Source organism: Dromiciops gliroides, chromosome 3 (assembly GCF_019393635.1).
Source record: "Dromiciops gliroides isolate mDroGli1 chromosome 3, mDroGli1.pri, whole genome shotgun sequence".
NCBI classification, from domain to species: domain Eukaryota; kingdom Metazoa; phylum Chordata; class Mammalia; order Microbiotheria; family Microbiotheriidae; genus Dromiciops; species Dromiciops gliroides.
In genome coordinates this window covers 90,882,669-90,943,793 of record NC_057863.1, presented here as the reverse complement: position 1 = coordinate 90,943,793, position 61,125 = coordinate 90,882,669, and the positions used below count along the sequence as shown (strand labels likewise).

General features: G+C 39.8%; 1 protein-coding gene across 2 annotated transcripts; it reads left to right on the top strand.

The window, feature by feature from the left end:
• Nucleotides 1-23,716: 23,716 nt before the first annotated feature.
• Nucleotides 23,717-60,801, top strand: SLC25A30 (solute carrier family 25 member 30). Of its 2 annotated transcripts, XM_043997195.1 has the most exons (10): nt 23,724-23,925; nt 37,557-37,688; nt 42,775-42,922; nt 44,319-44,413; nt 46,775-46,860; nt 50,721-50,816; nt 51,775-51,899; nt 54,444-54,582; nt 55,725-55,805; nt 58,073-60,801. In XM_043997195.1, exons 2-10 carry the CDS (start codon nt 37,625-37,627, stop codon nt 58,112-58,114), a joined length of 876 nt encoding a protein of 291 aa, XP_043853130.1. In that variant the 5' UTR covers nt 23,724-23,925; nt 37,557-37,624; the 3' UTR covers nt 58,115-60,801. The 2 variants fall into 2 exon arrangements, with proteins under 2 accessions (XP_043853131.1, XP_043853130.1); XM_043997196.1 differs by lacking the exon at nt 50,721-50,816 and having other exon boundaries at nt 23,717-23,925.
• The last annotated feature ends 324 nt before the right edge of the window (nt 60,802-61,125 follow it).

The following is a 61,125-nucleotide window of genomic DNA, read 5'->3' as shown; positions in this document are numbered from 1 at the left end:
TTCAAGGTGGTACGATTCAAGGAGAGACATGTTCACCACTCCCCTGTCCTGTGCTCTGGTCTAGAAGCAACCACAGGCCTGCTTCTCTGTCCTGCAACCTGGAATAGAATCCTGCTGCACTGTGGCTTCAAGCTCAGGCGTACCTGTGCCCCTCCCCAGCAAGGTCCACCATGTAAAACCGCAACGCTGACCTGCACACGGGCAAAACAACAGAATCCTGCCTCAGTGCCAGCAAAGAGACCCCTGTAATCTCCCTTTGGCCAACCGCTTGACCTCCTCACCGTCTGTGGGATGAATTCTGGAGGTAGCTGCTGCCGCAGCTGATTCAGAAGCTCCTGATGCCTGGTTCACTGGCACAGTCTATGTATGCTAGGGTTGAGTCTCTGCTGGCATGGCCCACATGGGGCTGTGCTCCATTCTTCCTCAGTACAACAAACCTTTCCTGCCAGCCTTCTAAGTTGTCTTCGGCTGGAAAATGATTTCACCCTGTCCTTTTGTGAGTTCTGCTGCTCCAGGAATTGTCTTATGGCATTATTTGAAAGTATTTATTTGGAGGGGTCTTGGGGAGAGCTCAGGGAAGTCACTGTCTTTCCTCCACCATCTTGGCTCCGCCCTTCCCTTGGTATTCTTAACCAGCCACTTTCATACTATTTTTTTTTGTGTGTGTGAGGCAAATGGGGTTAAGTGACTTGCCTAGAGTCACACAGCTAGTAAAGTGTCAAGCATCTGAGGCCAGATTTGAACTCAGGTACTCCTGACTCCAGGGCCAGTGTTCTATTCACTGCGCCACCTAGCTGCCCCATAACCAGCCGCTTTTAAAAGAGAAAATGCAAGCCATCGACAACCCGATGAAAGAATGCTCCAAATCATTAATAATAAGGGAAATGCAAATTAACATAACAGGTTATACTTTACTGTCATCAGATTGGCAAAGATGACAATATAAAAACTGATAAATGTTGAAGGGGCTACTGGAAATAAGCACATTAATGCACTGTTGGCGATTTGTGAAGTGGCACAGCTATTTTGGAAAGCAATTTAGAACTATGTCCAACATTTTCTAACCTGCACCATCTCTTTGAACCAGTGATGCCAGGATATGGCCTTCAGCAATGGTTTCTGTTGCCTTTCTCTCTACCTAGAAGCATACAGCATTTCTTCCTCCTCACTGGAAAACTACCAGGGACAGAGAACTTTTTGTCTATTTGTGACTTTTGTATGCACACTCAATTCCAACTCAGCAATCAATGAAAACTTTTTGTCAACATGAAATAAGCTAACAGAAAACATTCAGGATATCTTTTTGTGTTCTGAATTAGGGACAGGGCCCCTCCATTACTTGTTTTTTGTTTGTTTTTTTGCGGGACCCTCCATTACTTGTTAGCATGAATTTTCAGAAACGGGCTCTCCCAGTCTGCATGTGGGCTGATACCAGGCAGAGCATATTGCTCATATTCCTAATGACTGGACTTTCATTGACCAGTCCTCTCTATTATACTACCTTTGTAGGTAAGAGAGAAATTTAAGTTAGATGACAGTATATTCAAGTGGATTTGTAAGTCTGAACAATTCATTACATGTAAAAAGTCTTCATTAATGTTTTCATATCAACCCACTAAGAATTACTTAGTGTGGTGCCACAGGGGTCTGTTGTTGATCAACCACTGGAATAGATTGCTTGACTAATCATGGAGCATGTAGAGAAAAGAAATGTTCCCACTAAGGAATAGTCCCCCCAAATATCTGAAGGACTATCATGTAGGAAAGGGATTAGATTTTTTGTTTGTGGCTTTAGAGGGCTCAATGAGTCAAAAGTAGGAGGAGGTAGATTTGGGATTGATATAAGGAAAACATTTACTAACAACTAGGACTATTAACAGTGGAACAAGATGCCTTAAAGAGTAGTGAGATCTCTGTCACTGGAAGAATTCAAGACAGGAAGAACATCATCAAGAATATTGTAGAAAAGATTCCTCCATTGAGAAGGAGGTTGGATTAGATGACCTCCAAGGTGTTTTTCAACTCTGAGATTGTATCAATTTTTCAATTAAGATCCCAGAATGCACTATATGGTCATTGTTCTCTAATTATTTTGCTGAGAATGTCTTATCTCCCTAAGACTATAAACTACTTTATAATAAATAGGACTAGCTTTCATTTCCCCCAGGACACAGTGAAGTCTTATCCATACAGGGAATATGTATTTAATAAATACTTGTTGATTGAATGACTAGTATTAATTGTCTGAGCTTAGAGTCTTGATTCTCCCCATGCTTTAGCTTACAGGTCAACAAGAAAATCCTGATACTCCTGAATTTCAAAACCCTGTGAAATATGCATTGACTATAGACCACAGAATCAGATACTGAGTAGGGCTAGTATAATTATATCTCCGATATAGATATGGGGAGTCATATGCCCTGTGCTAAGAAAAGGGTAACTGAATCCTTGGCAGCCAGGCCAGCTGATTCATTAAATGAGAAAAATTGGCATCCTCACCCAGTTTTATGCTAGAGGGATTTAGTTTTTCTCTGAAGTGTCTGGCAAAAGCAACAAACAAGCCATGGACAGAAGCCATAAAAACATGGTCCTATAATCACTTCTTTTATATAAGGGGTTTCAGGATTCAGTATTTATGATCCTGGCTCCAGATTCCTCTAGCATCCAGACCTCCATGGACATTTTCCAGAAGAATCAGTGTGATGAAATGATTGGTCTAAAAAGGTTTTTCTCTTTTTCTTTCTTTAATCCATTGTTCACCTCAAAGGCAAGCCAGACCATGGATATACTATAGCAGCTGCCAGATGATTGGTAAGTATATCCCTCATAGGGATGCAAATTTCCCAGTAGAAGGGAAACAATTTATACTCTTTCAAGTACTTTTTTTTTTTTTTTTTAGTGAGGCAATTGGGGTTAAGTGACTTGCCCAGGGTCACACAGCTAGTAAGTGTTAAGTGTCAGAGGCTGGATTTGAACTCAGGTACTCCTGACTCCAGGGCCGGTGCTCTATCCACTGCGCCACCTAGCTGCCCCCCTCTTTCAAGTACTTTTACAGAACTTGTTCTTGGGATGTATGGAGACCAGAAAGATGAAGGAGAAGATAAGTGAGGAGGTTAGGCCAGCCTCCCCAGACAGTCAGGACTGGTTCATCTAGACATGACGTCTCTCTATCTTGACAACTCTCTCCTTCTAAGTGTAACCCTTGTGCTGAACACTCTTGTGACACATTAGGGAGATTTTCCCACTTGGAAGAGCTACTGCCCTTACTCAGGAAATCTGGGCAAACAGACATAGAGACAGTAGGTGGCTCAGTGGAGAAAGTGCTGGATATAGAGTCAGAAAGACCTAAGGATTTCCTGCCTCAGATGCTTCCTAGCTTGGGGACCCTCAGCAAGTCACTTTGACTCTCTCAGCCTTGATTTCTTCATCTATAAAATAGGAACAATAATTACACAGAATTCTTTCACTGATTAAATGAGATAATATATGTAAAGGCTCTTGAAAACCGTAAGACTTTATAAATCCTATTTATTATTAGACATTATCACTCTGGGTAACATGAAGCCAAATCCTTACCTCGGTCTGCTCTTTGGATTAATTCTTCCTTATAAGAAACCTTCGCTCCTACAAGGCCAGTCATGGCCTATTGCTTTCTACTTTTTGGGTGGAGGGGTGGGGAGAAGGAGGGAGACTTTTCCTCCCTCCTTTTCTCCAACTTTGTGCTGTTCTTCATGGCCTTCTCCAGCTCCAAAGAATGGTCACCCCCAGGCCTCTGGTCTCTCAGGCCAAAACTAGAGAAATTGCTATATTTCTCATGTTTCGGTACAACCTCTCTGTGCAAAATAAAGCCCAAACCTCTAAATCCCTTCTTTTTCCCCCAGGCTGCCTGATAGAAAATTGACAGGATTTGCCAATAAATTACATGTTTTACCCAATATGAATATTTTCTTTTGCTAGAGTTGATTTCTTCCCTTTATTCTTGCAGAAGCTTTTACGCTCCTACCTTGTCCCAATTGGATTTAGGGATGGGGACGGCTTGTCTGCTTTTCAAGGGGAATGGCTGGTTTTCCTCAGGGGTCATTTTTAGATTGTTGGGAGCAGGAAAGAGAAAGAGGCCTCCTATTGGGGAAAGTACTGCCTTTGGGATTTTAGCTGCATGTGTTATTCCCAGTCTCCCAGTGACATTTCTTTATGGTTGGTCCCTTGGAAAATGTTTAAAAGAATTTCACAGTGGGCCTCTTTCCATGAGATCACTCAGTCTTTTGCCCTTCCCTGTCTTTGTTTGTTCTACCTACTTCTGTCAAGGTCACTCCAGGAAAAAAAAAAGCCAGTCTTTTAATAACTAGTTCCCTATTATTTTATAGTATATGGGAGTAATGTTGCCTCAGGACTTTTCAATTTTGAAAGAATTTCCCATAGGCAGTTTCTCCTGAAGGGATGGAAAGGTTGCAGAAAAGCCCAGAAGCCTTCCTGTTGCTCTTCTATACCCAGTTATTTTCCCTGAACAGATGTAGCCTTAAATACAATTGTTTGTGTGTTATCTCTTCCATTAGAACATGATCTCCTTGAAGTCAGGGATTACATTTTTTGTCTTTTTTTTTTTTTTAAATCCCCAGCTCTTAGAATAGTGTATGGCACACAGTAAGCACTTCATAAATGTTTGTTGGCCAACTGACTGGGAGATAATGACATTTATTTATTTTTGGGGGGGGGCAGGGCAATGTGACTTGCCCAGGGTCACACAGCTAGTAAGTGTCAAGTGTCTGAGGCCGGATTTGAACTCAGGTCCTCCCGAATCCAGGGTGCCTATCCCAAATATGTGGAGACTCCCCCCCCCAAGGGGCAGATGAGAACAACTTATTTCAAGGGCCATGAAGGCATCAGAAGTAGGCACCGTGGAGTGCTTAGAGCTTGGTCAGACATCGAAGATGCCAAGGCATCTGCCATATCCTGGGTCATTGCCAGTCATCTTGACCTTTGTCCTGCCACTGGAAATCAGTGACTCTGGAAGAGAGAGTGAGGCTGAAGACTTTATGCAGCTCTGCCTCGCTTAAATCCAATTCAGGGGCAAGTCAAAACACCACCAGTGATGTCACTGGTCCTCTTAGGAAACAAAGGACAAACAACTACTAAGAATACTACTAGCTAGCATTTATTTATATAGTGATTTAAAGTTTGGAAAGTGCTTTTCAACAAACTCTGTAGAGTAGATGCTATTATTATTCCCATGGAACAGACAAGAAAACTGAGGCTGAAAGTAGTTCATTGACTTGCCCAGGATCATACAGCAATGAGCAATAAGGATCTGAGGCGGGATTTGTTTTGTTTTCATGGGGCAGTGAGGGTTAAGTGACTTGCCCAGGGTGACACAGCTAGTAAGTGTCAAGTGTCTGAGGCTAGACTTGAACTCAGGTACTACTGAATCCAGGGCCAGTACTTTATCCACTGTGCCACCCAGGAGTCAGGATTTGAACTCAGGTCTTTCTAACTCCAAGTCCAGCTCTTAACAGAGAGAAGGGGATTGGGGAGAAGTAGCTTTAGAAGGCTTCCTGGTGGAGACGAGACTGGAGTTTTCTGAAGGACAATTAGGATATGATAAAGAAGGAAGAAGAGGTTTTAAATGGGGGAATGGTATGAACAAGGTTCCCAAGATGCAGCAGCAGGTCCAAAAGACAGGGAATAGATTAGTTTTCTTGGAGAGATGTATTCGCAAAGGGAATTATTTCTTTTAAGATAATCGGCCTCATGGACTTTATTCCTATTAACATCATTAAGTTGTCTAAAACAGAAAGTAAGAGGCTTAATCTTTAACTTAGCCACCTTCAGCTTTCCTAAATGAAGTCAGCTGCTTTCATTTCGGGATCAGAAAAGGCCAGTATTGGCCTGAAGAAACCTCTCAGTCTGCTGTTAGAGCAATTATGAAATGCGGAGGGGAATGTGGGAACTGACTCTAACCTGTCTGAACTAGACCCAGCCATAACTTTGATGGCAACAACTTGGTCTGGGTCACATTGGAAAAAGAAAAAAAAATGACTATACTTTTTAGTGATGCCTTTTATTCTTACATCACAGTCATCTCATACCCTGTCAATAGCTCCGCATAATACCCAGGTCTTTACATGGTACACAGTAAGTGCTTAGAAATTCTCATTGACTTGACTCTTTACAGCTAGTGGGAAAAAAAAATCTCTTTTATGACAAGAAATAATAAGAAAAAATATCTGATATAGTGACTACATGCGACATGTATCCAGTATTCTGTCCCTTGCTTTCCTACTAGGGGTGAGGGATTTCATTATCTATTCTCTGAAACCTTCATTGTTTTTCCAATTTCTTGGAGTTTGATGATATTTTAGTATCTCTTCATTTACATTATTGTAGTCATTGGGCCAATTCTGTTCTGCAATCAGTTCTGCTCCTTTCATTCTGGACCAGTTTGTACAAATCTCTGGGTTATGTTCCTCAAATAGAGTTGTCTAATTATTTGTGTGAAAGATTGTCTGTGCTGGGTAGTTATTTCATTATAATTAGGAAGCAATGATTCCCTCCCTGCCCCACCCTTAGAGATTTTGAAGTGTGGACAAACTCTTTTCATTTCCTTAAAACTTAAATTTATTGGTTCTTTAAGATTCAGGGTTTTTGAAACTTTGAGAAAGCAAGCTGTGAAGAAAGTTAGGTCTGTAAGGCAACAATCTGAAATGTTATGGTTATATTATAAGTATCATAGGATTTACAGCTGTTAGGGACCTGAGAAAACACCTGGTCAAAACCCAACCCTTCACTTAACAGGTAAAGAAACTATAAGACTCAGAGAAGGATATCTTGACTAAAATCCTAATTAGTGACAAAGTTTAGTCTAGAACCAAGTACTCCTAATCCTGGGTCCAATACTCTTCCGCCTCCCGGCCCCCCATCTTTGTAAAATCTCCCAGTATTTTCATTTCTAGGTTGCTTCAAATATGAGTAAGAGATATTGAGTAATCCTTTATAAACTTGCAAGGTAACAAAATCATAGGGGGTGTGTGTCACAGCCTTTCTTTCCTTCTTTTTTTTCTTTCTTTTCCTTCCTTCCTTCCTTCCTTCCTTCCTTCCTTCCTTCCTTCCTTCCTTCCTTCCTTCCTTCCTTCCTTCCTTCCTTCCTTCCTTCCTTCCTTCCTTCCTTCCTTCCTTCCTTCCTTCCTTCCTTCCTTCCTTCCTTCCTTCCTTCCTTTCTTTCTTTCTTTCTTTCTTTTTTGATGAGGCAATTGGGGTTAAGTGCCTTTCCCAGGGTCACACAGCCACAGCCTTTATTTCGACCCAAAGAAAATACAGAAGGCACAAAAGACTCACGGAAGCTCCAAAATAGATACCCCTAAACCTCCAAACAAACATATAAAGCACTTAACGGAAACTGAACTTGGAGTTGCCAGCAAGGCAACATTCTGACATTTTGGTGAGTCCTAGATTGTTCACCTTTTCTCTTGGCTTAAAAGCAGTCAAGATCCTCTATACTTCTGTTACCTCATCCCCACCCCAACCCACAGCAGTTTTTACCTCAGGTGAAAAAAAATCTCTAAGTACTACTCTATTCCTGGTAGAACCTTTATAGCACAAAAGGGGCATGAAGAAAAATTAGCATCCATGAGCAGAAAGAGACAAGAAGAAAGAATGACCACCAAAAAGAGAAAGCATTAGACAGGTATGCACTGTGAGACCATATCTTTACATGTAAGGGACCATTGCCACAAGGAGAATTATTTTTTAAAGTATAATGCATATTTTTATAGTGTTTTGCATTTTACAAAGAGCTTTCTTCACAACAACTCTGTAATATCTGGGAGACAAACTGATTTTCAGAAAAGTTAAATGACTTGTTTGAGATAATACAGCTAGTATGACAGATGGTGAACCAGCACCGACCCAATCTGACAATCAAGAAGACAACTCTTCAGGCTCACCTTGGTGCTTCATTGAGAGCACATAAGACAAAGACCCTATTCCATGGATGGAAAATGAGGAAGATAGGCCTCAGAGGGGAACTCTCTGAGTTCCACAATAAAGGAAGGTAATTGATTACTGTCCATAACCCTATTTTGCATTCCTTACTTTTGAAGGTAGGTCCCTGGGAAAGTCTCATGCTTTGGACTACAGTAGAGGTCTTGGTTGTGGCTCCTCTGGAGTCCAAGAACCTAGGTTCAAATCCTTACTGACACCACCTCTGTGACCTTGAACAAGTGACCTACCCCTGGCCTCAGTGTCCTGCTCTATAAAAAGTGGAGGTTGAACTAGATGGCTTTTGAAGTGCTTTCAATTTTAGTGTAATGATAATGACTGTGTTGCAAGGTCAGCAACAACTCCCTCCCTGATCACATCTTTAGATCCAGTTCGTGTTCTCTTGAGAGAGCCTGAACTAGAGATCATAAGTCTCTCATACATTTTACTTTACATTATAAAACTTTATAACCATAAACAAGGACAGATAAATAAACATACACAATGAAGAATAAAATCATATCTAAAACAATAAACTATCAAATATTTACAATTTTCTCAAAGGAAATATGCAAAACTAAACTTTTAAAAAATTTCCTCTTCTGTTAATCTAGGCGATTTATATATTTGAAAAATATTCATCCATTTCATTTAGATTGTCAAATTTATTGGCATATAGTTGGGAAAAATAGCTCGTAATTATTGCTTTAATTTCCTCTTCATTGGTGGTGAATTCACCCTTTTCATTTTTGATATGAGTGATTTGGTTTTCTTCTTTCCTTTTTTAATCAAATTAACCAAAGGTTTATCTATTTTATTGGTTTCTTCATAGAACCATCTCTTAGTTTTACAAAAGTAAACTTTAAAAAAATGATCATTTAATTCTTCCTTTGGGGAACTTCCCCAGCAATTCATACTCACAGGTTGGGTTTCCCAGAAAGTGGCTGGTCCTATTCTTAGAGTTAAAGGGTAACCCTGTAGGACTATACTTCCAACATTGTATGCTTGAGTCCCTACTTGCATCCTTTCTATTAACAATCAGCAGTCATCTCCATTAGCTCTTATCAAAGGCATTTACTCAAATGGCAATTCCAAAACAATTGGCACTGAGCCTCCTCTTAAAAACATCCTACAGTGAGTGCACTTTGCCACAAATACATACAGCAATCATGGAGAAGTTAGCTCAAACATAAAATACAATGAGGCACACCTGTAGGCTATACATGTGGCAAAAGGTAACTCACAACTCCAACACTTAAGGGCCTTGAAGTCTTTTCTCTCTTCATAGAGCCCTCATGGGTCTCCTTGGGGGAGGGTCCAGCCACCAGCATTCTTTTTTTTTCCCCCAGCATTCCTTTTTGCCATAATTATCATGCTTCCTGAAGCTTCCTCCTTCCTTGGGTGTCTCTTGACTAAACTGACTAAATCTTGACTGATCTGACTAAACTCTGAATGTCTTTCCACTTCTTCTACTCTCAGTCACTGAACTCCACTCCACTCCACTCCAGTGGATACTTCAACCATCACTTTGCAGGCTTCCCAGGACATATAGACATTTTACAACTCACAAAGCCAGCTGAATACTTCTATCTCTGGATACTCATTTAGCTAAGATCAGGAAAGAACAAAGATAAAGAGGTGGCCATGTGCTCATAACCTCCTCAATTGCAGCCCCCCACCCCTCCAAACAACTCTCAGGACCAACTAGAAAAATGGATGGATGACTCAGGGACTTATAAAAACAAGCCAGAGTCATCTTGCTTCTCTGTACTTTTTAATTTGGAAATAAAACTTTTGTGTTTTGAGCCTTATGAGCCCAAGTACTGGTACTAGCAAACTGGTAACTACCCTTGGGAGAGTGTCAGGTGACAACATTCCCAAGTTCCACAGGGGTGTGTGGGAGCAATAAGGCAGAGAAGTGAAAGGTCTGGGGTGGGGTACCTAGTCCCTTCATGTCAGGAGGGACTCTCTGACATAAGGGCTACTTTATATAGTGATATAGGCATTGTCCATGTATGTGCTGTGATTCTGGAAATTGAGGGAATGCCCATCAATTGGGGAATGGCTAAACCAGTTGTGGTATATGAATGTTTTTGTTTTTGTTTTTTTTGGTGAGGCAATTGGGGTTAAGTGACTTGCCCAGGGTCACACAGCTAGTAAATGTCAAGTGTCTGAGGTCAGATTTGAACTCAGGTCCTCCTGAATCCAAGGCTCTATCGACTGCGCCACCTAGCTGCCCCCTGGTATATGAATGTAATAGAATATTATGGGCTGTAAGAAATGATAAGAAGGCAGGTTTCAGAAAAACCTGGAAAAATTTACATGAATTGATGCTGAGTAAAATGAGCAGAACCAAGAGAACATTGTACACAGTATCAACAACATTGTGTAATGATCAGTTGTGGTATACTTAACTCTTCTCATCAATACAATGATCCAAGACAATGCCAAAAGACTCATGAAGGAAAATGTTCTCCACATATAGAAAAAGAACTCTGGAGTCTGAATGCAGATTGATATATATTATTTTAATTTTTCTTGTTGCTTTTTGTTGTTTCTTCTTATGTTTTTTCCCTTTTGTTCTGACTCTTCTCTTACAACATGACTAATGTGGAAATATGTTTAACATGATTGTAATGTATAACCTATATCAGATTGCTAGCTGTCTTTGGGAGGGTGGAGGGAAGGGAGGGTGGGAAAATTTGGAACTCAAAATCTTACAAAAGTGAATGTTGAAAACTATCTTTACATGTAATTTGAAAAAAATAAAGGTCTGGTAAAATGAAAAAAAATACACACACACATACACATATAATAAAGCCCCTAAGAATATTTTTTGTACAGATGGGTCTTTTTTTTTCTTCTAGTAATATTTTTAGGCTACAGTTCTAATAATGTGATCACTAGACCAAAGGGGATGATCAATTTTGTAACTTTTACTGTATGTTGCCAGGTTGTTTTCCACTTGAACTTAGGCTTTGTTTTTCTTTTCAATGTAGTCATAATATTTGTGTACACTGATCTGGTAGTATTGATTTCACTTTGCATCCTTGAGAATCATGGTTCTAGAACTAGAGGGAATGTCAGAGGATACCAAATCCAAACCTCTCATTTTACAAATGAGGAAACTGAAGCTCTGGGAGATGAAATGATTTAGCCAACCACTCACAGGTAGCAAGACCATTGGTAGAATCTGAGCCCAAGATCTCTGTTTCCAGGGCCAAATTTCTTCCAGCATAGCATGCTGACTTCATATAAGTCTGAACTTCCCTGTATTCTTCATATTTATAATTTTTTTATAGTTTATAGTATTCTAAATTGATGAGTTGGCTAGGATACTGAGAGAGTGGTGGTGGTAATGGTAGTAATAATAAAAAATAATTAGCATTTTTATATCGTTCTAAGGTTTACAAAGAACTTTGCAAATATTATCTCATTTGATCTTCACAACAACCCTGTGAAGTAGGTGCTATTATTATTCCCATCTTACAAATGAGGAAACTGAGGCTTAGAGAGTTTAAATGACTTGCCCAGCATCACATAGGTGGCAGGTATCAGAAGGAGGGACTTGTGATGTTTAAAATCTAAATTGTGGTGGCCTTAAATCAGAAAGCTTCAGCTCCAGTCTAGCCTAGAGTTCCAGCCTGGTTGGGTTCTTCCTGAAGTCCTCCTCCACGAGCCTGCTTTAATCAGGAACACCCTAGCAAGCTGTTTGTGGAAGCTTTTTATAGATCTGGAACAGAGTCGGTCCTTACACACTGCTTCAAGGTGATTGGTTGGCGTCATCCAAATCCATTGGCTTTGAAAGTGTTCTCAAGTTGAGTTCACAGTTTAGTTTCTGAGAACAATACCTTCTTAAGGGATAGCCAGGTGTGATTACAATCCAATTAACTTGAAGTAGGCTTAATCAGCGGTCAATCACTCTCACTTGATTCAATCAGTATAGATTAATCTCCAGGTGGGTCTTTGAGTATCTGCTAAATCCCATTATTTCATCACAGACTTAAATCCAAGATTTCCTAGAAGGTCTAAATTCCATTATGCCATTATGTTGAATCTCTAGTACACCAAATTGTAAAATAACATACTATAATTCATTCAGCTGTTTACTAATTGCTGATCATAATAGGTTGTTTACAGGTTTTAGTTAGTGTTATAATTAAAGCAACTGTGAATAGCTTTGTATAAATAGATCTTTTTCCTTTTCATGTATTAAATTTTTCTTTTTTATTATGAACTGAGCAAACATCTATAAACATGGATGTTTCCAATTTCAAAGAATAGAAATAGTACCAAAATTGATCTATTTATCTGTTTCCTGAACTTCATTCTGCTGTCTTCTATGTATTCCTTACATAATTCATTGACACTTTTTCTTTTCTTTTGCATCATTGTAACTATTCCTATACTGCCTATAACTCTTCCCCCTTAGGAAGAAAGGAAAAAAATCAGCAACTGGATAAAAACTTTGAAAAATTTGACCATATGTGAAATATTACACACCTGTGGACTCTACCCCTGCTTCTCCTTCTCTTTTAGTTTAAAACCCTCTAAATTACTGATATTGATGGAACAGAGTGAAACATGCAATTTTTCACTTTCTTTCTTTTTTTTTCTTTTAATCAAGTTTTCTTGTATAAAATGACAAAGATGGTAATATTTTACATCATACATGTATAACCCATATATGATTGTTTGGCACCTCAGGGAGAGGGGAAGGGAGGGAGGGAAAGAGGGATAAAAATCGGAACCTAAAACTACAAATTTAAAAAAATGTTTATTATTTAAAAAAAAACAAACCTCTAAATTAGATTTACAAAATTCAGGCAAATACATTTTTACTAGCCATTGCTGGGTGTACTTTATCCCTGGCCAGGAACCCATCATTCCTATATTTTAAGTGTTGTCCTTCTGTAGACTAAAAAAAAAAAATAAAATCATTTGAGATGTACAGCTATAGTAACTGCTTATAAAAACTCTCTGCTTATAGAAGCAGAACTAGTCATTGTTCTGCAGCAGAGAATATAGGGAATGTGGAGCATTTTTATTTTTGCAGATTTATTTTTATATTTGCAGATATTAATTTCATAAAGTTTACAGTTTATTGTAACCCCAGATCCCAAAGTCTATATATCTCATCTCTATGATTTGGGGTTTGCTGTGAAAATATAATTACACAACTTATATCTCTCTAACCACTGCTAAGCATTTTGCCAAGAGGTCTTGAAGTGCAAGACATGCTTTTGTTCCATTCATAAAGATGGGAAGTATTCAGAAAGTCAAAAAGTGCATAAAGCATTCACTGTGAATGAATCAGGAACTTCCACATCAAGGTATAGTCACCCCTTTTCCGGGAAGTAAGCAAAGTAAAGGTGGAGGTAGAGACTGTATGCAGGTGCCTGGAAAATGAAAAGCAGAAATAGACAAGTTCCCAATGACACAGAAGACTGTAGATCTCAACTATCTCAGTAGTGAGCTACCTACTCATTGTTTGTCTGCTCTGCAGAACAACCTTGGCATTGATCCACTCCATGGGGAATTTCTGTCCTTGTTACTCAAGCCATCACGACGGCAGGGTCTGACCTTGATGTGTGGAGGAAGGATGAAGATTGCCAGGGAAATAATTTTTCTTCACTGTTAACAATAAATAAAGCATGCACAAAAGGAGGTCAGATGTGGCTGCTGCCTGACCTGATCTTACCCAGTAGGTCAACTCTTAGTTGATTCATATATTTATTGAGTGTACACTAAAATCTTTTTTTGTTTTTTGTTTTTTTAATTTAATTTAATTTTACATATAAGGTATTTTATTTTTTCTGTTACATGTAAAGATAGTTCTCAACTTTTGTTTATACAAGCTTTACAATTTCAGATTTTTCTCCCTCCCTCCCCTCCCTCCCCTCTCCCCTAGACAGCAGGTAATCTGATATAGGTTATATCTATATATCTATATACATATAGATATATATATCTATACACACACATATATATACACATAATAACATTAATCCTATTTCTGCATTAGTCCTGTTATAACAGAAAAAATCAGAGCAATGATGAAAAACCTCAGAATAGGAAAAAAAACCCAACAGCACCAAAAACAAAAGAAATAGTATGGTTCATTCAGCATCTATACTCCACAGTTCTTTTTTTTTTCTTCTTGGATTTGGAGATCCTCTTCTATCATGAGTTCCCTGGAACTCTTCTGTTCCATTGCATTGGTGAGAAGAATATAGTCCATCACAGTAGATCAACACTCAATGTTGATGATACTGTGTACAATGTTCTGGTTCTGCTCATCTCACTCATCATCAGCTCACGTAAGACCCTCCAGGTTTCTCTGAACTCCTCCTGCTCATCATTTCTTACAGCACAATAGTATTCCATTGTATTCATATACCACAACTTGTCCAGCCATTCCCCAATTGATGGGCACCCCCTCAACTTCCAATTCCTTGCTACCATGTAAAGAGCAGCTATAAATATTTTTGTACATGTGGGTCCCTTTCCCCTTTCCATGATTTCTTTGGGAAAAAGACCTAAAAGTGGTATTGCTGGGTCAAAGGGTATGCACAGCTTTATCACCCTTTGGGCATAATTCCAAATTGCTCTCCAGAATGGTTGGATCAGTTCACAGCTTCACCAACAATGGATTAGTGTTCCAATTTTCCCACAGCTTCTCCAACATTTATTATTTTCCTTTTTTTGTCATTGTAGCCAATCTGATAGGTGTACACTAAATTCTTAAAAAAAATTTAAATTAAAAAAAATTTTTTTGAATGTACACTAAATTCAAAGCATACTTTAATTTTTTATTTTTAGTGCTATTGTTATCTTATGCTTTCATATCGAAGTCATTTCCCTTCGAATCAGTGTCTTCCCCCTTCTCCCTTTCCCCTGCCCCTCATCAAACCCTTCCTTGTAACAAAGAAAAACAAAACCATTTGCCACTGTAATCATGTCTGATAGTATATACCACATTCTACATCCATAGTCTTCTCCCTCTCTATTGAGAGAAGGCAGGAGTGTTCATTTTCAGTTTACTAAAACCAAAATTATTATTCAACTTAGTCAGAGTTGGACTCAGAACACATTTTAAACTAGCACATTTTAACTAGCATTGGGTAGATATGTATCCTTATAACCCCAGGAGTTCTCAATCTGGGTCTGAAAATTTATTTAAAAATAATTTGACAGGGGCAGCTAGGTGGCGCAGTGGATAGAGTACCGGCCCTGGAGTCAGGAGGACCTGAGTTCAAATCCAGCCTCAGACACTTGACACTTATTAGCTGTGTGACCCTGGGCAAGTCACTTAACCCCCATTCCCCTGGCCCCCAAAATTTGATAACCATATTTTAATGTAATTGGTTTATTTTATACTCTTAAATATTTTATGTACAAAGGGGTAATGTGTATGGGTGCTGTTTTTGTTTGGCCTATGTAGGTTATGTAGATTACATGATGTAACTCAAAGGGAAGCAAGGATAGCTATTTCTTTTTTTGTTTTGTTTTGTTTGTTTTTGGTGAGGCAATTGAGGTTAAGTGACTTGCCCAGGGTCACACAGCTAGTAAGTGTCAAAGGTCTGAGGTCACATTTGAACTCAGGTCCTCCTGAATTCAGGGCCGGTGCTCTATCCACTGCGCCACCTAGCTGCTCCGGATAGCTATTTCTAATATCTTTTCCTTTCATCCTTTTTGAAGGAAGACTGATTCCTGCCTAGAAGGAAAGCAGAAGGTTGTGGCCAGAGGCTGACCATCTGGCTTGCTTCAGAGAGAGGGGATGCCGGGCTAGAATTATATGTCTGCTTCCCAAAATATTTTAGTTTAGGGTAAGTAATTTTTAGGTTCAAGATACTCTCCTGATCTCTATCCCTAAATGGGAAAGGTGGGCTCTGAGCTATATATCTAAGGTTTATCTCTCTTCCCACCAGATTCTTACCAGTTCCACAATGAACAACATATTCATTTCTCTATGTTGATGTAAAGTAAATCAGAGAATATATATGGATATATATGAAAATATATACCATATATTACAGAATGAATGAGCTTTTCCTTTGGGGGTGAGATAACTCAGCTTAACCAAGACAGAGAGAGAAACATATATATGCACACATAGAGAGACAGAGAGACAGACAGAGACAGAGACACAGAGAGAGACAGAGACAGAGATAGCCACACAGAGAGAGACAGAGACACACAGAGACAAAGACAGAGATAGAGACAGAGAGACAAAGACAGAAAGAAAGAGAAACAGAGAGAGACAGAGACAGTGAGACAGAGACAGTGAGAGACAGAGTTAGTTCTAGATCTTAAACAAGAAGTCTCTGAAGTCTGTAGCTTAGCAAGATGAGGATAGGTACACAATAGAGATAGCCAGATTTTCTACATGTCAACTTCTTCCCAGACTCTTTCTCCTTTCATAGATCTGAAGGGAGGTTGGAATCAACATGTCTTATTAGACAGAATACATTTCTTTTCTCTCTGGCACTCACCAACTCTGCAATCATGTAGATGAAGGGTATCAAGTAATTAATCTCCACTAATGAGGAGAGAGTCCCATACAATTTTGAGCAAAGGGTCACATGTGCATATGCTATCCTGAGAAGGGACCCATAGGCTACACCCGACTACCAGAGGGGTTCATGACATAAGAAAAATGTTAAGAACCTCTTCCATGCTTCATTCTTAATTATAATGAACCATTTATAATACTTAGTTATGGAAAAAAGACCTCATGCTTTCATTTTATTTCATATGAGTATGCCTGACACTCAGTAAGCATGTAATATATGGATTTTCATTCATATTTCAAAGACTGGCTTTCATGTTCACCATGTTCCAGAGGAAAATTCAATTAAACTCTTGGCATCTATTTGATGCTAAGTAACAGATTACACTGTTTTTTTCACCCTAAATAAATTTTAGTCATGGCAATATTTTTTTAGTCGCAGTAATATTAACCTGAGAACAATAATTTAAATTTGTGTAGTACTTTATGGTTACAGAACACTTTGTACACATTATTTTAACTGATCATAGAGTTGACAAGACCCTTAGAGATGTTAAGGGCTAAAATTCTAGCTAGTCTGTCTAAAATATCTAATGAGTGGTCGCCAATAAATTATAAGCTTTAGCAAGAGTTAGACTTTTAAGCATTTATTAAGGAGAATAAGAATTTGGTAAAGAGAGAGAGAAAGGCCTAGATTCCTATCTATTAAAGGGAGAGCACATTTCTAGCTCCGCTCTCCACCGGAGTCCAGAGGAAAAAGAGAGCCAGAGTCAGCGCCAGTCTCTTCCTTCCTCCTCCCCCTAGCCCGCGTCACTTCCTGACACCAAAGAAAAGACTCCTGATCTTGCCCTCAAAGACCTTCGCTTCATGGGTGGAACTCTTCTACAGTAAGTCTCCAGCAGGTGTCGTCATTCCAATCATTACAGAGATCATCTAATTTAAACTCTTCATTTTGCAGATAAGGAAACTGAGAACTAGGGAACTTAAGTTCACTGACTCTAAGCTTAATGCTCTTTCTTACTATATCATGCTTCCTGGATGATAAACTTCTATTAATATTTGGTTAGCAAACTGAAAACTCAATGAATAGGAATTCAAAGTCCTATGTAAAATATACCTTAGGACAAAGCTGGGATCATAAGGCCTTCTACTAGTTAATTTAGTGCAGAGGTGGGCTACTTCTTCTTTTTTTTTTTTTGGTGAGGCAATTGGGGTTAAGTGACTTGCCTAGGGTCACACAGCTAGTAATTGTTAAGTGTCTGAGGCCAGATTTGAACTCAGGTCCTCCTGAATCCAGGGCTGGGGCTCTATCCACTGCACCACCTAGCTGCCTCTGGGCTACTTCTTACTAGAGGACACAGGCACTTGCTCTTGTGGTGTAATTTGAAGAGAACCAGGAAGACTCCCAGGTCATCAATAACTCTCCTCTCCAGGTACAAGGGTGTCTGAAATTTCATCTTTAAGAGATTTATTTCTTTAGGTTCTGAATAAAAGCCTATTTTTAAAAATAATAAACATTTTTATTTAAAGTTTTGAATTTCAAATTTTATCCCTCTCTCCCCTTTCCCCTCCCCAATGTGGTAAGCAATCAAATATAGCTTATACATGTAATAAAAGCCTATGTTAAAATGCAAATACTTCTGGCTACATGACAAGAGAAACTAACACCCTCAGGTGTCAGAGACTTATCAGATAAAGGAATATGAGGCAGTATAAGAGCACAGGTAGGTAACCTTGGGAATGGGATAATTTGAGAGGGAAGAAGACATCAGTAAAAGGAAAAGATTCAGAAAACAGAAGTAGAAGGCATTAAAGATCAACAAAAATAATAATTATGCTTCACATTTAAGACTTTTATACTCATGATAATAATGAGCATTTATATTTATATAGTGCTTTAAGGCTCGCAAAGTACTTTACAATTATTATCTCATTTGAACCTGGCAACAACCCTGAGAGGTAGGGGATAGTCTAACCCCCATTTTACAGATGAGGAAAGTGAGGCAGAGAGAGGTTAAGTGATTTATTGAGTCACGAAGCTAATAAATATCTGAGGCTGGATTTGAACTCAGGACCTCTGAGCCAAGTCCAAAGCTCCATCAACCGTGCCACTTAGCTACCTAAACAGCACACTGATGGAATGGATTGAGAACTGGACTTGAAGCCAAGAAGTTGTGAGTTCAAAAAACAAACTCAGCTGTGTGTCTCTGGCCCTCTCCTGCCTCAGTTTTCTCATCTGTATATTGGGATCATAATAGGGTTGTTGTGAGGATTAAACGAGATAACTTTGGTAAATAACTTTGTAAAATGTGAGATGCTATGGAAAAGTGAAGCTGTTTTGTGGTTTGCGATGCACTTTCCTCCCAACAACAACCCAGTGACATGGATGGGGCATGTAGTAATGGCCTTCGATGAGGGTGATAGGTGAGGAGATTGCAGCTCAGAGTTATTGCCTGACTTCTGCCCACGGTCATGAAACTAGTAAGTTTGCTTTGCTGGATCCTCCTCCAGATCACCATCTTTAAGTATAGGTGTCCCACGGGGTTCTGTCCTGGGCCATCTTCTCTTCTTCTCCTATACTATTTTACTTGTACATACTATGGATTGAATCACCATCTCTATGCTGATGATTCTCAAATCTACCTTTCCTCCCTGACTCTCTGCTGACCTCCAACCTCCAATCTCCAACTGCTTTTCAGACATCTCAAGTTGGATATACAGTAGACTCAACATGTCCAAAATTAAACTCATTATCTTTCTCCCTAAACCCTCTTTACTTCCTACTATCCCTATCACTGTCAAGGGCAACATTATCCTTCCAGTCCCTTAGACTTGAAACCTCCATTTCTCACTATCTGCACCCCCGCCCCTGCACCATCCAACCCATTGCCAAGATCCATCAGTATTGACTTTGTAATATCTCTGGAATACAGTCCCTTCTTTGACATTGTCACCATTCTGGGATAGTCCCTCATCACCTCACACTTGGATTATTTAGATAGTCTAATGGTGGATCTACCTGCCTCAAGTCCCTTCCCATTCAAGTCCATTCTCCATTCAGCCACCAAGGTGATTTTCCTAAGTCAAAGGTCCCATGCTATCACCCTCTTGCTAAATAAACTCCATGGGCTCCTAATTGCCTCCAGGATCACATACAGATTATTCTGTTTGACACTGAAAGCCCTTCATAAACTAGTCCCTTCCTTACATTTTACTCCCCTCCATGTACTCTTTGAATCTCTTGGCTTCTGGCATTTTCTCTGGATGTCGCCCATGCCTGGAAGGTTCTCCCTCCTCTGCTCTAACCACTGCCCTCTCTAGTTTCCTTTAGTGAAGATATTCTTTTTTTCTTTTTCTTTCTTTCTTTCTTTTTTTTTTTTGGTGGGGCAATGAGGGTTAAGTGACTTGCCCAGGATCACACAGCTAGTGAGTGTCAAGTGTCTGAGTCTAGATTTGAACTCAGGTCCTCCTGAATCCAGGGCTGGTGCTCTATCCACTGCCACACCTAGCTGCCCACCCTGGTTTCCTTTAAATCCCAACTAAAATCCCATCCTTTACTGTAAGCCTTTCCCAATCCTTCTTCATTTAGTTCCTTCCCTTTGTTAAACACTTATTTATCCTTTGTACATATTTGCTTTGTATATGTTTGTTTGCATGTTGTCTTTCCCATTAGATTGTAAACTGGAGTGCTGGGACTAACTTTTGCCTTTTTCTGTAATCCCAGGATTTAGCAAGTACCAGACACATGACAGGAGCTTCATCAATGTTTCCTGATTGATTGATTATTCTCTATAACTGCCTACTTCTCAATTTGGCTGGGGTACAGACATCTTTCTTGAGCAGTTGTTTGCTGTGACTTTCAGTTTCTGCCTTTTTTTTTTTTTTGGTTTCTATTTTAAGAAGCATTTAGAGGGGCAGCTAGGTGGCATAGTGGATAGAGCACCGACCCTGGATTCAGGAAGACCTGAGTTCAAATATGGCCTCAGACACTTGACACTTACTAGCTGTGTGACCCTGGGCAAGTTACTTAACTCCAATTGCCTCACCAAAAAAAAAAAAAAGCATTTAGTGGTAGCTTGGATATTTCTCTTCAAAAAAGAATTATGTCACGGTTTAATTATTTTGGGTCTTGCTCTACATTTAGGTATTATAAAGAAAACAAATTTCCACATCTGTTTGAGTCCAAAATGTCTCATTCCACATCCTGAATCCCTCATTCATCGTGAGATGAGTAGACTAGTTCATCACCAGTCCTCTGGAATAATGTACCAGTGTTTTTGTTTCTGTCACATTTATTTGCTTTGCTTTATAGACTAATGAAAGTACTGCTTGCTTTTACAATTCTTTGCTCCAATTGTTTTGGCAAACATAATACTTAACTGCATCTGGGACTGGCTGGACAATATGACCTGGGCAAATAATCCCCCATTTTAGAGATTTGTCTACGCTAAACATACATACATACACACACACACACACACACACACACACACACACACCACAAATAGAGAAAAGGGTTAAAAAAAAAGTACAGTTTTTTAAAAAAGGAAGTTACAACCAAACACTAAATGACAACAGTGACTTTCATTTCCTCCTTTGGGGATGGTTGTAAACTTTAGGGTATTATGATGCATCAGGAGAAGGCAAATATCAAGAAGATGTTTCTAATTGTTTCTGACAGGTTACAGGATCTGTTGCAAAGAACACTGAGATTCTGGTGACCTGGTTGCTGCCATTACCTAACTGTATGATCTTATAACAAAGTAACAACATCTCTTTGATCTCAGTTTCCGTTGTACCATGAAGTAATCGGGCTAGCTGACTCTTAAAAGTCCCTTTCAGCTCTACTAATATGTAACTGAAAGGGTTATTATGTTTCCCAAGCACATTCCATTCATTCTTGTACATCCTTGAGCACCAAAACAAAAGAACCAAAATCAACTTTTGCTTTGTTCTGTTGCCCTATAGAGGGAAGAAAGAAAGAACAAAAGAAAGAAAGGAAGGAAGGAAAGAAGGAGTGAAGTAAGGAAGTATAAGGGAGCTAAAATTCTAGCTATAACATCTAAAATCTAATGAGTGGTCACCAATGAATTATAAGCTTTAGCAAGGATATTTAAGTGTTTAAGTATTTATTAAAGAGCAATCAGAGAGAAAGGTAAAAAATCTAACTATTTCTAAGAGACCCCATCATCCAACCCACCATGGCGAGGTCAGGAACCAAAAAAGAGAGAACCCCTCTACCAGCATCTGCTTCCTATTTCCTGTCCTCCTCCCAGAAATGGGAGGCTCCTCAAGTAGATTGCCTGGTAGCCTTGAGAGACAGTACCCATCACTTCCTGACGCCAAGGACCTTGACCACATGGCTTGCCCTCAGAGGCCTTCTCCTCATGGCTGAGCTTTTCTACAATAAGTCTCCAGCAGGTGGCATCATTCCAATCGTTACAAAAGAAAAGAAAGGAAGGAAGAATATATACACATACATACATACATACATACATACAATGATTTTTCACTCCCCTTTCCACCTCCTCCCTTCACTATTCTAGGAAGAGTTTTATTTTCTATTTCTATAAGTCGCCATAAAACCTTTTAAGGAAACAACAGTTAATTCTCAATACAACATGGGGAAACGAACAATCTCTCCTGCCACCGGAAAGGTTCCTCCACCCCTCTGAAAACCCCAGGGGCACTCATGGGACTCCAAACCGAGCAGGGGCACAGTAGTCCTGCAGACCTGTGTTAGGACTCCTGGGGGCTGGAGCTAGGAACTGACAGTTTTCTTTTCCCCTAAAAAAGGAAACGAGAACGGAGACGAGAGGGCTACTTTTCTCTTCATTTCGGGGATCAAACCGAGTCCTGCCAGCTACCCAAGTCATCGATCTGGAAGGAATCACCTAGTGCAACCCCCTAATTTAAGAGGTGAGGCCACTTCTGGCCAGAGAGGGGAAGTTAAGGAAACGGAGGGGGTGGCCAGCAAGACAGCGAGCTAGGGCGCAAACCCCCGCATTCTGTCTCTCTAGCCTGGGCTCTTTCTCCAACACCGCGTTACTTCCTGCTACGACTATTCCCCCCTCTCTGCAAACGTAGGGGAGCGTGGGGACTGCCTGAAGGAGCTTCTTGCCCTTAAAGGGCTCCTCCGCATCTTGAGAGGTTGGACTAGGTCAGCTCCGGAGCGAAAACCCCAGATTTCCCCGCGCCTCACTGCGCAGCGGAGGAGGAAAGTGGGGTGCTTGACCGCAATCTCCACCATAAAACGATGGGCTCTTTAAGGGCAGGCGCCACACACACGTACACGTGTATGTGTATGTATGTATGTATATATACAGTCTGTTTCTGTGTGTATATATACACACGGACATACAGACATGTGTATATGTGTGTGTGTGCATATATATATAGAGAGAGAGAGAGTGAGAGTGCCCTTAAAGAGCCATATACATATATATTTTTTATTTTTTAATTAAAAATTTTTTTTGGTGAGGCAATTGTGGTTAAGTGACTTGCCTAGGGTCACACAGCTAGTAAGTGTCAAGTGTCTAATGCTGGATTTGAACTTAGGTCCTCCTGAATCCAGAGTCAGTGCTCTATCCACTGTGCCACCTAGCTGCCCCTATATACATACATACATACATATATATATACACACACATATACATATATACATATATATACACACATATAAATATATAACATATATAATTTGTACCTCCAGAGTTTAGCACAGTGCTTGGCACATAGTAGGTACTTAATAAATGTTTGTTGTGTTATGGGCCCAGAGTACCGTGGCAGCCACTGGGCAGGCAGGAGATGCCCCCTCCCCTCCAAACCAAACCAAACCAAACGAAAAAACCCAAACCTCGCACACATGCAGGCCTATTTAGTTCCTTCACCGCGGGCATCCATCCACCCAACTCGGGGTTTATGAGGGCACTTCCTGCTTATACTCCAGAAAGGGAATGTCAGTCAGTCAGAAAACAAGCACTCGCTCACTCATCGCCTACTATGTGCCAGACACGGTGCGCAGTGCAGGGGATCCAAAGAAAGGCAAAAATAATCCCTGCTCTCTGGGAGTCTAACGGGGGAGACACAGTGCAAATGTGGTTTGCTGGCTCCCTTTACCCCTCTCGGCAGGCTGCAGATCCCAGCAACCGTGGGAAGCCGCCCACGCGGCTCCAGGCAGGTCTGGGCCAGCTGGCTAGCAGCAGAAGCCGGGCCCGCTTCCGCCAATGAGAAGCGAGCCGGCCGGGAGAGGCTGGGGGTGGGGTTTCCGAGCGGACTGCGGGGCTCCGAACTCGCGCGGCCCCTGCGGCTCTTTACGTCTGGCACACGGTTGGTGCTGTTGCTGCTGCTGCCGGATTCGCTGCTTCGCTGCCTGGGCCGCGTTGTCCGAACCCCGCCCAACCCTCCCCCTGCCCCGAGCCCGAGCGCCAAGCGGGCCCCCGGTAAGTTCTTCGAGCTCCGCCCGCCTCGGCTCGCCGGGGCCAGGGGGAACCCGCGGGGCTTCTTCCTACTTCTCCCCTGCCCCAAGTTGGAGGGGCAGATGATGGGGGCATAGCGCGAGCCTGGCCACGCGTGTCTCTCTCTTCCCCCCCCCCCCCACCTGCGGAGCTTCTGCTTGCAGGACGGCTTCTCCCCTTCCCCTCCTTTTCCCTTCGGGCTCCAGGGAAATTTATGGTCTAGGTCCAGGAGAAAGCGAACCCCAGATGGGGCCCCGAGCTGCAGAGACCAAGGCGGGGTTGCGCTTGCAATTCCTTCCAGGCTGTCCGGGGCTGCTGGGCTCAGGATCGCCCTACAGCCTCCCCGGCCCGGCCGGCGGGGCTGGACTGGCCCTGGCTAGATGCTAGAGCGTTAAGTTTGGCTTCCTCCCTGGCCCCAAGAACTTTAGTTTGAGGGCGGCTCGGGAGGCGGTAGGGGACAGGGCTGAGCAAAAGCACTCCTGGGTGGCCTCACGACAGAGCAACGCTTGTGGCCGTGCCAGTCACTATGCAGGTGCCCCTACGGGTATCAAGCCAGGACTTGGGGCCCTATCGCCTGCTCGCGTCTGCAGAGCGAGCTCGCATTTGGGGTGTTGTAGGGTATATGTGTACTTTTTTTTTTTAATTAGATGGCAACAGGATTGTAATTTAGAGCATTGGCTTTGGAGTCAGGAGAACTAAGTTCAAATCCTAGTTCTGACACCTTATAGCCGAGTGCCCCTGGGGCAAGTCATTTAATTTCTCTGAGTTTACCTTTCCCCCTCTGCAAAATGGGGGTGATAATTTACGGAATACTTGCCTCAAAAGGTGACTGAGGAAAACACCTTGTAAGCCTTAAACTGTTAGGTGAGTTAATTAGCAATCTTTAGAGTCCATGCTTATCTACACTGTGAAGTTTACTTTTTTTCCCCTGGTTCCATTAGTTATTTTTAAGTCTATTAACCACATCAGAGGGGTACAAAGATGGGTCAGTTTCCAGCTGTCTTGTGTGATAGAAGGAGCACTAGAGACAGGAGATGGGTTTGTCTAGTCTTAACTCTAATTAGTGATGTTGGGTAAGTCATTTAATATTTCTGGGCTTTATTTATCTGTAATGTGAGGAAGCTGGACTAAATAATCTCTAATGTAACTTCCATATTTCTATGGTGAGAAAGATGGAAAAGCACTTAAATTTGTAATGGTAAGTGATGATGGGGGCAGCTAGGTGGCGCAGTGGATAAAGCACCAGCCCTGGATTCAGGAGGACCTGAGTTCAAATTCAACCTCAGACACGTGACACCTACTAGCTGTGTGACCATGGGCAAGTCACTTAACCCTCATCCCTCCCACCCCCACCCCCCAAAGAAAAAGGAATGATGACAGAAAGATGGTGTGTAAAATTACTAAATGGTGCCTGGCCATACCAAAAGATACTTGCTAAAAATCTGAGATTATCTCCCAGTTTCAAGATTAATTTCCTTATATTGTTAAAGGATTGATAATTCTGAGTCTGAGAAAGACCTGAGTAGCACAGAGGTATAAGTGAGTTCAGTTAAATTCAACAAAATTTTATTAAGGATGTAGTTTGTATGTGTGAGTCTTTGGGGATGTAAAGATGAAGAATGACCTAGGTCCCTGACCTAACTGATCTTAGAATTCAGTCATGGGATAAAATGTACACAGATAACTGTGCAGGTTACAAAGTGTATTAGTCCATAGGCAGGTCAGAATGATGAGGAATTCAAAGAGAGAAGGCTAGATTCTAGCTGGGAGGGATCTGAGAAATCTTCACAGAAGTTGTGGCCTTTAAGTTGGGTCAGATTTTAAGACTGGGAAGGAGGGAATAAACATTTATATAGCACCTACTACATGCCAGGTACTATTCAAAGCACTTTTTTGACCTCCATAGCAACCCTTTGCGGTGGGCGCTTTCATTTCTTCATTTAACAGACAAGGAAACTGAGGCAAACAGGTTAAGTGACTCGCCCAAAGTCACATAGCTGCTAAGTGTCTGAGGCCCTATTTGCATTTAGTTCTTCCTAACTCCTGGCCTCATGCTTTATCCATTATGCCAAGTTTGTTTTAGGCATGGGGGATGGTGTGTATTTATTTATGTAGAGAGAGGCTGAAGAAGCAAGATGAGGAAAAGTCAGTCGCTAGCCTATGAAGATGAGCCTTGTGAAATAAGGTAGGTAGGTTGGAGCTAGATTGCATAGATCTTTGAATGCCAATCAAAAGAGTTTGCATTTCATCCTGCAGATAGTGAATCTATATCTGAAATATTTTCTTTTTTATGTTTTATCGATGATTTTTGTGCTTATGAGAGTCATTTCTACCCCTCCTTCAAATTGAACCCAAGAAGGGCAGCTAGGTGGCGCAGTGGATAGAGCACCGGCCCTGGAGTCAGGAGTACCTGAGTTCAAATCCAGCCTCTGACACTTAACACTTACTAGCTGTGTGACCCTGGGCAAGTCACTTAACCCCAATTGCCTCACTAAAAAACAAAAAACCCCAAAACAAATTGAACCCAAGAGCACCAGAGTAGATGTGGGGATTAGTGAGAAAAATGAGTCAAAGATAGCTGCAAGGTTTCAAATTGGAGTGACTGGGAGGATGGTGGTTGCATCAACAGAAATAGGAAAAGGATGGATTTAGAGGTAAAAATGAGTTCAGTTTTGAACATCCTGAGTTTGAGGAGCTGACTGAATATCTAGGTTGAGATCAATTTGTTCAAAAGGCATTGGACCACATCACATTAGACCTGGAGAATTGAGCTAATTTCCATGGAGGTAATAATTAAAACAATTGGCTGAGATGATGAAGACCCACATCAAGGGAGCAAGAAGGGAAGTGGGAAAGATGAAGAGAAATGAAGAAAAGTCTGAGAGAGGTAGGACAACTATGAAGACCTCTGGGGAAAGTGCTCTTTCCTTCCTCGGGTTTTCCTAAGACATTTTTTACTGGTCCCCTCCTTTGCCCTCCATGTAAACTATAGTAAGCTGTTTTATTTTTCATCTTTGTATCCTCATCATAGTGCTTTGCAGGTGGTAGATGTTTAATAAGTGGTTATCCAATTGTGCCTGGTATATAATAAGGGCATAATAAATGCTTGTCAACAGACTGACTAAATTGAATGAGAGCTGTATCCTGGGAGATGAGGGAGAAGACCCTTTCAAGGAGGACAAGTGAATACATTGTCAAAAGCTACTGAGAGGGGCAGCTAGGTGGTGCAGTGGATAAAGCACCGGCCCTGGATTCAGGAGGACCCGAGTTCAAATCCAGCCTCAGACACTTGACACTTACTAGTCGTGTGACCTTGGGCAAGTCACTTAACCCTCATTGCCCTGCCCCCCCCCAAAACCCCAAAAAACTACTGAGAGGGATAAGGAAGAAAAGAATTGAGAAAAGTCCCCTGGAATTGAAATTAGACCATTGGTGGTTTTGTAGAGGATAATTTGCATAGAGTGGGGTGAGGGAGAGAAGCATGGGATTGAGGAGTGAGGTTGGTGAGGAAATAGAAGCAGGCGTAGACTACTTTGTCTTTCTACAAGTTTGGTGGTGAGGGGGATGGTGAAGAAACCTTAAGTATGTTCATAGGCTTAGAAAGGAAGAGATTAAAGATAAAACTGAGGACATCATGGATGGCAGGAGGCCCTGAAGGAGACAAGAGGTGATCAACCTTGGCAAAGTGGGGAGGGGAGGAATCACTTCCTCTGAGATCAGAAGTTTTTAGGTTTTTAGGTATCAGAAAGGGGATAATGGTAGCCTCGGGTGGCTAGCTTTAATCATTTCAGTAAAGTAGAAAGTATAGTCATGTGCTGAGAGATTTTTGAGGCTGGAGGGGACCTTAGGAACCATCCCATCAAATGCCCCCCAAATGAGTCCTAGGGAGAAGTGACTTCTTTGAGGTCATTCAATAGTTAGTGCTAAAGCTAGAACTAGAACCCATCTCTTGGCTAATTTTCAGAGATTTAGACCTGTAAGGGACTTATGAAATCATCTAATCCAACCCTTTTATTTTACAGAAGAGGAAACTGAGGTCCTGGGAAGTTAAGTTAGAGGCAGCCAAGTAGTACAGTGGATAGAGTGCTGGGGCTGGAGCCAGGAAGACCTAAGTTCAAACCTGGCCTCAGATACTTACTAGTGGTGTGACCTTGGGCAAGTCACTTAACCTTAACTTCCTCAACTATAAAATAAGGATATTAACACCTACCTCTCAGGGTTGTTGTGAAGATCAAATGAAATAATATTTGTAAAGTACTTAGCACAGTGCCTGGCATGTTATTAGTGCTTAATGCATACTTATTTTCACGTGTGATTTGCTTAAGGTCATACAGTTTTTCCACTCTAGTCCATTGTATTGTATTTCACTCTGGCCATTCCGCAAGTGTGATTTACCTCCCTAAGTAGACTATGAAATCCCTAAAGATAGGAACAGTGTCTCCTTATTCTCAGTGTACTGTAGCACAGGCTGGACATGTAATAGTGTTTGGTAAATATATGCCATTTATTTGTTGATCAAGTCTGTTTTTAAATTTTGTTTTGTTTTTTGTCTTATAAAAGTAACTGACCCACTTTCCTTTCCATGGAGATATTGACAGCCCTACCATTGAGTCACTCAGTTTCTCCATTCTGAAAGAACTTAAGTTCCTAGGCTGGACCACTGTCTTCTCAGTCTTCAAGGATGAGGTCTATTTCTACTGGACCAGCAAGTTTAACCAGTGGTTCAGACAGGTCCAGTCTTGTGGTACTTCAGATATTCAGAAAAGTTCCAGAAGAAATGGAAAGCAACACGGAAGCTTTCCTACAAGAGCTGAAATAGATTAGCTTTGGCTCACTTGGGGTGAGGTACTTTTTAGTGCAACAGGATGGAGAGAAAAACAGAAGGAAAATATTATTTCTTTTTTTTTTAATTTTTAGTGAGGCAATTGGGGTTAATTGACTTGCCCAGGGTCACACAGCTAATAAGTGTTAAGTGTCTTAGGTTGGATTTGAACTCAGGTACTCCTGACTCCAGGGCTGGTGCTCTATCCACTAGCTGCCCCGAAAATATTATTTCTAATGAGGGAAATAGAAGAAATCATGGGATATGATTGGGGTAGCTAAAATAGCGAAGACTGAGGAAAAAGAGGCTGTTAAATAAAATGAAAAATACAGATTGAGCATAGATTACATAAGTAAAGCTTACATAATTGGGGTTTTCCTTCCTAGAAATTAGTAAGTTTGACTATAAAAAAGTGACAGGAGGGGGCAGCTAGATGGTGCAGTGGATAGAGCACAGGCCCTGGAGTCAGGAGTACCTGAGTTCAAATCTGCCCTCAGATACTTAATACTTAACTAGCTGTGTGACCCTGGGTAAGTCACTTAACCCCAATTGCCTCACTTAAAAAAAAAGTGACAGGAGGAATACATAAGTAGAGATACTAGAAGTACAAAAGATAGAAAATAGGGAGTTTTCATTCTGCCAAAAAAAAGTGGGGATGTGATTCTCTTTTTTTTTTTTTTTTTTTTTTTTGCTGGGCAATGGGGGTTAAGTGACTTGCCCAGGGTCACACAGCTAGTAAGTCAAGTGTCTGAGGCCGGATTTGAACTCAGGTACTCCTGAATCCAAGGCTGGTTCTTTATCCACTGCGCCACCTAGCCGCCCGGATGTGATTCTCTTAAGCTTGCTTTTTTTTTTGGGGGGGTGAGGCAATTGGGGTTAAGTGACTTGCCCAGGGTCACACAGCTAATGTCAAGAGTCTGAGGCCAGATTTGAACTCAGGTCCTCCTGAATCCAGGGCCAGTACTCTATCTACTGGGCCACCTAGCTGCCCCAAACTTGCTTTTTAATAGTTCACATTTTCCCCCCTTTAGAGGCTGTTGTTTTTAGATGTCTCCACTAAGGAAAATGAATTTAAAATAATGAAAATATTTATTTTCTAGATGTAAAGGGTTTTAAGTATAGGCAGCCCACGAGATCCTGTCCTGGGTTCCCTTCTCTTCTCTACATGTTGTATCTACTGTTGTGGTATCATCTCTATGCAGTGATGCTCCTATCTGTATATCTAGCCCTAGTTTCTGTCCTGAACTTAGTCCTATATTATCAGCTGCCTTCTAGAGATCTCTTCTTCCATAGATGAAGAGAAATTCCTCACACCAATGAAATCACAGGTCTAAGAATTGTTTTTAAAACCCATAGTAGTTACCATGGGCAGCTATATGGTGCAGTGGATAGAATTCCAGGCCTGGAGTCTGGAAGACTCATCTTGTGTTCAAATCTGGTCTCAGACACTTCTTAGCTATCTGACCCTGGGCAAGTCATTTAACCCTGTTTGCCTCAGTTTCCTCAACTGTAAAATGAGCTGGAGAAGGAAATGGCAAACTACTCTAGTATCTTTGCCTAGAAAACCTCAAATGGGGTCATGAAGAGTCAGACATGAGTGAACAACAATAAAGTTAAGTAACTTGCCGAGAGTTACACAGGTGGGGCATGTCAGGGTCATGATTTGAACCTAGGTCTCCAGGGCCTTCTCTCCACCTACACTGATCTTACTTTACTAGATAATATTCAGAGAGAGATACTACAGAACACATGCCAAACAAGAGATCATCCGATGACTGTTTAACATGATATACTCCTACTGTTAATACTGGAGGCATTTTAAACTTAACATATCTATTCCCCTTCATACCCTCATACCCTAACCCCATCCCTTCTCCAAACTTCTTCTTTTTTTTTTTTGGTGAGGCAGTTGGGGTTAAGTGACTTGCCCACACAGCTAGTAAGTGTCAAGTGTATGAGGCCAGATTTGAACTCAGGTCCTCCTTAATCCAGGGCTGGTGCTTTATCCACTGTGCCACCTAGCTGCCCCTCCAAACCTCTTATTCCCTCTGTACCCCTTAGAATCTTTCTTCTTTCAAAGAACAGTTCAGGCACTCTTGCTATCTTTCCTAATCCACTTGTGGTTAGTGGTTTTCTCCTTCTTGAAGTTATATTTTGTATTCCTTTGTTTTTACTTATCTGCAACCTAAGCAAAAATTCCTGTGGCCTCAGTAAGCTTCTTGAGGGTGGGCTTTGCTCAGAGCCTTAGCATAGTGTCTTATGGGATAGGTACTTAATAAATATTTGTTGAATTGAATTCATTTTTTTTTTGATCAGGAAAAGCAACCACCACCCCACATTTATTTCTACTGAAGATGTGGGACTCAGCCCTTTCTCATACTTGCCTCTCTCTCTTTTCCCCACCCTCAAGCTCCTGGCCTGAAATCACTATGAGGGAGCCTGATAGAACAGTGTTATAAAGATCTCAAGTCTGTTGTAAATTTTCTAGTCTGTTGTACTATTATTAATCAAATGATAAGAAGGAGTCATTTATTGACAATTAGGGCAGCTCCAGGCTGGTGAAAAAATGAAACTTTCATACCCATTTAAATGACAGTTGGCTGCCTACCTTCCTTGTTGGATGGAGGCACAATCTTTGAAGACATGGAACTCTGGGATTTGATTCTGAATTAGGTTTAATCATGGAGATTTGTAGCATTTCCTCTGGAAAAGTCCACTGACCTTGGGTGTTCAGGAATTTATCTAGTCCTAGGAAAGGGAAGGAACAAAAGGCTGAGCTATTTTGGGAATTTCCATCCTTTTCCCAGCTAATTAAAACAGTGGAAGAGCAAATGCTTTTCTGCAAACTGGTATTCCTTAGACACAATGATGCAGATATACTTAGAGATGAGGGGGGCATTTAGTAGTGGGTTTGCTTATGATGGGACCAATTTCATGCAGCAACAGGTAATAGAATGAAATCTGTTATGGTTCTTAAACACCTTTGGGTAGACAGTAACATGAAAATATGGGTCTCATTGTTGGGGTCTTCGTTTCTATTGGCATGCTTCTGAGGGGGTAGGATTTCTTTCCAGATGAAAATACTTTCCCAGCATCACATCCTAGGAGATGAGAAGTTAATCAGTGACTTAGGGTCTTAGGCCACATGTCAGCAATTAGTCACCTTTTAAAAATGTGACACCTCAGAAAATACTAGTATTGTGAGCCCAGGTTTTGAATATCTTATTAAACAGTCATTGGATAATCTCTCTCAGATTTGAATGGGCACTACCTGTGTGCCTTTGGGCAAATTACTTAACTATGATGGGTTTAAAAAAAAATTCTTGTCATTTCTTTGGTGCAAGGAATCTTATGCACTCCACTTAGGCGTGCTCTGCCATGCATAGTCTTAAAGAGTTGTCTGGGGCACAGAGAGGCAAAGTTACTTGCCAAGGGTCAAATAGCCAGCATATTGTTGTTGTTCCGTGATTCAGTTGTGTCTGACTTAGTGTGACCCCGTAGACCTTTTCCCCATGGGGTTTTCTTGGCAAAGACACTGGACTGGTTTGCCATTTCCTTCTCCAGCGTTCTTTATCCAGTACACATTGCCTTTCAACATCTTTTTTTTTTTAATGAGCTTAACAAACATTGGCAAACATAAACACTTCAGTATACAAAGAACAGAAAAGAGGCTTGTAGGTGAAACTGTGAACTTGGTAAACATAATTTCCTAAAGTGTATGTTAAATTAAATAAATATCACTTTAAAAAATAAAATTTAATTAGGTTTGTCCCCTAAAAAAAATCAAATAAATAAATAAATATCACTCAAACTTGTGTTGTCCCAGGCAACTCCCTGAGATTAAGTTAGATAGGAGTTGTATCAGCTGAAGAAATTCTCTTCACATCAGTGAAATCACAGGTCCAAACAAAAATTCCCCCAAATCTAGTGGTTAGTAGAATTCAAGATTGTTCTTGGAGTAAAGTATTGCTAGAGAATTAATGCTCAGTGTTGATTTTTATTTTGCTGTATTACTATATGCTCATATACTATTGCTCATGGATTTAGGAGGCAAGGAAACAGGCATTTATTAAGTGTCTGCTGTATACCACAATACTGTGTACAGTCCTTTATAAATATTATCTCATTTGATCCTCACAGCAACCCTGTGAGGTAGGTGCTATAATGATACCCATTTTACAGTTGAGGAAACTGAGGCAGATAGATGTTAATTGACTTGCCTGGGACCAGACAGCTAGGAAGTATCTGAGTCCAAATCTGAATCCAGGTCTTTTTTTTTTTTAGTGAGGCAGTTGGGGTTAAGTGACTTGCCTAGGGTCACACAGCTACTAAGTGTCAAGTGTCTGAGGCCGGATTTGAACTCAAGTTCTCCTGACTCCAGGGCCGGTGCTCTATCCACTGTGCCACCTAGCTGCCCCTCAATCCAGGTCTTTTTGATTCCAGAAGAGCATTTGCTCTTCTTTCTGCTGAACCATGAGCTGTGTGGAGGCGGATCTGCTATATATCCGTGAAGGACTTTGGTGGTCATCTAGTATAATCCCTTATAGATCAAGAAACTGAGGCCCAGACATTTGAAATTACTTGTCTCAGGCCACACAGAGAGGAGCAGAGTCAGATTTGAATCCCTCAGACTCTAGATTCATTCCTTTCCCACTGCTTTGAGTAGTGGAAAGGGCACCCCTCCCCTCTCCAGAAAATGGGGTTTTAGAAAGACTAAGAAACAGGCCTGTAGAAATTATTTTTAACATGTCAGTAGGGATAATGGGAAGAATTCTTTTTTTCCCTCTTTTTGCGGTGGCATTTCATTATAAACTTCTAAATCAGGGAACCCCAACCAGGATGGTTTTCAAGTTCACCATTTCTGTACTGTTATGGGGAAAATAGGGTGGGGGTTTGGGATAGGGCTTGGGGTGTCCTTAGGAATTCCTCTTTAAAGAATTACACCCTCTTGCACACAAATCCAGTAGAATAAGATAATAGTTTATTTAGGGGAAGGGAAACCAAGAGAGAAATTCTTGGACTTCTCTTGGGGAGAAGGCATGGCACAGAGGCGTGGCTCTGTGAAACCTATCTCCTCAAGCAGGAGATAGGCTGATACTTTTATAGAGGACCTATGGGAGTGATTATCTGACTGTGGAAAGTTCCCTTAGTGAGGGAGGATCATCCCCCACTGGTGGTGACTGGAGGAGTTGGGTGAGGGGTGGCTGCGGATCTCTCAAGCCATCTCTTTCCTCCTCCCAACACAAAGGCAGCAGCCACACCTAATCTTATCTCCTCAGGGGTGAGGGAGACTAGAATGAAGGGTGGTGGTCCTGGAGCTAGCTGGGTCCGATCTGGTGCCACTTATCTCTTTAGGTGTGTCTGTGCTTTGATTTAGTTTCTCAAGGAGAAGGTTCTTTGATGTACCCCAGAAAACTTCTGGTGGCCTGGGCCCATAACATGTACCTTTTACATGCTAAGCTTGGTAAACATCTAGAAACAGGAAATAGCTAGTAGGAAGTTCATGAGTTGCTTCACTTTGTAATTCCAATGTGAAAAGTTACTTGTTAGCCTAAGGAAACCCCTGAATGTGGCTGAGAGCTGCCATTCAGAGGAAATATTGACTTCAGGTGGCGCTCCTGCAAGGCATATTTGGGAAATTTCCATCCTTCTGTGAAATGAAAGCAGTTATGTAGAACTAGCAGTAATGTCTGAAGTAAATTAGAGGCCCATTTTTTTCTTTTCTTTTTTGCTCATAATTTGTTTTTGTTTTTGTTTTTTGCAGGGCAATGAGGGTTGAGTGACTTGCCCAGGGTCACACAGCTAATAAGTGTCAAGTGTCTGAGGTCAAATTTGAACTCAGGTCCTCCTGAATCCAGGGCTGGTGCTTTATCCACTGCGCCACCTAGCTGCCCCCTTTTGCTCATAATTTTATTTTAAATTTTTTTCCAATTGCATGTAAAGATATTTTTTTGAGTTCCAAATTTCGTCTCCCACCCTCCCTTTCCTCTCCCCTCCCGAGGCCAGCAAGCAATTTGATATAGGTTATACATTACAATCATGTTAAACATATTTCCACATTAGTCATGTTGTAAAAGAAGAATCAGAAGAAAAAGGGAAAAAAAACCCAAGAAAGAATAAACAAGAACAATAACAAAAAAGCAACAACAAAAGTGAAAATAGTATGCTTTAATCTGCATTCAGACTCCATAGTTCTTTTTCTGAATGTGAAAAGCATTTTCCACCATAAGTCTTTTGGCATTGTAGAGACCCATTTTCAAGCAGTCATAACTAAGAGAATATCACCTACATCTCTTTTTTTTTTTTTTTGTGAGGCAATTGGGGTTAAATGACTTGCCCAGGGTCACACAGCTAGTAAGTGTTAAGTGTCTAAGGCCAGATTTGAACTCAGGTACTCCTGACTCCAGGGCCCGTGCTCTATCCACTGCATCATCTAGCTGCCCCTATATCACCTACATCTCAACTGATTTAAGTCTTTCTTTGTGTATAGACACCCTCTTCACAATATACATATGAATAGTGTTATGGGGGAAATGGGTTGGGTGTTGGGGTTCTTAGGTATTCCTCTTTATTTTTGTTTGTTTTGTTTTGTTTTGTTTTTTGGTGGGGCAATGAGGGTTAAGTGACTTGCCTGGGGTCACATAGCTAGTAAGTGTCATGTGTCTGAGGACAGATTTGAACTCAGGTCCTCCTGAATCCAGGGCTGGGGCTTTATCCACTGTGCCACCTAGCTACCCTGAGGGTGTAATTCTTTAAGAGGAATACCAGGCAGATATCTCCTTGAGCAGAAGAAAGGCAAATACTTTTATAGAGGACTGATGGTGGAGGGACCAGATGGGATGATCATCTGCCTGTGGAAAGTTCCCTTATTAAGGGGCCATCACCTGAGGGTGGGACATCTTGCACTGGTGGTGGCTGGGGAAGTTGGGCAAGAGGCAGCTCTGATCTCCATCTCTTGAGCTATCTCTGTCCCCCTGGCACCACTATGTCTAATGGGCTTATCTCCCTGATGGATGGGGGAGACTGGAATGAAGGGTGGTGGTCCTGGAGTTGACTCAGTCCCAATAGGGTGCTGCTTATCTCTTTAAGTGTGTCTATCCTTTGGTTTAGCTTCTCAAGAAGGTTCCCTGAGTTTCCCCAGAAAACTTCTGAGGTACCCCAGGCCCATAACAAATAGGTATATATGTGAATGGGTGGGACTAATGGAGATATAATTCATATATAAATGTACATGTGATTTAAAAAAAATCTTAATAGTATTTTATTTTTTCCCCAGTTACATGTAAAGATAGTTGTACATGTGATTTTCCTAAAGGTCAGGTCAGATCATGTTCCTTCACCACTCATTAAACTCCAGTGGCTCCCTATTACCTATAGGGTAATATGCAATCTCCTCTGTTTGATATTTAGGACCTTTTGTGGCCTGGCTCCAATCTATTTAGCCTTACCATGCACTCCAAAGTTCAGCCAAACTGGCCTTCTTTCAAGTCCTTTACATGCCACTCCATCTTCCATCTCTGTACCTTTCCACGGGCAGGCACCCACGTCTGGAACGTGTGTCATCTTTACCCCGGCTTCTTAGAAAAAGCCCAGGTCAAGCATCCCCTTCTGCATGAAGCCATTCCCTATCCCTCCAACTGCTGGGAACTTTCCCCTGGCGCCCTCCAGAAATGATCCTGTATTTATTTTGTATCTACTTAGATGTGTACGTGATGTCTCCCTGGATAGAATATAAGCTCCTTGAGGGTAGGGACTGTTTCAGTTTTGTCTTTGTATCCTAGTTACCTTGCACATAGTTGCTTGGATGATGTATGGCAAACTTGAGATGGGACATTGTATCTGATAGAAAGGGCATGTGGAAGTTGCTCTGTTACCAACAAACAAGAAACAACCGTGAACAGATCGAGTAGTTTTGTATATGTGTATGGGTGCAGAAATTATCCTATAACTTTGGCACTGGAGCTAAGGGACCATTGAAGTGACTATGGGCCACAGGAGTAGAGAAGGCATACATGTATCATGACACTCCCCAGCAGTCCATCTTCTCAATGAGGAGTTCCTTTTGATTTTCCATGGTGGCAGTCAGAGGGCCAGGGGAACAATTCTCTTTCTACCATTTATTGTAACTGCATGACCTCTGACGAGTGAGTGGGTCTTAGTTTCCTCATCTGTAAAATGAGGTGGTTGGGGTAGATGACATCTGTTGTCTCTTCCAACTTTAAATTCTGTAAGCTTATGATTTGTGATCCCTGATTCTGAGTTCAGCTGAGGATTTCCAGTTCATGGGAGGGAGTTCCTTGTGCCTATAGGTGCTGCTAACTTTATTCTCTACCAGTAACAACAGAGAAGTAGACCAAAGAGTGGCAGCTGGAAGACAGTGCACTATATAGCTTAGGACTACATTTGTTTTAGTTTCATTTTTAAAAATAGGTTTTATTGCTCTCTTAAAAATCCAAATCATATCTGGAAATGAGACCTCTTCCCTTCCTCCTATTCCACTTCCAGTTAAACAAAACAAAAATGCTTCAGCAAAAACACCTGATACAGTGACCCATCTGACAATGTATACAACATTCTGCTCTGGTAGCCCCTCACTTTTCCACTGAGAGAAGGAAGTAGGTTTTATTATCTGTTCTCCAGGAGCTTTATTATTACCATTGACCATTTGGGGACCCCTACCTCTGGTTCTTCGCAAACTTCTCTCAAATGAAAGAAAATATGATGTGCTTAGAGAAAAGAAACTCAGTTTGGTGAGAAGTTATAACTTTGAAATACCTTATTTGTGTGTCTATAGGAAACAGCTGTATTAGACCTTGATGTGCTTCTGTAAACTGAAAAGGGGAGAAAGCATTTACTAGAAGAATGTCCACCCCTAGCTGGAAACCATTTGTCTACGGAGGTTTGGCCTCTATCACTGCAGAATGTGGTAAGGACAAGAAGTCACCAAGAAGGTTTTAACTGTGTTATTTTCCTTGTTCCACATAGTAGTGCCACGTATTACTATGTAATAGCGCCACGTAGTAGTATTTTAATCTTAAACCAACAAATACTGTTTGAATGTAAATAAATGTCAAATGCAAACCATTGGGCCATGGAACATTAACTTCAGAGTTCAAAATGTTCTATATTTGGTAAATTTTCTTTTAAACAAAAGAAGCCACTTTGGCTATTTATTTGCAGCTGTCGTTCAAGGTCCACTGGGTGAAGGGTTAGATCTGTTGGCCAGAAAAAATTTGGGGGTCATTTGTCCATCTTCTTTTCAGCCATTTCACTTTCTCTATCTCACCTTTTCTCCCTCCAGTGCTACAGGTGACCCATAGTTGACTATATGTTTATGGAGAAAGAAACTCTGATGGGCTGGGGTCACTCTAATGACTCTTGAGCACATTGGATAGATATCACTGTATGAATAACTACTTAATTGGTCTTGATTATCCACACATAGATTCTTGCTGTGCTATCCATATTCATCTTTTGAACCCTAGCTTCTCTTCTAAATATATGATCTTTAATATTAACATCACATATTCATATTGGGGAATATGATACCAAGTGTTGGTCTGAACCTAATTCCTGCCAGATTGCTTTCCAGTTTCACCAGCAGGTTTTTGTTTTGTTTTGTTTTTTGTTGTTGTTGTTGTTGTTGTTTTTGCGGGGCAATGGGGGTTAAGTGACTTGCCCAGGGTCACACAGTTAGTAAGTGTCAAGTGTCTGAGGCCGGATTTGAACTCAGGTCCTCCTGAATCCAGGGCTGGTGCTTTATCCACTGTGCCACCTAGCTGCCCCCATCACCAGCGGTTTTTTAAAAAATCAAGTTCTTTCCTAAATAATTCATACTTTCCTAAGTTTTTTCCTAAGTAATTCATGCGTTCTGGTTTCCTGAACACTGGGTTATAGAGTTCTTTCGTGTCTGATTTTCCCTTGTCTGGTATGTTCTTTTCATTTGAACCCCAGCACACTTCTTTTGCCCAGTAGAGTTTCTAGGCTGCCCTTTCTGTTGGTCTAGGGCAAAGTCAGCTAAAGCTCCCTGTGGGAGTTGATAGAATAGAAGCTGCATTGTATGGAGGAAGAATTGTGTAATTTCCTGGTTGAGTGTAGGTGGCACCAGGAAAGTGATGGCTGCTGATTAACTCTGCTGATGTTCCTTTTGTTGATACCTACTTCTAATGTCATAATTCAGCAAGAAGGATGGTCTATTAGAGTTTAGAAAGGAAAATGATAATCATTTTGAGCCAGCATGGGTTCTGCAAAAACAAGCTGTAGCAGGTGAGCCTTGCTGCTCTTTAGAGAGAATGACTAGACAGTGGTAGCTAGGTCACACAGTGGATAGAGTGCTGGGCCTGGTGTCAGGAAGACTCCTCTTCCTGAGTTCAAATCTGGCCTCAGACACTTACTAGCTGTGTGACCCTGGGCAGGTCACTTAACCTTGTTTGCCTCAGTTTCTTCATCTATAAAAGGAGCTGGAGAAGATGGTGAACCATGCCAGTATCTTTGCTAAGAGAACCCCAAATGGGGTCATGAAGAGTTGGACATGATTGAAATGACTCATCTGCAACAACAACAGGTAGTGGGTCATGATCATAGAGTCATAAGTGAGAGGCAGAAGGAATCTCCAAATTCATCTAGTTCAAGATCCAGTTTACAAGATAAGAAAACTAAAGCCTAAGGAGGCTAAATGAAGGAAACAGGGTCTCACCAGCATATATCTGAAGCTGAATTTGAACCTAGGTCTTCTGATGCCAGAACGTGTGCCCTGTCCACCGTGCCAAACTGCCCCCTGTTGGAGGAGGAAATCAGAGACTGTAAGCTCCTTGAAGATGGGCTATTTTGTTTAAGGCTTTGTATCTCCAACATATAAAATAATGTCTTGCTTAATAAATGTTGAATTGGCTTGTAAAGCAGAATTTTAGATTTTGGGCAGTTTTCCATATTATGCTTATAGGCACAATGAATCTTAGTGGTTGTGATAAAAATACAGATTTGATGAATTTGGATCTTGTTAAATAATCAAACAGACCCCAAAGTTAAGGATTAATGGACTTAGGTTAGTCTGGAGGAAGGACTCTACAAGAGGCCACATTTCCTTGTCTCTGTTCAGTTCAACATTTTAATTAATGACTGGGATGAAGACATAGATTTTGTGCTGGTCAGATTTTCAGATGACACTGACAGAAATTTGTGAGTAATCATTAATGTTTCATAACCCATTTGGCACCCAAAAAGATCTTCTTGGGCAGGCTGTAACGATGAACTGAATTTAATAAGGCTAAATATAAAGTTCTCTATTTGAGTTCAAAAGTTAACTGCCCAAAACGTAGGTTAAGTTAGATATGAGAAGACAATAGTGTGTGGGCACACATATACATACACATATGTGTATATATAACGCATATGTATATACACACGTGTGTATACTTAGTGGACTCTAAACTCAATATGGGTAAACAGTGTGATATGGCAGGCAGAAAAACAGTTCTGATCTTAGGAGGCATTGACAGATCATTTTGTCTAGAATGTCTTTGTTTTTTTTTTGTTTGTTTTGTTTGTTTGTTTGTTTGTTTTGTAGGGCAATGGGGTTTAAGTGACTTGCCCAGGGTCACACAGCTAGTAAGTGTCTGAGGCTGGGTTTGAACTCAGGTCCTCCTGAATCCAAGGCTAGTGCCTTATCCATTGCGCCACCTAGCTGCCCCCTAGAATGTCTTTGTACTCTGCCCTGCTCACATGACATTGGAAGTACTATATTCAGTTCTGGATGCCACCTCTTCAAAAGAACATTGGCAAACTGGAACAGCATGTAAGGAGACTGGAAACCATGTTATGTGATGATTAATGATGTCGAGCTTGGAGAAGAGAAGACTAAAAAAGACCAGTGTGTGTGTGTGTGCGTGTGTGCTGGAAGCAGGGGTGGCAGGAAATTGAGGATTTTTTGTTCCTAGTCTCTTAGTTCTCTGGGTCCAAATAAAGCAGTTCTAGCCCTTTCAGTTGTCATCCCACCTCTCTCTTTTCTTCATTGCCAGTAGTTTTATTATATTCTTCTTTCTTCCAAAGCATGTGATTGTTATACTCCTGCCTGACTAACTTTCCTTATGCATAAATCTCATCACTTTGCTACTCTGGTTCCTTATTGCCTTTTTTTTTTTTTTTTTAGTGAGGCAATTGGGGTTAAGTGACTTGCCCAGGGTCACACAGCTAGTAAGTGTTAAGTGTCTGAGGCGGAATTTGAACTCAGGTCCTCCTGACTCCAGGGCCGGTGCTCTATCCACTGTGCCACCTAGCTGCCCCCTTATTGCCTTTTGAAAACAATCAAACTGACTCCTGTGGTTCATTCCAAATTGAAGATTTTGTGATTCCTTTGTGTAACATGCAAACCCCCTCACAATCCACTGCCTCCTCTCCCATCCAAACTTATTTCAGATTTGCCCCCAGCATGTTCTATGTTTTAAACTGCATGACTCTTGACTCCTGAATACATATAATGCTTTCCCACCTCTGGCTTTTGTACTCGGTGACAAGAATATCCCTTTTTCTCCATCTGCCTATTGAATGCTATCCAACCTTTAAAGTCAATCTCAGATGTCACTTCTTTGATGAAGTCTTCTCTGATCCTCCCTGTCACTAACTGTCTTCCCTTTGGGCTTCATCAACTCTTTTGGTACCTATTATAATAGACTTATCATAATAGTATATGTTTCGATATTTTTATGTAAGTCATGCCTCTACTAGACTATAAACTGCCTGAGAAGAACCATTTCTAGCTAAATTTCTATTTTCTCAAGCACTTAACTCATTCATTTTTACATAGTAGATGCTTTATATATGTGTTGAAATGAAATGAGAAGAGGGTTACCATTACTAGAAATCTTTATTAAGAAATTAGATGAGTACTTATAGCAGGGATTCTTGAGTTGGGGATCTATGGACTTGTTTTTAAAATATTTTGACAACTGTATTTCAGTATAATTAGTTTCTTTTGTAATCTCATGCATTTCATTTTTATGCACTTAAAATTATTCTGGAAAGGGGTTCATAGGCTTCACCAGACTGCCAGAGAGGTCCATGACACAAACAGGGTAAATACCCGACTTACAAGGATGTTGTAGAAGGATTCTGACCCAACTTTGAGTTGGACTAGATGACCTCTGAGATTCTTTGAGTCTCTTCCTCTATAAAAATTTTACAATATGTATCTCATTATATGTATTTTTCAGTCGTGTGCATTCAGTCTTCCCATTTAGACTCTAGCACCTAAAAGCCAGGCTTTGCATCCACAATTGCCTTCCAGCCAAGTATATTCCATTCTAACTGAATAGTGTTAAACCTTTCTGGCGTGTGGGAAATTAGTGTATTTTTTCCCAGAAAAATAAATTATTGTATCTGATTTCCATTGATACTGTATTAATTTCTTTCTTTAGACAAAAAATATTAAGGTCGCATTGCTTTTCCTCTTGGGGTTACTTAGCTTGTACAAAAAACTCAGTGAAGAAATATCAATATTTTGGGCATACACACATACGTGTATATGTATGTACATATACAAATACATATGCTTTCACATAGAAATATATACAAATAGATATGCTTTTATATGCACAAATATACAAATATATGTTTTTATAGTTTTATATATACAAATATATGCTTTTATATACATATACAAATATATATGCTTTCATATTCACAAATATATATGTTTTCATATATACACATGTACAAATATACATATGCTTTTATATATACATATATACAACTATATGTGCTTTAATATATACAGATATACAAATATATGTGCTTTCATATTTACAAATAGATATGCTTTAATATAGCCATATATTTGTGTAGCACTGAAAATTTCTTGCATGTTTCTGTTGACTTCAATTCTGAACACAAATGAGTATGAAAAAGCCAATTATCCCATGATGACTATTGTGTAATTCTCACCCTCTTTTCATATAGCCCAGAGTGGAAGTTTTAAAATTAGTTCCAATACTAATTTCTGTATTTTAAATTTCAAGGTACTTTTCCAATTGATTTAACCAAGACACGTCTCCAGATTCAGGGACAGACAAATGATGCCAAGTTCAAGGAAATTCGATATCGAGGAATGTTACATGCATTAGTAAGGATATGCAGAGAAGAAGGGCTGAAAGCATTGTATTCTGGGTAAATAGAGTTTATTGTGCATTTATTTATTTATTTATTTTAATGGTGAGGGAAGCCTCTAAAATCAGTGCACTCTTATCTGTTTCTGCATTCAGACTGTTGTAATATGTTGTTTTGGTTGAGGTACATGAAGAAAATCCTGCTTTCCACAATATCTAATTGGAAAAGGGAGTAGTTTAATAGGCAAATAACATTATTATTATCATTATGCAAATAGTTTTGATTTTTTGGACCCCTGATAAGGTCTCAAGGACCCCCAGGAATTCACAGACCATATTTTGAGAACAACTACTTTAGTTAAGTGCTACAGTGATACTTGTCATCCCATCTTATGAGCAATATTTTCACTCTATTAACATGGATAGTGGAAGGGGTACTAAATTTAGAATCAGAGGATGTGTGTTGGAATCTAAGCTCTTCTACTTAACTACTGTGTGACTTTGGTGTGACTTAATCTCTCTGGGCCTCAGTTTCCTCCTTTAAAATGAGAGCACAAGATCAGATATCTTGAAGATTCCTTTTAGCATTAAACCTATGATCCTTCAAAGTCAATCATGAAAATCAGTGACCATATTTCATGATGCTTTGCAGTCAGAAGTAGAAATTCTTTGTGATGAATAATGTTCTGTGATATATAAAAAGTTCAAGAGACATAGTTTCTGGGTAATTAATAATTTTATTAATTATATGCTAGTGTGATTAATAAAATAAGTAATTACCCAGAAACTATGTCTCTCCAACTTTTTATATGTCGCAGTTCATCCTATTTCTAATTCTGACAGTAACTGATAGAACTGTGTGTTCACTTATATTTTCAGTGATGATATGAAAGGATAATTACTGATTTGTATTTATTGAACTAACACAAAAATCAAAAAGAGCCTATTTTCTTCCATTGACTTGGGATGATTGAACTTAGGCTATGAATTAAGAAATTGGTTAACACGACTTGAGGATGAAAAACAAGCCTATCATATAATAATAATAAGCATTTATATGGAACTTTAAGGTTTGCAAAATGTTTTACATTTTTGATGTACATCCCTACAAGGTAGGTGCGATTATTATCCCCATTTTACAAATGAGGAAAGTGAGGCTGAGAGAGGTTAAGTGTCTTGCTGCAGTGTCACACAACTAGTAACTGTCCGAGGTAGGAAATATACTCAGATTTTCCTGACCTCCAAGTCCAATGTTTCAGCTTTGATGCCATGCCATCTCATAGGAAAGAATTTATAACATCTCAAATTGGAAGAGACCTTAGACATTCTCTAATGGACTTATTCGAAGATAGTTGCCTGATCTATGCATGTGGATCTTTAGGATAATTTGAAATTATTTTTATAATTCTTATTGGCATTTCTTCTTTTATATTTCTTTTGTACATTGGCTACACCAGGATTGCCCCTGCAATGTTACGGCAGGCTTCTTATGGTACCATAAAGATAGGCATTTATCAGAGCTTGAAGAGAATGTTTGCTGATCGACCAGAAGGTGAGTGAGAAATCTTTTTTTTTTTGGGTGAGGCAGTTGGGGTTAAGTGACTTGCCCAGGGTCACATAGCTAGTAAGTGTTAAGTGTCTGAGGCCGGACTTGAACTCAGGTCCTCCTGAATCCAGGGCTGGTGCTCCATCCATTGTGCCACCTAGCTGCCCTGAGAAATCATTTTTTTAAAAAAATTTCTTTCCTAGTGGGCAGAAGCTCTTGATCTTCTTCTTGATCTCATTACAGTTTGGTATCAAATTATCTAATGTTCATTTTTTTTTTTTTTTAGTGAGGCAATTGGGGTTAAGTGACTTGCCCAGGGTCACACAGCTAGTAAGTGTTAAGTGTCTGAGGCCGGATTTGAACTCAGGTACTCCTGACTCCAGGGCCGGTGCTCTATCCACTGCGCCACCTAGCTGCCCCTAATGTTCATTTCTAACATGTCTCCTGCTGAAGACAACTCTTGAGTAATGTTTAAATAAATACTTTATTTTTTAAAAATATATTATAAGTTTTGCTTTGAGAAGCAACATGTTTTAGTGGTCTTGGGGTTGGGTCTTTGAATTGTGAAGACCAGACTTTATGTCCTTTTCCATCTACTAGCTATATCACTGTGGGAAAGCCATTTAACCTTGCAGGTCCCCTGGAGAAATCACTAAATTACTCATCTAAATTGGGGAAATTTAAACTGCTTCTCTGCATGACCTGTGTGATCTTGGGCAACTCACATAATTTCTTTGAGCCTCAGTTGCTCATCTATAAAAAGAGGATGTTGGACTAAAAACCTTTTTAAGTTTTCTTTCAGCTTTATATGTATGAACCGATGATCAAAATGAAGAGAGAATAAACATCTGTTAAGTGCCTGCTATGTGCCATGCCCTGTGCTAAGGCCTTTAGAAGTTAGGTTCTATTATTATCCCCATTTTACAGTTGAGAAAACAGGCACACAAGCAAATTTTCCAAGGTCACACAGCTAAGTGTCTGAGGCTGGATTTGAATTCAGTACTCTATCTACTGAACCACCTAGTTGCCTATGTTTCCATAGTAGGAAAGGGAGGGAGGGAGGGAGGGAGACAGACAGACAGACAGACAGAGAAAGAGAACTTACAAAAGCAAAACCAAAGCAAGGAGAAAGAAAAGAAAATAAAAAAACTGTAGCAATTAAATAAAACTGTAGGAAAAAGAGATTGTGGGTGGTTGATTGTATTCCGACTCATTTGTTTCTGTTATTTACCAATGGACTGTGGGCTTTTATCTTAACAAGGCCATATCAGGTTATCTACTGTTAAACAAATACTTTCCCAGGAACTGTCTTGCAGCTAAAAGCAGTTGGCACTTGAACAACTTTGGTAAATGGGGAGGGCTTAGGGAATGAGAGGAAAAATCTGTGCAGCTATTTCTAGTGATTTTCCTCATCTGTCAGATGAAAGCCCTGGACAAAATGATCATCAAGCTCCTTTCCAGCTTGGAAATTTTATGCTTCTATTAACTGTCTCTTATTTTCCTGTGGAGCAGCATAGATGAGCAGGCTAACTACGTATCAGAATTAGGAATTCTGAATTCAGCCCTATCATCAGAGAGAATGTAAGGCCCTGTGAAAGCAGTTGATGTAATTTTTTGTCTAACACAGTGCCCGGCATACAGGAGGTGCTAAATAAATGCGTGTTGATTAGTTGGCTCTGTGACTTTGCTCTTAGATCATCTGTAAAATGGCAAGAGTATCACAGCGATGTTCAATTCAGCAGCCATTTATTATGCACCTACTCTATGCTAGACATTGAGAATACAAAGATGAAACAAGAGTCCCTACCCTTAGGCGGGAAAATACCAGGTACATAGATGACGACGATGACGATGATGATACTTTGTGATTTCATAACTATAGGGAACTCCAAGCTGAGGCAATTCCCTCTATCAATGCAGATAGGCATTTTCTGTGCAATTTATAATCTTGGTTGCCTACCGTACTTTGTTTCCCTAGAGTTCTCCAATAAGTATGCGTCAGAGATGGAACTGGAACTCAGGTCTTCTTGGCTCTGAGGCCAATTATACTTCCACCACATCATGTAGCTTCTTTATTTTTATTTTTAATTTATTTTATTTTATTAATTTTTTTCATATAGCTTCTTAATGATATGATAGCTGCCATTTAGATAGCAATGCACTTCATGTATGCTATTGACTCATTTGAACCACAATCCTGTCAGGTAGGTGCTACTTTGATCCCTGTTTTCCAGATAAGGAAACTGAGGTTCAGAGACCTTCATCTTTAATAAACATGCTCATTGCATAAACTGAGTTACAGCTCTTCCTGTGAAGAACTTTTTAAAATCAAAACCAAAACAGTGACATTCTTTTGTTTGCTCATAGATGAAACCCTCCTGTTAAATGTCGTATGTGGAATTCTTTCTGGTGTTATTTCCTCATCCATTGCCAATCCAACAGATGTTTTGAAAGTAAGTTATCATATAAAACTTTTACATATTTTGTAGGTTCATCTACATTCCTCTGAGATGACAAAACATATTTATGAGAATTTTAGCAGGTCAAAGCTACTTTACTATATACACATGAGAGAAATAATTCACTTGGAGGTTTATTTGCCAAAAGGAATCAAAATCAGTAGAGCATCTTCCTTAAAACCAATTGAGAATTAAATTTTTATGTTTTTTTTGGAGGGAGTTTTCTACATATACAAAGGAGCTGCCTAACCAGTCTTCCTTGCTTCCATAGTATTTATTTCATTTTCCCTTCCATCTTTCACATCCCTTCATGAGTAATCTCTATGCATAGATCTGATCATGTGACTCCTCTACTTAAAGCCTTTCTAAGGACCCCTATTGCTTACTGAGTGAAGTTCAGACTCAAGTTTGGCATTCAAGGCTCTCCACAATCTGGCTCCATGTTGTTGGAGGGTGATTTTCTACCCTTATTGCATAATTTACTCTACACGTCAGCTCACTGGGCTGCTCTCTATGCCCCATACGTGTCCTGGAATTTCTCAGCTCTCTGCCTTTATTCTTGCTGCTCCCTGTGGCCTAAATGCCTTGGCATTGTGGATCTTCCTTTAAAGCCCAAATCAGATGCTGCTGCCTTCTTCCTGAATTCATCTAGAATCTTCCATGCTTAACTCACATAGTCCTTTATTTTCCTCATCTACTTATCATGTATTATTTTATGTTGTAGTGAGTTGTGAATATGCCACATTATCTTACCAATACGTTCCATGAGGACAGGGATTATATCCTATGGAAAACTGGAACTTTCCTCTAGCACTTAGCACAATGTATTTAAAGCTTTAGTTGAATTAAGGAGAGCTAATTTTATTCCGTTCCAGTTAATCTTACTCTTATCGAAAACTTCCCTCATTTTATTCATTAGAAATGGTGCTATTGTATGCTTTGCTCAAATCAAAGATGCATATTACTGTACTTTCTGAACATCTCTTCTTACCAATAATTCATGACTTTTTGGGTTCTAGTCCTGGTCTTGCTGTGGCCCAGCTTTGTAACTTTGTGGCAAGCCCTAACTCAACCATCTGTAAAATGAGTGGGTTGGGCTAGATTCTGATGCTAAAATTTTATGATTTTAAAATCTTGATATTTATGATTATGAGTATTATTTTTTCAGGGCATCAGTGGGTCAATGAGCATTTATTAGATGCCTGCTGTATACCAGATATTGTGTTAGGCCCTGGGGATAAAAATGCAAAAGTGAGACAGTCCCTGCCCTTAAGAAGCATGCATTCTACTGCATGCCTATATTGTGTAAAAACTAGGGGTGAATTCTTCTTTCTCCCCTTTAAAGTTATTTTCATGAGTAGTGATTGTAGAGACTTCATAGGGGATGGGAACTCTGGCTAATTTGCCTCACAAATGCTAGCTGGTAATGATCATCTCAGAAAAAAACAGCCAACCACTAGCTAAAAGCATAAGTAAACTAAGATTTTAGCTGTTTGGGAATATAATTACCTGGAGCAATAATGGTATTAGATGTTGTATTTGTTAATCTTGTTTCTATGATTTAGAAAGTGTTCATTTAAGAAATGTATATTGACCACCTATTCTTTTTGGGGGGGCAATGAGGGTTAAGTGACTTGCCCAGGGTCACACAGCTAGTAAGTGTCAAGTGTCTGAGGCCTGATTTGAACTCAGGTGCTCCTGAATCAGGGTCTATGCTTTATCCACTGTGCCACCTAGCTGCCCTCTTTGACCACCTATTCTGTGCAAAGCAATGTATCAGGTACTTACAGGGGATATAGAGAGTATCACATCCTTTGCCCTCATGAAATTTCTGATCTAGTACCAGTAACTGGATAAATAAAAGCTGCATATATGTAACAGGCCCCTGTCCAGTTAAATCCCATAACCATATTATCAGATCATGATGTTGGCTATAAATAATGAGGCACAAGTATTGAAGACTTACTTTCAAGGTCCAATAATTTAAAAAGGAATCAGAAACCTGTGGGGTGGGAGGGAGGGGTGGGTAATATGAACATTTGATAAAAGAGTTACAAAGTACTAGGGAAATTCAGAGAAGAGAGAGCTTGATTCTGACTGGGACTCTCAGGGAAGATTTTATGGAAGAGAGAATTTGAGCTGAGCCCTGATGGGGTCAAGATTGAGTAAAGGGAAATGGGGTTGGGAAAGGAATTCCACATAGAAGATAGTAGGAGCCTTAAAGGCCCAGAGACAGGAAAACATGGGGTGTCTTCAGATAGCACGAAGCATGACACCAACAGATTCTCATGCTGTCCTAGGAAGTTAAGAGAGGCACAATATTCTTTCTTGAAAAACAAGGCTGCCAAACCTATGTCAGGCACTTTTAAACTTTCATACGAAGAGTGTATTCTTAACCCAAGTACTATTCTCCTAGAGAAGTGACTTGCATTTTGACTTGACCATGACCTCTCCTTATTTTGAGTAAGAAGTTTGGGAAAATATTTTAGTGCTCAGGAATAAAGCCTTTGCTGAAGCTCAAGAGGTCTTTTGGAAAGTTAAGATGATGATGATCGTCTAAATTAGGAGCACATCATTTGCTCCTGAGAAAATCAAGCTAGCAGAGTATTTCATTCACTTCCACTAATATTTATCAAGTGCCCATACTTTGTAAGAAAGATACTGTGGGGGGGGGGCAGCTAGGTGGTGCAGTGCCCTGGATTCAGGAGGACCTGAGTTCAAATCAGGCCTCAGACACTTGACACTTAGTAGCTGTGTGACCCTGAGCAAGTCACTTAACCCTCATTGCCTCACCAAAAAAACAAAACAAAACACAAACAAACAAGAAAGACACTGTGGTATTTAAGAGAAATCCCTGCTCATTCTAAAAAAAAAATACCCAAGGTTGAGTTAAGCAGTCTTTAAGTTGGAATCTTTGCTGTGTGAACTCCCTGTTAAGTGAGAAGTTCACTGATAAGTTCAAGTGAGGTTATGGTATAAAGGTCATCATGCAAGAGTTCCGTGTTACTCTCTTTTGCATACCTTTCAGTACAGCAGTTTGAAAATAGTAGTGGCTTGTAGCTTGAATTAGTTACTACTAATTAAAGAGTCAAGTTGGACATCAGCACATGCTTAACCCTTCATAAGTGCAGTGCGAGGTCATAGACACAGGGTAGATCTAGATGGCCTCTCTGAATCAATGACTCACTCTAAGATATATGCCAATTGCCTTCAGTTCCTCTCTGTATACATTTAGTCACTGATAGGGAAACAGTGTTAATCTTTGTGTTACTGATGTATCAAAAGGAGATTTCCTTTATTTCTGTTACTGGATATTTTGTATCGGGGCAGTCAGGTGGTGGCATGCACAGTGCCCAGAGTTCTGAGCCTATAAGGAAACCTGAGTTCAAATTTGGCATCAGACGTTTACTAGCTGTGTGACTCTGGACAAGTCACTTAGCCTCTGCTTACCTCAGTTTCTTCCTTTGTAAAATGGGGATAATAACAGCACCCATCTCACAGGGTTGTCATGGGGATCAAATGAAATAATTCTAAAGCTCTTAACACAGTACCTGGCACATAGTAATCACTGTGTAAATGTTAGCTACCATCATCATCATTGTTGTTATTATTATCATCTACTATGAGCCATTGGGCCTACTACCATTGTGTAGGCGTTGCAAAGGAGTGTAAGGCACAATCCCTGCTCTAAGCTAGCTTGGGTAGGAGATATTTTCCATGAGAATCTTAGGGTGTTATGTGTGTTGTGCTTTCCTTTTCCTTTTACTGATTATTAACCGATAGTCTTCAGATGCATGTATTTGGAGGAAAACACACTTGTTTCTTCTAACTTGGATCTTAAAAATAATCCTTAGATAAGAATGCAGGCTCAAAGCAATGTGATTCAAGGAGGAATGATAGGGAACTTCATCAACATCTACCAGCAGGAAGGAACCAGAGGACTTTGGAAGGCAAGTATTTATATCATATTATATGTTATGATAATGATACTAATGAAAAGTAGCAATGGCTTTGGGGATAGAGAGCTGGCCTCAGGGCTGGGAAGACCTGGGCTCACATCTAGCTTCTGACACGGACTGGCTGGGCAAATCACTTACCCTTTCAGCTCTCTAGGTATTTCCCTAACAGGATAAATGGAAGAGAAGGTTCTAACTTGGCCCCGGAGAGGAGGTTTCTTTACCAGGTAGTTCCTGAAACCAGTGAAATCACAGATCTGGTTCCTATTCCTCCGTCTATCACTAATAATGATCATAGTATTAAACCACATTTCTGTAGCCCTTAAGGTTTGCAAAGTACTTTCTTTCTGATAGCACTAACCTTCCTGGTTATATTCCATTTTGTTCATATTTTATCATTTTGCAGCTTTTCTTTTGTTTTTCCTCAGATTTTAGTACTATATCTTAACCTGAACAAGTGTGAGAAAAGGAGAAGTAGCTGTTAAAATGATTCCTTCCCATATTGATCTCTTCTTTCTTAATTTTCCCATTTGTAAAGTGGAACTGCAACAAGGAAGAACTGATTTATAATTTGAAAGCATTTTGTGAATAATTGGCTTCTGGATTTTCTATGGAATAATGAATATTCCTATGTGGTAAATGCTGGAATGCACATGCTTGTCTTTACTTATGAATGATTTATGATTGTCACAATAAATTAGGCTCATTCCAAGGTAGGCCCAGTTTTGTACCGACACCCTATACTTGGGTTTTCCGATTTTTGCAGACTGCTTCTTAGCTCTCTAGTGATGGATGTGTTATTTGGCAAGTTCTGGTGTAGGCTCTCTTGTCTCTTCTTGGGAAAAAGACACCAATATTCTTTGGTTTGTATATCATGCCATTTGCAAAATTACACAGCATATTGGATAAGATTAACTTTAATATGCTATATTCTGTTCATTTTTTTATTCAGGGGGTGTCCCTTACTGCTCAGAGAGCTGCCATTGTTGTTGGAGTGGAATTACCAGTTTATGATATCACCAAGAAGCATCTCATCCTATCTGGCCTGATGGGAGATACTGTCTCTACACACTTTCTGTATGTTCATGCAATATTTTAAAAATACATATTTTTGAGGATTAAATTGAGATTTAGTTACCAGGGAGTAAACCTGTGATTTCATAGATATAGGGAGCTCCTCTCTTCCCAAAGCAGATTGATACCTGCTTTTCAATTTAGAGTCTTAATTAAGCCCAGGGACATTGACAGGTTAAGTGACTTGCCTAGGGGCACACAGCCAGTGTGTGATAGAAGTGGAATTTGAATCCAGGTTTTCATGACATTGAAGCTAGCTCTCTATCCACTGTGCTGCTCTGCCTCTCAATACACACTTATGGAAATTTAATTTGTTCACATTTATAAGGAGGTTGTTGTAGATATACGTATAAAAATGGGTATAAAAACAATTTTAAGAGTTTTCAAATCACTAAGGCATATACTGTCAGTTCATCTTCTTAAAAAAGAAAATTTAATTGGTATCATTATAATGAAAAGAGATATTACACACATGTAAAAGGACTTCCAGATGTCAACAGTTTGTTTACTGTGTGTCTCTTTTTTAAAATTCTTCAGTTTTTGGACAAGATGTTGAGGTTTGCTTTCAAAACCAAGCCCTTCTAATTTCTCAGAATGTCAAAAATAGCCTGCCCCGAACTAAGTATTTAAGATTTCCAACAGATGATTAGATCTTGGTTTTTTTGTTTTTTTTTTAGTGAGGCAATTGGGGTTAAGTGACTTGCCCAGGGTCACACAGCTAGTAAGTGTTAAGTGTCTGAGGCCGGATTTGAACTCAGGTACTCCTGACTCCAGGGCCGGTGCTCTATCCACTGTGCCATCTAGCTGCCCCTAGATCTTATTTTTAATGGAAAAGATAGTGGTATTTGTTAGGGAGAGAAAAAGAAGAGTAGACTCAGTAAAGAAAAATCAAGGTGTAGCCATCATGACAAGAAGCAGCCCTGCATGGATGCAGTAGAAGAGGGCCCATTCCTAATGGTGGCAGGGTGGTTTTAGCTCAGAAGGCCCGATCTACGCAGGGCTGCACAGGAAGGAGTCTAGCCTGCTTGAAGTAAGGGCTAACTAATGCTTGCCCTGGAGTTTGCTGTTCATTAATACAAGGCTCTCTTTGAGCTTTTACATCCACAATTCTGAGCAGCATGAGAGGCTCTAGTAGGCTCAGGGAAAGACAATGGAAATAATTTTAAAATCAGAGAATCTTGGTAGCAGAGGACTGAGATCCTTTATTCTGTTACCATCAGCTCTATATCAGCTAAGTGTTTGACATTTCTTTTATGGGCTCCATTTTGTCATTTATAACTCTTCTTTTGTTTTTGTTCCCCCCACCTCTCTATTTTTAGCACTGTATCTTAACCTGAGCAAGTGTGAGAAAAGGTAGATTGGCTATTAAAATGATTCCTTCCCGTATCGATTTCTTACTGGTTATGGTTGGACCATCACGACATAACAGCCAGGGGGTTGTGGAGTCTTCTTCCCTAAAGAATAACTTTCCTTTTAAGAACAGCTAACATTTGAGCTTCAGTTTTACATAGCATACTGACCCGGGAGTCAGAGAGCTGTGGGCCTGACTATTGTTCTTGACACTAGCCCTATAGAATCCCAACTCTGAAAAGAATTGGGGGGAGTTATTTTCTCATAGTTATTTTTGGAGCCAATTTTGGTTATTATAATTTACAGCATTCATTTTCTCTTGTTTTTGTTCTTTGCATTTACTTTATAGTCGTACATATTGCTTTCCTAGTTCTTCTTCCCTTACTCTTCTCTATATTCATTATATTCATCCTTTCTTATAGTATAGTAATATTCTGTTACATTCTTATGCTACGATTTATTTATCCATTCCCCAACTGATGGGCATCTATTTTGTTTCCAGTTATTTGCTACTACAAAATGTGTTGTTATAAATCTTTTGGTATATATGAAGACTTTTTTGTCAATGATTGTGTGCATGTATGCTTGCCTATGTGTGGAATCTCTGAGTCAAAGGGTACTGACATGTAGCCACTTTATTTGCATAATTCCAGATTGCTTTCCTGAATAGTTATATTAATTTATAGCTCAACCAAAAATGTATTAGTGTTGCCTGTCTTTATATAACTCCATCCTTAACCATTGCTGTTTTTTTGATCATCTTTGCCAATTTGCTAGGTATGAGGTGAATCCTGACAGTTTTTTTTTAATTTTAATTTTTCTCATTATTAGTGGTTAGGAGCATTCTTTCACATAGTTGTTAATAATTTGCAATTCTTTTGAGAACTATTTATTAATATACTTAGAATTTTGATCTCCTGGAGAATGGATTTTGGTCTTGTTTACTTCTATGATTCCCTTTTATTACTGGTGAGTCTTCTGTATTTCTGTCTGACATTCATAGCTAATGCCATAACTCTTGGTGATGAAGCAGTTATAGAACCTGAATGGACTTGGACCTGATGTGTCATAGCCTGACCATTTCCTTCTACCCCTTTGCTCCCTCTATAGAAGTCTAATATGATGAAGGAAGGGCTCATTGCCTGGTATTTGATGGTGGTATTTAGTTCAGGTATCAAAAGTTGTCTCTCTTATTAGATCAAGCTTCACCTGTGGTTTAGCTGGAGCTCTTGCTTCAAATCCTATTGATGTTGTGAGAACACGTATGATGAATCAGAAAGCCTTACAAGATGGAACACATTCTGGTTACAAAAGCACTCTGGATTGTTTTTTACAGGTAAGGATGAATTTCTAAGAATAAGTTTGGTAGATATATGTGTATACGTGTGTGTGTGTGTGTGTGTGTGTGTGTGTGTGTGTGTGTGTGTGTGTGTAGTGTTGGAAACTCCTCTGGTACATTTATTTTCATTTCACCTTCTGAAAGGCTTATTTCTGAGGTAAATTGAAGTCAAAGCACACTTTAGGTTAGCATCTGCTGGGGAAAAAAAATCACAGTTGGTGAGTCCCCATTGATATTTCTTTTGTCAGATCAACCAGAATATATATCTGTTAAAAGCAAAGGGTATTGGGGCAGCTAAGTGGCGCAGTGGATAGAGCACCGCCCTGGCCCTGGAGTCAGGAGGACCTGAGTTCAAATCTGGCCTCAGACACTTAACACTTAGTAACTGTGTGACCCTACGCAATTCACCAAAAAAAAAAAAAAAAAGCAAAGGGTATTGCCAGTAAAATCAGACTAAGCAGAGTAATATTTAAAAGATCTAAGGTAATAAAATTCGCAAGGTTTTCTTGTCTAAATTTGGAATCTATAAAAGTGTCAGGAAAGCAAAGTTTATTCTCTTTCTATCCCTGCTCTGCTGTATGTAATGAGGAAATGGCTTTATATGAACAGAGTTGAAACCCTGTCATGCCTGGAAGCCTAAGTGGAGAAATGGACAGTAGGTCCTTGGAAGGTTAGACTATAAGTAATTTACTTTTATTTTAATCCTTGAACTAATGTTTTGTTTCTACATTCCTAAGACAGTTTTAAAAGTATGAAATTATGGAGAAGAGAGCAGGTTTTCCTTGTTTATGATCATTTTTTTTTGTTAGCCTATGAAAATATTAGTGCTTAATGAGACTTTCTTGCTCTTCTAGCCTAAGGCCTCAAGTAGCTCAAAAAACTATAAAAGACTATGGTTTGACTCAAACCAAGCTTCTTAAGACTTGCTCTGAATATAGCATTGTGCTGTGGGATAGTTTACTAGTCTTACATCAATCCATATAAAAAGGACTGGATTCTTCCCAAAGGGATGGATCTCTTAAAAAAAAGTCTTCCTAGAGACAATTTTATTTTCACAATAAATAAAAAGGATATGTGAGCAATTGATAATGCTTCTGACCACTTCACAATTAAAATACTATCTCTTTCTTCCCCAACAGACATGGAAGAGTGAAGGCTTTTTTGCATTGTATAAAGGATTTTGGCCAAATTGGTTGAGACTTGGTCCTTGGAATATTATTGTATCCTTTCCTGTTTCGAAAAACTATAATTGTAAGAATGCTGTTTTTGAAATAGTAATGATCATATTGCTTTGAATTGTAGTATTGACATTCAGGGCTTATTCTCCACTGTGATTCTAAAGAACAGAGCTGTTATTTGGTAATCATTTCTTTGGGAGTTGCCTTTAGGCTATGATCCTCTGCCTTTTCATACACAAAATACTGATTTTGTCTCTCTATTTTTTTCTCTTTTGGAGGAATTTAAAAAACGCTCTCTCCAAAGATTTTGTTCTTTTGAGACATAAGTACATGGAGAAGTGACCTAATTATTAGTACTAGACCTTGAATTTACACCAAACTTATAGAAAATTTGAGTGAGCCTGAAGATGAGGTAATAAAAAGGGCACCGAGGGGCAGCTAGGTGGCACAGTGGATAGAGCACTGGCCCTGGAGTCAGGAGTACCTGAGTTCAAATCTGGCCTCAGACACTTAACACTTACTAGCTGTGTGACCGTGGGCAAGTCACTTAACCACAATTGCCTCATTTAAAAAAAAATGTCACTGGACTGGAAATCAGAAGACCCGACTCTTCTGTTTACTACTTGTGTGATCTTGGGCAAGTCATTTTATTTATCTAGTAAAATGAGAAAGTGTAGAGTAGATGGTTTCCTGAGGTCCTTTCTTGCTCTCAGTCTGTCTTTAATTTTTTACCCACCCCACTCACTTATAATATGTTATGTCTTCCCTTTGTCAGAAGATCAGAACTCATCTTTTCACATTCAATTATGTGGCATACTTAGCTAGTTATGTTAATTTTGTCAAACATGAAGCATGACTGATATTATTTCACTGACTTGATAGATTATCAGACTGATTTTTACCCAAATAATGAGTCTATTAGACACTTGTTAGCCTAATAGAGAGGTTTGCCTGAAATTTACATGCTCAAGAATTCACCCATTGGCATTATTTCCCATACGAATCTAATGAGTTCAGTTCAGCAAGGGACTACCACATGCCAGGCACTGAAACCAAACGATCACAGAAAAAATGATTGAGCCTACTGTATTACATTTCATTGTATATTTTCAACTCTTAGAAGTGAGTGAATTTACACTGGAACCCACATAACTCACAATTAGTCTGATTTATTTATTTTGGTAAATTTAGTGGGAAGAGATTTCATCAATTTAAAAGTTCACATTTCAGCACTACAGAGGTACTTGGTTCTTGACTGTAGTTCATATTGCAATCATCACTTGATTGTTGCCATTTTAAAATAGAGAGGGGGTGATTTAAAAAAAGAAACCCTTTGCTTGTGATTGTAAGAAACCCCTTGTATTAGTCCTTTTTAGGGGTGGTTGTTTTTTGGTTTTTGGGGGTTTTTTTGCAGGGCAGTGGGTCATACAGTTAGTAAGTGTCAAGTGTCTGAGGCCGGATTTAAACTCAGGTCCTCCTGAATCCAGGGCTGGTGCTTTATCCACTGCGCCACCTAGCTGCCCCCAGTTGTTGTTGTTGTTTTAAAATGAGCAGTATGTATATCTAAGTTCTTTTAGAAGTTTAGAAATTCCATTTCAGACAATGTGAAGCCTGGATGTATTAGTGGATAGTGTATTAATGGAGCTAATGTGGATACCACATGACAGCCTAATTTTAGCTGATATGTTTTAGAAATAGAGAAAGTTATATAGCTGACATTCATGCTTTCACAGAAGGGAGAAAATAATTAAATGCCTAATTCCTAGCACCAAATCCAGACAAAATTGTGAAGTAGGAAAACAACTTTGTGTTTTATTCTTCCCTCTTAACCAAACTCTTTTTATTCCTCGGTGCCCATTCCAGCAGCCTGGGCCTCTTTCCCTTATGCTGCCCCACTGCCTCCCCAGTTTTCGGATGCCAACTTCTCCCTCTCTGAAATTCCCTCATCCTGTATCTCATTACTCAGAATGCAGCATGTCTGTTAACTAATCTTATAAGCTAATTTGCACTAATGTGATATTGAGAAAAGCCAAGAGCCTGCTTCCAGGTAGCGTATGGTTAAACCGGGGCTCTTTGGAATTGTGTCTGACACAAGTAGGAGTAGGGGATAGCAGTAACACAGGCCTGTGTTAGAAAGTTTTTGGAAAAGGGAGCACTTTTGGTGCTCCCTTGGGCCCCAGCTCTTTCTATATCTAGGCCTAAACTACTGGTAGGTACTATCTGGTTAATTGGCATGTTCACTTTCATGGGTTGGGTTTCTTTCTTGGGATCAAGATGGAGTTATTATTGGCCTTCACTGACTATTACAGTTCTTTGTGACATATGAACAATTGAAAAAATTGGACTTGTGACAGCTGACAGATGGCCTCAGACATCGCTATGACAAGGATGCTATTTTCAGCAACAGTAATGCTTTCTGCTTCTCAGTGCTTGACTCTTCACAAATTTTGAGATGCAGGCAACAGATCAAAAATGTCACCGCAAAAGCGTTCGTTTCAATCCCTCAGATGCAGCTCACCAATTACGTGGAAGTACAAAGTTTCTGGTCAGAAAGTCTCTTCTTACTACTTAAGTGCTCTTAGATACCAAATGTAAAAAAGGACATGTCTTGATTGGCTGCATTTTGTAGCACTGTGTCAGGGGAAAGGGAAAACTAAGATAGAATTTCTTCTGTTACAAGATGACAGTGATATGGCTCAGTTTTTAACTTCCAATATCTTATAAAAGGATAGGAGACAGGGATTAGGCCCATGATTTCATTGGTACAGGTAGCTCCCAGCCAAGGGATCTTGATCTATCAAGGCAGGTCAGCATCTGCTCTGCAACTTAGAAAATTGATTTGGAGCAGTAACTTCCCCAGGTTCACACAGCCAGGATGTCAAAGGAAAGACTTGAATTCAGACCTTCCCATTTTCCAGGTGGGCTCTCTATTCACTACTCCATGCTGCCTCTCATGCAGCTGTATCTTATGTAGGGAATATTAAAGTGCTCAGATGAGGAAGCCATCACTAGCTTCTTTATTTCTTTTCTTTTCTTTTTTTTTTTTTGCAGGGCAATGAGGGTTAAGTGACTTGCCCAGGGTCACACAGCTAGTAAGTGTCAAGTGTCTGAAGCCAGATTTGAACTCAGGTCCTCCTGAATCTAGGGCCAGTGCTTTATCTACTGCACCACCTAGCTACCCCCCATCATTAGCTTCTTAATGGAGTCCCCAAATGCTAGGTTCCTGGACTCCTAGTGACTTTGGCTTGGCATCATTGGAAGAGAATATGCAGCAAGGATGCGTTCCATCCAAAACTGGTTCTAGATGGTCAGCCTGAGAATAATCAGTGGAAACATTGTATAGGGAGGGAGTTTATCCATGAAATGTTTTTGTTGTTGTTTTCAGATTCATTTTTAGCAGGATGTCTTTTTAACTTCACATTCATGATGAATACAATGCTTGGAGAACTGAATTATGGGGCAAAGTGTTAACCAAGTTGTGGTCATTTGTACCCGCTGTTGTAGCTTCAAAGAAAGTTGCCTTTAAAGGGAGCTATTTCACTATTTGAAGGGATGCTGGATTGAGCATCCAAGAAACCAACATTCTGTATTGGGCCTTGTCACCACTTTGCTGTTTAACTTTTTTAGGAAAAGCCTAAAAACCTTTCGGTTCTTCAATTTCCTCATCTCTAAAATGGGGATGGGGTAGCCTCCTGGTGTACTGGTGTAAAATGACATCATTCAATCTCCACCCCTTAAATCCTTTTGCTGGGGGAGATGACAGTGTTTCCTTTCTCTCTAGGCTGAGAGTTTTACAGCCAGCGGTTACTTAGTGAACTTGTTTCAAGAGATGAGCTGTGTTACAATAGGGTGCCTTCCCTGGTGGTTTAACCTAGCCATGATTTCTCAGTACTTTCTTCCAGCAGGCTGAAAGGAATATATTGAATTGTCTGTTTTGTTGCTGAGGATTTTAGATTTAATGAAGCAGTCTGATTACCAAAAATAGAAACTAAACCAGGATGATTAAAAAAAAAAGCCCAAAGTGTTCATTTTAGGTGCTAAAAGCCCAAGATAAATTATAAGATTCTTTGATGATTTCTCTCCACGTGCCAGTAGAGGATCACTCAGCTGAGCCTATCCAAGCCTTAGACCATTTGTTAACAGTACCAAACCCCACCTCAAAATACTGTATTTTGTTACTTTATCAGACATTCCGCCAATAGTTATAATCAAAAGACTGATTCTTTTTAAATTCAAAGGACTTTTTTTTCCTGATTAATCATTCAATCATTTTTTTTTTAGATTGCACAAGACACTTTATTTTTTTTAACAGATGTATATATTTTCCAAAATGTTATAGGCAAGTTCACTTACAAAGACCAATTATAAAATGATATAGTTATGATCATCCTATGTATCCATTTTTCTGTTTTCATATTATTTGCATGTAAAGTTCATGCTGTGATGTAAATCTGAAGGGGTTGGGTCTTTAGATGAGTTCTAAGGTCCTTTCTATTCTTAATTTCAGTGGTTTAAATCAAAATACTTTAAAAAGGCTTTATTTAAAAAAAAACTTTTAAAAGAATGTACCTTTTATTGGCTCAGTTTTTCAGTACCATGAAGTATTTGATTTGACTAGTTTTAGGCCTTAGAATGATTAATGACCGTTTTAGAACATGCTAGTCAGAGTGGCTGAAGGATCAGGAAAACACACTCTTCCCCTCGTCTGTTTTAAGGGCACAGCTAAAGCCTTCTCCCAACCCCTACTTTTGAATATGTTTTTGGAGTATGAAAAAAAGAGTTTTATGGTTTTAAAGTTGTTTTTCCTGTAGCTTCTATAATCAAATTGCTTTTTTAAAAAGTGTTTTCTGTTTGCACATGAATTAATTTAGCCTTTGCTGTTGAAAGTTTCTAGTCACTGTTAAGAAAAATGTTTCCTGCTTATATTTATTTGTAAATTTGAATTACAGTGCTTTACACAAAATTGTCATTTTCATAAGCTTTTCTGGCTTCTAGTTTTTTATTTAAATATTGCTGAGTTGTGCAGATGCAAACTCTTTGTTTAATAAACTGGAATAATGCATAAAAATGAAAAATTCTCTGTGCTCTTTTCAAATAGCCATTTAAGTGGAGAAAAAACCCAGAATCTAGAAATCTAGAGTAAAGTACATCTAGAAAAGTAGGTATGGGCATTCCCTCCATACAAAGTGTTGGAGCCAACTTTTTAAAAAATATATTTTTTCAATGAGCAAAAATTTTCTCTCCTTCCTACATCCCATTGGAGGAAAAAAGAAACAAAGTTTGGAACAAATATTCATAGTCAAGCAAGATAAATTGCCATATTAGTCATATCCAAAAAAAAGTCACATTCTGCACCCTTAGT

Excerpts from the sequence above, each read along its gene's own strand:
- SLC25A30 (XM_043997195.1), top strand. The coding sequence starts at position 37,625 with ATGTCCACCCCTAGCTGGAAACCATTTGTCTACGGAGGTTTGGCCTCT. Across the intron at positions 46,861-50,720 it reads ATCCAACAGATGTTTTGAAA|ATAAGAATGCAGGCTCAAAG; the intron begins GTAAGTTATCAT and ends AATAATCCTTAG. Across the intron at positions 55,806-58,072 it reads TTGGTCCTTGGAATATTATT|TTCTTTGTGACATATGAACA; the intron begins GTATCCTTTCCT and ends TGACTATTACAG.